Source organism: Triticum dicoccoides, chromosome 3B (assembly GCF_002162155.2).
Source record: "Triticum dicoccoides isolate Atlit2015 ecotype Zavitan chromosome 3B, WEW_v2.0, whole genome shotgun sequence".
Taxonomy (NCBI): domain Eukaryota; kingdom Viridiplantae; phylum Streptophyta; class Magnoliopsida; order Poales; family Poaceae; genus Triticum; species Triticum dicoccoides.
This window is the reverse complement of record NC_041385.1, coordinates 392065015-392137103: the sequence shown is the minus strand read 5'-3', so window position 1 is coordinate 392137103 and position 72089 is coordinate 392065015. Positions and strand designations below refer to the sequence as shown.

The 72089-nt window shown below is 45.7% G+C and overlaps 1 protein-coding gene and 1 pseudogene across 3 annotated transcripts; one reads left to right on the top strand and one right to left on the bottom strand.

Annotated features, from left to right (window-relative positions):
* Window positions 1-25185: 25185 nt before the first annotated feature.
* Window positions 25186-25324, top strand: LOC119283001 (annotated as a pseudogene).
* Window positions 25325-35801: 10477 nt separating this feature from the next.
* LOC119276159 (myosin-17-like) lies at window positions 35802-50424 on the bottom strand. 3 transcript variants are annotated; one of them, XM_037557154.1, is made up of 39 exons: window positions 50036-50424; window positions 48454-48582; window positions 48031-48174; window positions 47795-47940; window positions 47538-47694; window positions 47378-47436; window positions 47098-47257; window positions 46838-46987; window positions 46620-46756; window positions 46372-46518; window positions 46176-46277; window positions 46039-46096; window positions 45852-45953; window positions 44014-44048; window positions 43737-43863; window positions 43474-43644; window positions 41952-42083; window positions 41775-41884; window positions 41598-41658; window positions 40916-41093; window positions 40543-40748; window positions 40267-40386; window positions 40083-40181; window positions 39769-39990; window positions 39307-39446; window positions 39041-39155; window positions 38895-38948; window positions 38721-38801; window positions 38382-38552; window positions 37972-38124; window positions 37688-37894; window positions 37459-37599; window positions 37313-37383; window positions 37134-37233; window positions 37011-37067; window positions 36864-36920; window positions 36697-36777; window positions 36451-36533; window positions 35802-36366 (listed from the first exon to the last, which is right to left on the bottom strand). In XM_037557154.1, the coding sequence occupies exons 1-39, from the start codon at window positions 50036-50038 to the stop codon at window positions 36243-36245; spliced, it is 4590 nt and encodes a 1529-aa protein (XP_037413051.1). In that variant the 5' UTR covers window positions 50039-50424; the 3' UTR covers window positions 35802-36242. The 3 variants fall into 3 exon arrangements, with proteins under 3 accessions (XP_037413051.1, XP_037413049.1, XP_037413050.1); XM_037557152.1 differs by having other exon boundaries at window positions 35802-36533; XM_037557153.1 differs by having other exon boundaries at window positions 35802-36533; window positions 38910-38948.
* Window positions 50425-72089: the final 21665 nt, after the last annotated feature.

Below are 72089 nucleotides of genomic sequence, written 5' to 3'. Positions count from 1 at the left end.
ATCAACTATCTCGTGATGCAAGTACAGTAATACCACCATCGTATGTTATTACTTGTCGCTCAAATGGATGTATCTAGCACTATTAAGTTCTAAATACATCCAACTGATCAACAATTAATTCGATATAGAGGGAGTACATGACAACAGGTACTTCCATGAGCAATCCAAAACTTCATAAATATTGTGTTAATTCTACATTTATCTAAGAGTAAATATAGATCTTATAATTTCAAGCAAAGGGAGGATAAAGAAGCGAACATTTACAGTGATGCTACATAATCAAACAGCAATGAGTGTAAGTATGCTGACAAATGGCAAAAGGTACTGACAAGAGCAATGCAGAGCCCAGTATTGTTGTGAGATCTTATGATCCTTTGAGCAAGCAGATTCATCTGAAATTAGTTTTCATACAAGAGAGAAGGTAAGGCACATGCAGAAATTTAGGAGTTCAAATTTTGAATTGATATCATAGACAGTACCTGACGCTGGGCTCTCAGCAGTTCTAATAGGGGTTTGGCCAGTGGAGTAGGGGTAAAGTGTGGTATAGTTGGGCCTGTGTTTTCTGTGACTGGTGATCTATCTGATTTAACAAGTATCACTACCTTTTCCAAATACCTAGTTTGAACTCCTTGAGGATCAGCACTCACCCTCTTACTTTCGGACATCTATTACGAAAGAACAACATTTGACTGGAAAAGCATAGTGTGATAACACATGGAATAGGTACAGAAAATGGATAGGTATGGCATATACTCATATATGATGCTTAAACTAAGTAGATGGTGTAACAAAGTAGAAGTAATGCAAGAGGTCAGATGTAAAATATGTGCGACCAATACAACCTTGCCAAGTTAGAGCAAGCACCTTGATGGGTGAATAAGATAGGCCATCCTCCACCATGCCAAGTTTGTTAGCCAGTGGATTGTTCTGCAATATTCCTCTCATGCGCCCATTCTCATATTCATTTTGATAATGTTCAATACCTGACATGCATGAAAACATAAAAACAAGTGAGATTATCTTTGTAATGCAGAAGTGATTCTAATCCAATACTGCCTCCCTGTAAACCCCTTTGTGCTATCTCTGCAATTCTTCTGAGAGATGCCATGCATGCTGTAATTTGGTGTGTGCATTAATATAATGTGACCTACTACTCAAAATATGAGAGCTCCAGAAGTGATGATATTTCGCAGATGACAGCTTCAACATATAGTAAATAAGAACAAGTCGACCTGACCTGACAGATTCAAAATATACTAAGGGAGAACAACTTGACCTGACCAGTCGACCGCAAATGTCTCTGCTACTCTTCCCAACAAGGAACATACTTATTAAAGAAGAGAAGAGGATCATCTTAAAGAAGAGCAGAAGAGCAAGCAGATTGAAGATACTACAAGTCTTTCCATACATATGTGGCTCACATGTATTTCGAAACTAAAGTAGGAACATTTAGCTAGCCAATTAAACATCTCTCGGTTTTACTAATATCAGCATAATATCATATTTGAATTTGTACAACTAAGCTTGTTTAGCTCGATGGGTGGAGCAGTGCTATTATGACATGAACCACGTAGGCTGATCGTGGTCATCATAAAACGGGGAAACCGTAAGCATGATGAGTATAGTGTTAACCGTGGCAGTGGGATGGTAGATCTGAAGCTGCAAACCACGTAAAGGGTAGTTAGCAACCGATGCTTGCTTTGAAATAACAACTAATAATTGGTATGGACAAGAAAGTACAATCAACAAGTGACAAAAAAATGCAATTCTGATGTCTCTCTATATGTCGCGACATGCATTTGGAAACTCAAGTGGGACCTTTAGCTAACCAATTAAATGTGTTTGTTAAGTAATATTAGTATCATATCATAATCATATTTGAACAACTAAGCTTTGGAATTTTGAGTGTTGTGTTGTTTAGCTTGAAGGGTGGAGTAATGCTAGTACGACAGAAATCAGTTGAGTAGATAAAAGGGGAAAACCCTAAGCATCAAGAGTAAAATCAGGGAAGTGGAACTAGCTAGACCAGTGGGTGGCGCACATGCTTTTCAAAATGAATATAGGAACACTAGGTGACCAATTAAACATTCTCTGTTTAGTAATATGAGCATCATATCATATTCGTATTTCAACACCTAAGCTTTGGAATTATGAGTGGCATGTTGTTTCGCTTGATGGGTTGTGGTCTTGAGGAGCAGTGCTAGCACGACATGAAGCACCTACGATGATGGTAGTGAATATAAAGGGGGGAAACCATAAGCTTTACGAGTATAGTAACTGTGCCATGGCGGAACTGAAGGTGCAAGCCGGACAAAGCTACTTCGCAACCAATGTTTGCTTTCAACTAGCCATTACGATTTGGTACGGACAAGAAAGTACAGTAAACAATTTACGATCTATTTTCCGGGTGAGATCAAGAACTTAAGCACATTCAAAGAGTACCACCTCTCTTGCGATGCCGTGTAGGCCCCTGCTGATAGAAAATAGTCTTGATAACCCACAAGTATAGGGGATCGCAATAGTTTTTGAGGGTAGAGTATTCAAACCAAATTTATTGATTCAACACAAGGGGAGCCAAAGAATATTCTCAAGTATTAGCAGTTGAGTGGTCAATTCAACCACACCTGGAAAACTTAATATCTATAGCAAAGTATTTAGTAGCAAAGTAGTATTGAAGTAACGGTAACGGTGGCAAAAGTAACAGTAGCAGTTTTGTAGTAATTGTAACAGTGGCAACGGAAAAGTAACTAAGCAAAGATCAATATGTGAAAAGCTCGTAGGCATTGGATCGGTGATGGAGAATTATGTCGGATGCGATTCCTCATGCAATAGTTATAACATAGGGTGACACAGAACTAGCTCCAATTCATCAATATAATGTAGGCATGTATTCCCAATATAGTTATACATGCTTATGGAAAAGAACTTGCATGACATCTTTTGTCCTACCCTCCCGTGGCAGCGGGGTCCTATTGGACACTAAGGGATATTAAGGCCTCCTTTTAATAGAGTACCGGACCAAAGCATTAACACTTAGTGAATACATGAACTCCTCAAACTACGTTCATCACCGAGAGTGGTCCCGATTATTGTCACTTCGGGGTTGCCGGATCATAACACATAGTAGGTGACTATTGACTTGCAAGATAGGATGAAGAACTCACATATATTCATGAAAACATAATAGGTTGAGATCTGAAATCATGGCACTCGGGCCCTAGTGACAAGCATTAAGCATAGCAAAGTCATAGCAACATCAATCTCAGAACATAATGGATACTAGGGATCAAACCCTAACAAAACTAACTCGATTACACGGTAAATCTCATCCAACCCATCACCGTCCAGCAAGCCTACGATGGAATTACTCACGCACGGCGGTGAGCATCATGAAATTGGTGATGAAGGAAGGTTGATGATGACGATGGCGACGGATTCCCCTCTCCGAAGCCCCGAACGGACTCCAGATCAGCCCTCCCGAGAGAGATTAGTGCTTGGCGGCGGCTCCGTATCGTAAAACGTGATGAATCCTTCTCTCTTATTTTTTCTCCCCGAATGTGAATATATAGAGTTGGAGTTGAGCTCGGTGGAGCCTCAGGGGGCCCACGAGGCAGGGGCACGCCCCAGGGGAGTGGGTGCGCCCCCACCCTCGTGGAGAGGGTGTGGTCCCCCTGGTATTGATTCTTTCGCCAGTATTTTTTATATATTCCAAAAATATTCTCCGTGAAGTTTCAGGTCATTCCGAGTACTTTTATTTCTGCACAAATATAACACCATGGCAATTCTGGTGAAAACATCGTCAGTCCGGGTTAGTTCCATTCAAATCATGCAAGTTAGGGTCCAAAACAAGGGCAAAAGTGTTTGGAAAAGTAGATACGATGGAGACGTATCACTGATACGTTGAGGGTTTTGAGGGTGCGATGGCTGTCGACGGCGGGGAAGAAGACTTTAGACGGCAGACAGCCGAGTCGGGGGATAAATCCTGTTGCCGTGGATGAGGCAGTCGTAGGAGCGGCAATGGCAAGGTGGACAAAGACACTGATGAAGCGAGAGGACACGATGAAAGGATCCTGGTCCAGCGCCGTGGATGAGAGACGTCCATCTCTTGCAGTGGACGACAGGGTAGGGTAGCGGCTCCGTCAAGGTGGAGGATGGGGAGGCGGACGGAGGAGGCTGGCCGCAGTGGGGAGGTTGTTGTGGCGCCGATGGTGTATGAATGGGGAAATGGAGGGGGGGTCTCAAACTTTGGGATGCGCTTGTCTGAAATGTGGGAAAGTTATGAACTTATCCCTCGTTTAAAATTTCGGACATCATGTCGGTTGGGGATAGGACGGTAATCTCGCATCTCTCAAATATTTGCCGGTAGTGATTTTGGGTGAGGATCGGGTGTTTTGCCGCCCACGGTTGGCGCCCACGGTGTATGAACAGAGCTGACAGGTAGGGCGGTTGTGTCACGTCTGAGGGAAGTTACACATCTGCCCTTATTTAAAATATTTGCCTACATCGATTTCGTATGAAGAGAGTTTGTTTTGCCGCCCACCGTGTATGAATGGGGAAATGGAGGGAGAGACACATGTCTTTTGGACGAGCTTGAATCAAATGTGTTTTGCCGCCCACGTTTGGCACCCACCGTGTCTGAATGGGCTCAGAGGCGGTCATGTCACGTCTGATTGAAGTTACTAGTCTACCCCTACCGACAGTAGTGTAAATCCGGTCGATAAGGATGTCAAGTGTCAGGGGTAGACAGTAATTTCCATCTCGCAAACACTTGCTTTGGGAAGCCCACAAATGATAGTGGGTGTTTAGTGCTACCTCTTGAGCATGTGTTGGTTTTCCCTTGAAGAGGAAAGGGTGATGCAGCAAAGTAGCGTAAGTATTTCCCTCAGTTTTTGAGAGCCAAGGTATCAATCCAGTAGGAGATAGCACGCAAGTCACCTAGTACCTGCACAAACAATCAAGAACCTTGCAAACAACGTGATAAAGGGGTTGTCAATCCCTTCACAGTCACTCGCAAAAGTGAGATCTAATAAAGATAGTAAGATAAATATTTTTGGTATTTTTGTTGTATAGATTGGAAAGTAAAGATTGCAAAATAATAAAACGAGATGCAATGTAAATAAAAGAGATGCAATATAATAAGAAAGAGACTTGGGGGCCATAGTTTTCAAGAGTGGCTTCTCTCAAGATAGCATATATTACGGTGGGTGGACAAATTACTGCCGAGCAATTGATAGAAAAGCGCATACTTATGAGAATATCTAGGCAATGATCATGAATATAGGCATCACGTCTGTTTCAAGTAGACCGAAACGATTCTGCATCTACTACTATTACTCCACTCATCGACCGCTATCCAGCATGCATCTAGAGTATTAAGTTCATAAGAACACAGTAACGCATTAAGCAAGATGACATGATGTAGAGGGATAAACTCAAGCAATATGATATAAACCCCATCTTTTTATCCTCGATGGCAACAATACAATACGTGCCTTGCTGCCCCTACTGTCACTGGGAAAGGACACCGCAAGATTGAACCCAAAGCTAAGCACTTCTCCCATTGCAAGAAAGATCAATCTAGTAGGCCAAACTAAACCAATAATTCGAAGAGACTTGCAAAGATATCAAATCATGCATATAAGAATTCAGAGAAGAACTGAATAATATTCATAGATAATCTTGATCATAAATCCACAATTCATCGAATCTTAGCAAACACACCGCAAAAGAGTATTACATCGAATATATCTCCAAGAACATCGAGGAGAACTTTTATTGAGAACCAAAGAGAGAGAAGAAGCCATCTAGCTAATAACTATGGACCCGAAGGTCTGTGGTAAACTACTCACGCTTCATCGGAGAGGCTATGGTGTTGATGTAGAAGCCCTCCATGATCAATTCCCCCTCCAGCGGATCATCGAAAAAGGCCCCAAGATGGGATCTCACGGGTACAGAAGGTTGCGGCGGTGGAAAAGTGGTTTCGTGGCTCCCCATGATGTTTTTAGGGTATAAGAGTATATATAGGCGAAAGAAGTACGTCGGTGGAGCTCCATGGGGCCCACGAGGGTGGGGGCGCGCCTACCCCCCTGGGCGCGCTCTGTTGCCTCGTGGCCACCTCACAGAGTTCCAGACTTCAACTCCAAGTCTTCTGGATTGCGTTTGTTCCAAGAAAGATCATCGCGAAGGTTTCATTCCATTTGGATTCCGTTTGGTATTCCTTTTCCGCAAAACACTGAAATAGGCAAAAAAAAGCAGAAACTGGCACTGGGCCTTCGGTTAATATGTTAGTCCCAAAAATAATATAAAAGAGCATATTAAAGCCCATTAAACATCCAAAATAGATAATATAATAGCATGGAACAACCAAAAATTATAGATACATTGGAGACGTATCAAGCATCCCCAAGCTTAATTCCTGCTCGTCCTAGAGTAGGTAAAGGATAAAAACAAAAAATTTGATGTGGAATGCTACCTAACATAATTTTCAATGTAATTCTCTTTATTGTGGCATGAATGTTCAGATCCATAAGATTCAAAACAAAAGATTAATATTGACATAAAAACAATAATACTTCAAGCATACTAATAAAGCAATCATGTCTTCTCAAAATAACATGATTAAAGAAAGTTATCCCTACAAAATCATATAGTCTGGCTATGCTCTATCTTCATCACACAAAATATTTAAATCATGCACAAACCCAATGACAAGCCAAGCAATTGTTTCATACTTTTCATGTTCTGAAACTTTTTCAATTTTCACGTAATACATGAGCGTGAGCCATGGACATAGCACTATAGGTGGAATAGAATGGTGGTTGTGGAGAAGACAAAAAGGAGAAGATAGTCTCACATCAACTATGCGTATCAACGGGCTATGGAGATGCCCATCAATAGATATCAATGTGAGTGAGTAGGGATTGCCATGCAACGGATGCACTAGAGCTATAAGTGTATGAAAGCTCAACAAAAGAAACTAAGTGGGTGTGCATCCAACTTGCTTGCTCACAAAGACCTAGGGCAATTTGAGGAAGCCCATCATTGGAATATACAAGCCAAGTTCTATAATATAAAATTCCCACTAGTATAAAAGTGACAACATAGGAGACTCTCTATCATGAAGATCATGGTGCTACTTTGAAGCACAAATGTGGTAAAAGGATAGTAGCATTGTCCCTTCTCTCTTTTTATCTCATTTTTATTTTTTTTTTATTTGGACCTTTCTCTTTTTTTATGGCCTCTTTTTCTCGTCTGGAGTCTCATCCCGACTTGTGGGGGAATCATAGTCTCCATCATCCTTTCCTCACTGGGACAATGCTCTAATAATGATGATCATCACACTTCTATTTACTTACAACTCAAGGATTACAACTCAATACTTAGAACAAAATATGACTCTATGTGAATGCCTTCGGTGGTGTAGCGGGATGTGCAATGAATCAAGAGTGACATGTATGAAAATGATGAACGATGGCTTTGCCACAAATACGATGTCAACTTCTTGATCATGCAAAGCAATATGACAATGATGGAGCGTGTCATAATAAACGGAATGGTGGAAAGTTGCATGGTAATATATCTCGGAATGGCTATGGACATGCCATAATAGGTAGGTATGGTGGCTGTTTTGAGGAAGGTATATGGTGGGTGTATGATACCGGCGAAAGGTGTGCGGTATTAGAGAGGCTAGCAATGGTGGAAGGGTGAGAGTGCGTATAATCCATGGACTCAACATTAGTCATAAAGAACTCACATACTTATTGCAAAAATCTATTAGTTATCGAATCGAAGTACTACGTGCATGCTCCTAGGGGGATAGATTCGTAGGAAAAGACCATCACTCGTCCCCGACCGCCATTCATAAGGAAGACAATCAATAAATAAATCATGCTCCGACTTCATCACATAACGGTTCACCATATGTGCATGCTACTGGAATCACAAACTTTAACACAAGTATCTTTCAAATTCACAACTACTCAACTAGCATGACTCTAATATCACCATCTTCATATCTCAAAACAATCATAAGAAATCAAACTTCTCATAATATTCAATGCACTTTATATGATAGTTTTTATTATACCCATCTTGGATGCTCATCATATTAAGACTAATTTTATAGCCAAAGCAAATTACCATGCTGTTCTAAAAGACTCTCAAAATAATATAAGTGAAGCATGAGAGATCAATAATTTCTATAAAATAAAACCACCACCATGCTCTAAAAAGATATAAGTGAAGCACTAGAGCCAAATTATCTAGCTCAAAAGATATAAGTTAAGCACATAGAGTATTCTAATAAATTCCGATTCATGCGTGTCTCTCCAAAAGGTGTGTACAACAAGGATTATTGTGGTAAACTAAAGCAAAGACTCAAATCATACAAGACGCTCCAAGCAAAACACATATCATGTGGTGAATAAAAATATAGCCTCAAGTAAAGTTACCGATAGACGAAGACGAAAGAGGGGATGCCTTTCAGGGCATCCCAAGCTTAGGATTTTGGTTGTCCTTGAATTTTTCTGTCTATTAGCTTAGCACTATGATCGTTTAGTTTATTGCTATTGCTTTCTTCATGACTTATACATGTTCCTATGACTATGATATTATGCAACTCCCGAATACCGGAGGAACACGTAGTGTGCTATCAAACGTCACAACGTAACTGGGTGATTATAAAGATGCTCTACAGGTGTCTCTGATGGTGTTTGTTGAGTTGGCATAGATCGGGATTAGGATTTGTCACTCTGATTATCGGAGAGGTATTTCTGAGCCCTCTCGGTAATGCGGATCACTATAAGCCTTGCAAGCAATGTGACTAATGAGTTAGTTACGAGATGATGCATTACGGAAAGAGTAAAGAGACTTGTCGGTAACGAGATTGAACTAGGTATGGTGATACCGACGATCGAATCTCGGGCAAGTAATATACCGATGACAAAGGGAACAATGTATGTTGTTATGCAGTTTGACCGATAAAGACCTTCGTAGTATATGTAGGAGCCAATATGAGCATCCATGTTATGCTATTGGTTATTGACCAAATATGTGTCTCGGTCATGTCTACATAGTTCTCGAACCCGTAGGGTCCGCACGCTTAACGTTCGATGATGATTTGTATTATGAGTTATGTGATTTGATGTACCGAAGTTTGTTCGGAGTCCCGGATGAGATCACGGACATGACGAGGAGTCTTAAAATGGTCGAGAGATAAAGACTGATATATTGGAAGGTAGTATTCTGACACCGGAAGTGTTCTGGAGTGTATCGGGTACATACCAGAGTACCGGAGGGGTTACCAGAACCCCCCGGGGAAAGATATGGGCCTTATGGGCCATAGAAGGGAGGCTAACCAGCCCACAAGGGGTTGGTGCGCCCCCCACAAGGGAGGAGGCCGAATTGGACTTGGGAAGGGGGCGCCACCCCCTTTTCCTTCTCCTACTCCCTCTCCTTCCCCTTTTCCCCCTCCGGTAGAAGGAAAAAAGGGTGGGGCCGAATCCTACTAGGACTGGAGTCCTAGTAGGACTCCCCTCTCCCTGGCGCGCCCCTTGTTGGCTGGCCTCCTCCTCCCCTCCTTTATATACGGGGGCAGGGGCACCCCAAAAGCACAACAGACAATCTTTTAGCCGTGTGCGGTGCCCCCTCCACAGTTCATAACCTCGGTCATATCGTCGTAGTGCTTAGGAGAAGCCCCGCACTGGTAAATTCATCATCCCCATCGCCATGCCTTCGTGCTGACGGAACTCTCCATCATCCTCAATTGGATCAAGAGATCGAGGGACGTCATCGAGCTGAACGTGTGCTGAACACGGAGGTGCCGTACGTTCGGTACTTGGATCGGTTGGATCGTGAAGACGTTCAACTATATCAACCGCGTTAATAAACGCTTCCGCTTTCGATCTACAAGGGTACGTGGACACACTCTCCTCGCTCGTTGCTATGCATCTCCTAAATAGATCTTGCATGATCGTAGGTAAATTTTTTGAAATATCGCGTTCCCCAACATGTGATGCTTGCTATGATTATGGCCATGATGCCAATATTAATGACGCTTATGGGGATGAACTTGATATAGTTTCTTATGTTAAAAATGAAATTATTATTTTTTGCACCCACACTTGATAGTCTTATTATGTTTTTGAATTCTTCCTCGGGGAACTAGAGACGCTGGCAGCCAGGGTCCACCTCGTCTTCTCAGATATTTTGTAACCTGGGAGGTCCAAGCATAAAACCTCCCAGGAGCCCCCATAGAAGGGGTCGGCTAATTCTACATCCACACACACACACTCACACGAGGTAGAGAGCAGGCTAGCACTCTTTTCCTTCTCAACCCAAATAGCTCTAGGGAGCAACCATGTACTCTCTTTGATCTTGGTAGCGATCCTTGCTAGACTAGGGGTATTACCTCCCTCGGAGGGCCCTAGAACTTTGGTACGTCTCTGTTTCTTACTCAGTGCTCATGCCCAATCTCGACTCCAGACACCACCGGTGCTCATTGGCCCCAACCACTCGACATAAGCCATCCCATGGCATCTGTCATGAGAACGCCACGACACAAGCCCATCTATAAGGTGTCCAAGCGATAGTCCTTCTCGAATAAACAAGCTCCAGCATGACGTTCTCGTAATTCATTCTAGCTTTAATTTCTTTCCCATCAGGCATGACATTGCTCGGGCACGTTCCGCATTTTACCAATAGCAGGCTAGGCGTTACCACAACAGGGAAATCCGAGCAAAGACCTACAATGTCTGGGTTTTGGTCCTCCGGAACCACCCAAACAAGTTAGATCAGCATAAACTATCCATTAAATGGGATGGACCATTCATCATCGACATGGTGCTTGCTGGAGGAGAATATTGTCTTCGGGAACCTAAGGATAATAGACTGGAGCTAAACGCATGGAACGTTGCCCGATTGTGTCATTTTCATGGTCAAACACTACCTTTGCCACCTTTTTCCTGTTAGTTATCTTTTTTTAAGCTAGTACCTTTTCTATATACGTATTAGCATCGAATTATCGCACTAATATTAGTACTACGTCTTCTTCCATTATTTATTGTGTGAGGCACTACACATAATATGGCGCATGGACACATTATGCTCAGTCCTCCTTAACTATACCTACATTAAGTAGTTCGGACCTGTGAAAGCCAATAAAATAGCTGGGGGCTCCTTGAAATGCCTCGCTACTAAGACCTCGTGGCTCTATGGATCCCAAACATCATCGGCACCGTATTGTATATGCAGGTAGCGCCTTCCTACGAATTCTTTATAAAGTCACAATATGCATCAATTTCACAAGAGAATTTTTGCCAAGCTGGGTTGCCTGGCATCCCGTGTCCACCTGGAGCACCTGCAGGCGCCCATCACGCACGCCACCGACTCCACCGCTACCACGGACGAGCTTGAAGAGACGCGCAAGCACCTGCTTGACGAGGCCACGTCGTTCGCCGCCGCACAGCGTCGGATGGAGTCCGCACAGCACGAGTATAACACTGCCCACAGATTCACCTTGGCTGGTGCCGAGCCCAGCCGGCTGGGGTAGGTGTGGCGCGGCGGCCGAGCCATCAGCCAAATGCTGGGCATAGAGCAGCCCACGTACAACTCCCTCGTCAAGAACATAAGGGCTGCGGAGCAAGCCACAGCCGAATTGAAGCACCTAGAGGGCGAGAAGCTGTTGTGTAGTAGCGGTGCGTCCGCGACCTCGTGACCACCATGAATTGGCAGCAGGTGCATTCAGTGCCGCCTGAGGAGCCGGCCACATCCAGCTCTTGGACCCGTCCACTCCAGCTGGCCAACTAGCAACCAGCTAGGGGGCCTCGGCCAACACAACAAGCTTCTTCCCCGATCAAACACGATTGCCACGGAAGTCGGTCGCGGAGCAGCCGGAACGGAGGTAACCACGACCCACCGACTGTCAATAGCCGGGTGAATGAGCCGGCTGGCGGAGGCCACCGCCAGCCAGCCCGACAACCCCCGCCCGCGCAGGGCGCTAGCCCGTGCCCGTAGGGCTGGCTGTGCGCGGCTGGGGCCTTGCGAGATCGATGACGAGCATGATGCCCGCCTCTGCAATGAGCGGCTGGCGCGCTCCCTCACTCTAGAGGAGGAGAGATCTATCGGCCCGTCCTGCTTCGGGCCACGCATTCGCATGGAGTCTTTCCCCAAGGGCTTGCTGGCTCGTGACACATCCAAATACAATAGGATCACCAAGGCGGAGGATTGGCCTGTCAGCTACACCGCAGCCGTCAGCACCGCCGGCGGCAACAGGTGTGTGGTGATGATCTACATGCCCCTCATGCTTCTTGACTCAACCCAGATGTGGCTGAACAACCCGCTGGCCAACAGCATCAACGTCTGGCTGAACTTCGAGGAGGCGTTTGTGCGCAACTACACCGGCACATACAAGCATGCGGGTTGCCCACGCCAGCTCTCCATGTGCGTCCAGGAGAAGTACGAGCCCCTCCGTGACTATCTCACACGATGGACGGAGCTGTGCAATGATACGTCTCCAATGTATCTATAATTTTTGATTGTTCCCTGCCATTATATTTTCATTCTTGGAAGTTTTACAATCATTTTATAGCAACTTTATATCATTTTTTGGAACTAACCTATCGACATAGTGCCCAGTGCCAGTTGATGTTTTCTGCTTGTTTTTTACATCGCATGAAATCAATATTAAACGGAGTCCAAATGCAGCGAAACTTTTTGTGGATTTTTTCTGGACCAGAAGACACCAGATGGGCCAACAAAGTACCTGAGGGGTGCTCCGAGGGGAGCACAACCCACCAGGGCGCGCCTGGGGGGCCAGGCACGCCAAGGTAGGTTGTGCCCACCTCGCTGGCCTCCCGCACCGCCTCTTTGCTCCATAAATACCCCAATATTCCAAAACCCCCAGGGGAGTCGACGAAAATCAATTCCGGCCGCCGCAAGTTCCAAAACCACTAGATCTGATCTAGACACCATCACGGAGGGGTTCATCATCCTCATTGGTCCTCTCCGATGATGCGTGAGTAGTTCATTGTAGACCTACGGGTCCTTAGTTAGTAGCTAGATGGATTCCTCTCTCTCTTTTGATTCTCAATACAATGGTCTCTTGGAGATCTGTTTGATGTAACTCTTTTTGCGGTGTATTTGTTGGGATCCGATGAACTTTGAGTTTATGATCAGATCTATGTTTTTATCCATGAAAGTTATTTGAGTCTTCTTTGATCTCTTATATGTATGATTACTTATAGCCTCGTATTTCTTCTTCGAATCTTTGGTTTAGTTAGGCCAACTAGATTGATTTTTCTTGCCATGGGAAGAGGTGCTTTGTGATGAGTTCGATCTTACGATGCTTGATCCCAGTGATAGAAGGGGAAACGACACGTATGTATTGCTGCTATTAAGGATAACAAGATGGGGTCTATTTCTACATAAATAGATCTTGTCTACATCATGTCATCGTTCTTATTGCATTACTCCGTTTCTCCACGAACTTAATACACTAGATGCATGCTGGATAGCGGTCGATGTGTGGAGTAATAGTAGTAGATGCAGGTAGGAGTCGGTCTACTAATCTTGGACATGATGCCTATATAATGATCATTGCCTGGATATCGTCATGATTATTTGAAGTTCTATCAATTGTCCAATAGTAATTTGTTTACCCACCGTATGCTATTTTTCTCGAGAGAAGCCACTAGTGAAATCTACGGCCCCCGGGTCTCTTCTTTATTATATTTGCCTAAGCAATCTATTTTTATTTGCTTTTTTCAGATCTATTAATCCAAAAATACAAAAATACCTTCCTGCAATTTATTATCATTTATTTTATCTCGAGTTCCCGCGAGATCTATTTATCCAATCTACTACAATTTTACCTGTTTATTTTAACCCGTGAGGGATTGACAACCCCTCTCTTACGTCGGGTTGCAAGTATTTGTTCTTTGTGTGCAGGAGATATTTACGTGGTGTTGCGTGGTTCTCCTACTGGTTCGATAACCTTGGTCTCATCACTGAGGGAAATACCTACCGTAGTTGTGCTGCATCATCCCTTCCTCTTTGGGGAAATACCGACGTAGTTCAAGCCACATCAAAAGGAATTTCTGGCGCCGTTGCCGGGGAGACATCATCCACATACCAGGTTCCTAATCACAAATCTCATCTCATTGCAATTTACATTATTTGTAATTTGCCTCTCGTTTTCCTCTCCCCCACTTCATAAAAATTTGTCGTTTTATTCGCCTTCCTTTTCGTTCGTCGTTTCTCTTGTCAGATCTATCTTTTTTTCGTAATTTTGTTGCCATGGCCAGCATGACTCCTCCTCCTTTGTCACCGGATTTTGAAGTTTTATACTTCAAACAGAGACAAGGGGAAAAGTTGAAAGATGCTTGGTATAGGCTGATGGAATCCTATCGCATTTGCAATCTAAAAGGGGATCCAAAACTTTTGCTTTGAAATTTTTATATAGGATTAGCCTTGCATCATAGACAACTTTTGGACTTTGTCGCTAAAGGAAATTTTATTGAGCTTGATGCAAATACCGCCTATGAGATCCTAGAAGGGATTTTCAGAATTCCTCCGACCAAAAAAGGGGATTTCTTTTGCTCAAGAAGGTGCTCAATTTTTGGATAAGTTGAGCGATTTGCATAACATTTGGTTGAGTTACAAAAATACCATGAACCTCTGAAACATATTAGTGGGAACCTGAATCAAATGAATACCTTGATTACTCTTTGCAATACGCGTTTGGATATTTTGGATCTCAAGATGGTCTATTTTCCTGAAAATCTGGGGAAGCTTAGAGAGCCTCCCGGGTTTGAAAAGGCCCTTACAAAAGTTGCAAAACTTAAAGATGACAATACTTGAATCTTTGCATTATACCTAGCTAGGGGCGTAAAACGGTAGCACTTGTTGGGAGGCAACCCAATGAATAAAATTTATTTTGTCTTTTCCTTTCTGTTCTTGAGTGTTTGCACAATTATGCTACTGTTATGATTGTGTTTTTTTTGTGTTGTAGTTAGTGTTTGTGCCAAGTAAATCCTTTAGGATCATGTTGGGTGATAGTTAATTTGATCTTGCTGAAAAACAGAAACTTTTGCTCTCATCAAAATAATTTTCATTTTTAACAGAAGCTGATAAAATGTTGATTCTTTTTGCAGAAGATTAATGTACAAATTGCTCACGTTGTCCTAACTTTTTAGAATTTTTTGAGTTAAAGAAGTATTCGAAATAACCAGATTGCTACAGATTGTTCTGTTTTTGACAGATTATGTTTCCTTTGCGTTGTGTGCTTGTTTTGATGATTCTGTGGTTTCCTTTGAAGAGGTTTGGCCATAGAAAAGTTGGAAGATAGTAGATATAATGCAAAAATAAAATATGAATGGGTTTGCAATAGTACCTATAGTCGTGATTTGTTTTCCTATACTAATGGATCTCAAGAAGGTTTTGTTGAGTTTTGTGTGATTGAAGTTTTCAAGTTTTGGGTGATATTACGATGGATGAAGGAATAAGGATTAGAAAAAGGCTAAGCTTGGGAATGCTCGAGACACCCCAAAATAATATTAAAGAAGTATCAAGCAACTAAGCTTGGGGATGCCCCCGAGTGCCATTCCCTCTTTCTTCTAACAACCATCGGTATTTTACTTGGAACTATATATTTATTCGTCACATATTATGAGTTTTGCTTGGAGTGTCTTGTATGATATGAGTCTTTGCTTGTTTTGATTTTTATTTTGTGTCATGAATCCTTGCTGGACACACCTATTTGAGAGAGCCAAAATTATGCTATGACTTGTTAGAATTGCTCTCTATGTTTCACTTAAATCTTTATGAGCTATGGAATTGCTCTAGTGCTTCACTTATATCTTTGTGAGCACGGTGTGCTTTAGTATTTTTGAAGAAATGCTCTCATGCTTCACTTAGATTTATTTGAGAGTTAGTAAATTGTTAGAAATTCTCTCTTGCTTCACTTAAATTATTTTGAGAGAAAGAAATATGATGCTCATGTTCTTCACTTATATTTGTGTGAGTTTATCAAAAGCAACATATGAAACTAGTTCCAAAGTGATAGATATCCCAGGAGGATATAATAAAAACTTTGATGAAGATCATTGGACAAAATAAACTTGATTCTTTGTAATAGTTTTGAGATATGATGATAGTGATATGTGAGTCATGTTGATGAATAATTATGCTTTAGTAAGAATATTGGTGTTAAGGTTTGTGATTCCCTATCCAAGCACGAAAGTAAATAGTTATGCAATGAAATTACATACTACTTGTGGTTCATTGTTCAGTGTTATTTATGCTTAATGCTCGCTTATGAGATTTTTCGTTTCTTGGTTCGATGCTTCTCAATCTTTTGCTAGCCTTCATTTGCACTAAGTATGATCACTACTTGTGCATCCGAAATCCTTTAAACCAGTTTTTGCCACATGAGTCCACTACACCTACCTATATGTGGTATTCTTTTGCTGTTCTAAGCAAATTTGTATGTGCCATCTCTAATTTTCAAAATAAATTTTTCTTTTGTGTGCTCGTACCGCTCATGAAACTATAGGGGGTGGCTGATATATTTACATGCTAGATATGTTATTCTCAAGATGAGTGTTTATTCACTTGTCATTGCATGAGAGTACGGCAAAGGTATTAGGGATGCCCGTCCTAAAATGAAAAATGAATTTACTTTATGATGTCAAATAATAAATTCCTTGGAAAGTGTTGGTATGGAAGGCACCCGTGGATATGGTTAGCCATGGAAAGTGAAAGTATGGTGGAAAAAGGAATAAACTTTATTTTCTGTTTGGGAACCGCCTATGATATATCTAGCATGGAAAGTATTGGGAACTACTCGATCGTTTTTGTTGACAGGAAAAACATGCCACCCAAAATGTTTTTATCTCTATCTTTTTCTCTTTGAGCTCTGGCACCTCTACAAATCCCTACTTCCCTCCGCGAAGGGCCTTTCTTTTACTTTATGCAATTTTTATTTTATTTTGATTCTCTATCTTCTCTTATAAAGCACCAACTAAGGGGCACACCCAAAATGTTTTTATCTCTATCTTTTTCTCTTTGAGCTCTGGCACCTCTACAAATCCCTACTTCCCTCCGCGAAGGGCCTTTCTTTTACTTTATGCAATTTTTATTTTATTTTGATTCTCTATCTTCTCTTATAAAGCACCAACTAAGGGGCACTATGATTGTACTTGAGCATTGGGTGTAGCTAATAGGCGAGTGTGTTTCATGAATGAATCAATGAATGAGCATAATGGGCTAGGGATAACTTGCTTTAGTGTTGATATTTTGAAAGACATGGTTGCTTGTTGATATGGTTGAGTATTAAAGTCATTTCAAAACTAGACTATTGCTTTGAACCATATAAAAGTCCAAATATCCATGCTACAAAGAAAATAATATGTGATGAACATGTTAGGCAGCATTCCACATCAAAAAATTTGTTTTTATCATTTACCTACTCGAGGACGAGCAGGAATTAAGCTTCGGGATGCTGATACGTCTCCAACGTATCTATAATTTGTATTGTTCCATGCCATTATATTATCATTCTTGGATGTTTTACAATCATTTTACAGCAACTTTATATTAGTTTTTGGAACTAACCTATTGACATAGTGCCCAATGTCGGTTGCTGTTTTCTGCTTGTTTTTTACATCGCGGGAAATCAATATTAAACGGGGTCCAAATGCAGTGAAACTTTTTGTGAATTTTTTTCTGGACTAGAAGACACCAGATGGGCCAAGGAAGTACCTGAGGGGTGCTCCAAGGGGAGCACAACCCACCAGAGCGCGCCTGGGAGGCCAGGCGTGCCCAGGTGGGTTGTGCCCACCTCGGTGGCCTCCCGAACTGCCTCTTTGCTCTATAAATACACCAATATTTCAGAAACCCTAGGGGAGTCGACGAAAATCAATTCCAGCCGCCGCAAGTTCCAAAACCACCAGATCCAATCTAGACACCATCATGGAGGGGTTCATCATCCTCATTGGTGCCTCTTCGATGATGCGTGAATAGTTCATTGTAAACCTACGGGTCCGTAGTTAGTAGCTAGATGGATTCCTCTCTCTCTTTTGATTCTCAATACAATGGTATCTTGGAGATCTATTTGATGTAACGCTTTTTGCGGTGTGTTTGTTGGGATCCGATGAACTTTGAGTTTATGATCAGATCTATGTTTTTATCCATGAAGTTTATTTGAGTCTTCTTTGATCTCTTATATGCATGATTACTTATAGCCTCGTATTTCTTCTTCAAATCTTTGGTTTAGTTAAGCCAACTAGATCGATTTTTCTTGCCATGGGAAGAGGTGCTTTGTGATGGGTTTGATCTTACGGTGCTTCATCCTAGTGACAGAAGGGGAACCGACACGTATGTATCGTTCCTATTAAAGGTAACAAGATGGGGTCTATTTCTACATAAATAGATCACATCATGTCATCGTTCTTATTGCATTACTTCGTTTCTCCATGAAGTTAATACACTAGATGCATGCTGGATAGCGGTCGATGTGTGGAGTAATAGTAGTAGATGCAGGCAGGAGTCGGTCTACTAATCTTGGACATGATGCCTATAAAATGATCATTGCCTGGATATCTTCATGAATATTTGAAGTTCTATCAATTGCCCAACAATAATTTATTTACCCACAGCATGCTATTTTTCTCGACAGAAGCCACTAGTGAAATCTACGGACCCCGAGTCTCTTCTTTATTATATTTGCCTTCGCGATCTATTTTTATTTGCTTATATTTTTAGATCTATTAATCCAAAAATACAAAAATACCTTGCTGCAATTTATTATCATTTATTTGACTTCGCGTTCTCGCGGGATCTATTTATCCAATCTAGTACAATTTTACCTATCTTTTTACCCATGAGGGATTGACAACCCCTCTCTTACGTCGGGTTGCAAGTATTTGTTCTTTGTGTGCAGGAGCTGTTTACGTGGTGTTCGTGGTTCTCCTACTGGTTCGATAACCTTGGTCTCATTACTGAGGGAAATACCTACCGTAGTTGTGTTGCATCATCCCTTCCTCTTTGGGGAAATGCCGACGTAGTTCAAGCCGCATCATGCAACTCCTACGAAGGAGTTCACGAGGTACAAGCGATTCAGTACTTCACTGAAGGGTGCCGAGACAGCACCATGCTCAAGCACAAGCTCATGCGCTCGAAGCCGACGACCATGGCAGATCTCATGGCCACAACAGACAAGTACGCTATGTCCGACTCCGCGATGCGAGCGCAGATCTGGCTCGACGTAGTCGGCAAGGCAATCTAGGACCAGCCGGCTAACCCCTGGCCAGCTGGAGACGACGGCTCTGGCTCCTCGTGGCGGCAGCAGAACGACAACAACAAGCGGAAGGGCGAGCAGCCGGATAACTGCTGCAGCAGTCGGCAAGTCCCAGCCGTCTAGGAGGAGCAGCCGACTGATCAGGGCATCAGCGGGCACCAGCGAACCGGCGGGAAGCAATGGCATCCCAAGTCACCTTCGATCAGATGCTCGACGCGCCGAACCAAACACATCCTGGTAGCGGCCTGGTAAGCCACACTTGTAACAATTGTCTTCTTCCCCTGTGCTGGTTGCCTCCGAGACGACTTGTAAGGAGGTGGCAGCAATTATTCCAAAGAGCAATATTTGGGCGGTTAGGGTTGGTGTTCCAACCCCCTTCCTCCCATCGCAGGGACGAGGCCACAACGAGGAGTGACACCAAGGTGACCACCGCAGAGCGAAGGGCAGTGGGCGCGGCCATCCCACTAGGAGTTGCTTCTTCTGCCGCAGGGATCATGATCGCCCTTGTCCCACTCATGCTCAAGCTGCCGGCACAACTCATCTTCACGCCAAGGCCGACTAGGGGAGTATCGGGGATCACCGGAGGAGTATAGAGGGATGAGCGAGTGGCAGGGGTCAGGGGACTGGCGGGAAGGGTTGGTCTTGAGATTTTGGGGGCCTGGTGCGAAACTAAAATTTGGGCCCCTTAATATAAAGATCAACATAATACTCAATATACATATTTTTTTTTATTCACTCTGGTCTAAGTTGAAATCGTCTACCGGGAAGGAAACTTCTGAATGCCTTTAATATAATCTTTTGCGACATCATTATAATACCATAAAATTGATCATCAAGTTAAACTAACGATTCATAAAGAAATTCGCGCAACTTAGTGGTTAATCCTGTTTTCAGTAGACATCGTCTTGTAATCAAGGAACACAAGTATGTGTAGACTATCTCTCTTTCTTCAGATTTGGTAGGTGTTATATCCTAACACATTTCTTCATTACCAATTTTTTAAAAATTTCTGAATTACAAAGAGTACATATGGTCTATTACTAAGAATCAAACATGTGTGTTGGGCCTATTTTGTGCTACTAAGAGCGTCTACAGCCGGGCATCCCAAACCGCTCCCAAATGCCCGGGCAGACGGTGCGGTTACTGATCGGTCGTGAAAAACGGACCCAGACGGGGGCTTTAAACCATCCTCAAACGCCTGGATTGTTCGGCGTCCCTCATATCAAGCCCAAATATGGGGCGGATATGGGGCGACGCGGGCGCGTGCGCCACGTCGCCTTGGCCAAGCCTGGCCCATGCGTGGCCCACAAAATCTCCATCCAAAAAAATCCTAGATTGTAGTCAATCCGAACTCCACTTCAGCCTCCTCTCTGTCCACTCCACTTTCGATCCCCTTCGAACCCATTCGATGGAAAGGGCAACGGCAGGGGAGGCGTTGTCCGCGCGCGCGCCGATCAATCCCGAGGCCGCGCTCCTCGTGTCGGTCCTCTGCCACTCTCTCACAGCGGCGGAGACGGAGCGTGGCGCCTCCGCCACAAGAATGCCAAGATGCTCCGGCTTGCCATAGAGTTGTCGAAGCGCGAGGCAAATAAGGAGACGAAGGCGGCCCAGCATGCGATACGCTGTCGGGCAAAAGGTGCAGCTCCGGCTCCTCCGACCTGACAGACGGCTCCAGCTCTGACAACGACACACCTCCGCACGCCGACGCCTACATGGAGGAGGGGCACAGCCGTGCCGATGGCTAGAAGGAGAAGGGGCCGGCAAGGAAATGATGATTTTCTCCGCCCTTCCCCGTTTTACGAATTTGCACCGTCCGCCGATGAACCTTCGATGAACCATGTGGTTTTGTCCGGTGATGCAATTGATCGTGTTTTATACTTTATATGTGGCGTTCAATGGTTTTGAGGTTTCGAATATGAGGGACGCGGGCGTGGAAGCCAACATACGAGGCGTGTCCAGTCAGTGCCCGCGGATGCGCACGGGCGCGCCCGCGGGCGTTTGAGGGGCCTGATTTGCAAGTCCGGCTGTGGATGCTCTAACATTTGCTACACTAGATCATAAGTGTCAATCATAGCCGACTTACAACAATAAATTGTTTCATGCGTAGACACATCATATATTGACTAGGGTGACTACAATTCTTTTAGTACAGGCAAGAGTCACCATAATCAGGATACTTCACTTATATAGCAATTAAAAAAATTAGGTTCCATAGCACGCATGTGTCGATGCAATTGATCTCATGGGCAGTACGTTTCTTCAAAAATTTCGAGATTGATCCCAGGCGGGAGCGAGGTCGCGAGGAGTAGAAATGATTTATACAAGATCTCATGGCGTGACGGAGCCATATCGATGGAGCCATGGGAGTCGGGGCACACGGGGCGAACCACTCCCATCCGCCATCCAGGCCGGCGATCGACTCCGCCACTGGGGCACGCTGCCCTCGCCACATCCACGTGACCCTGCGACGAGAGCAACTTCAATGGAACGACTCATTTCATCTGTCGCCGTTCGTTTTTTTAGAGAAAAGGCACGAAGGCCCGACTTCAAATTAATGAAGCCATCAACCAGCTAGGATACAATGGTGCTGAATTACAAAGGCAAAGACTTGATCAAAACCTGAAAAATACATGCCAAATTCACTACGACCGGAGCAGCAGCGAACAGAGCATCTAAGAGAAACAACGATCAAGCCACCGGAGATCTTGTGCAGACAGAACAGCAGGGCCGAAGCCACCCTACGCCGACAATTGCCGTGGACATGAAGGCCCAGACCGCTTGAAGGAAACCATCGACTCCGCCGCCCACTGCCTCGGGCCACTGCCGGAGGGGAGACCACTATCTCCCCTACGCCCAGACCGTGTCGGACGCCCACCACCGGCCGGCCGCCAACCAGCAGACAAGGCGGGGAGCCACTGAAAGATGCGGAAGAGCCAACATGCCACCAACATGCCGCCGTTCGTTTGGGTCGACGTAGACAAAAGAGGCGGCCCAACGCGTCGACCCAAACCTAAATCACGTCCGCTTCGCGTTCGCACCTACACATTTGCGGCCCAAATTTGCGCTCCAAATGTATCGGCCAGGACGCCGAACGGACGCCACGCACGCCTTCTCGCTATCCACGGCGTCCCCACCTGGCGGTCGTCCAACTACCCCCTGGCCACGCGGTCAGCTTAATTTATGACCACGGGCCCACGCATCAGCGACGGCAGTCGCCCTTTTTTAAGTCGACCTTGCAGCGGGGTCGTCCTCATCCAAACTCGCCGTCCACATCTAGGCAAGCTCGCTCCCCCGTCGCCGGCAAACCCTAGCCAACCCTAGCCAAATGGGGCTCTTCTCCGGCGCCGGCAGCAGCGGCAAGGCCAAGGGCAATGCCCTGCCGTCCCTTTCCCCTCCGAGTTCCTACCGCCTCCGCCGGCGCCGGCTCGCCGGCAGAGGGTGCGCGTGAACGTGTCAGTGCACCAAGCGGACTGGCACTGGCAGCACCGTGTGCCGCTGCCGTACCCCGACGTGACCCTGCCACACAACTGGCATCTGGATCCAGATAGGATCCCAGTGCAGGCGGCGCCGCGGACGGCTAGGGCACACGCGCAGGAGGTGCAGCGCGAGCGGGCGCTGCTGACGCCGGAGTAGCGCCAAAACGCCGCCTACGCCACCGACTCGCCGAACTGGTAGAGGTGGTTCACCTTCAAGCACAAGGAGGCGAGGCGACGCGGCATGCGCGAGGTCGACCGCAGCATGTCGCCGCCCCCGCTCGTCGTCCGCGAGGACGACCAGGCGGCGGAGGACGCCTACCAGGCGGCCCTTGCGGTGGTCTACCGTGAGAGCGAGGAGGACGAGCGGCGCAGGGTGAAGGCGGTGGAGGAAGAGGAGGCTCGGTACGAGGCGGCCATGGCGCAGGCCCTTGCCCTCTCCGCGACCGGCGATTGCGTGGTGCCGCCGGTGGCCCCGTCGTCCCCTCCCCGACGCAGCGTCAAGACCGACCCGGAGCCCAAGCCGGAGCCCATCGAGCGCTACTCCTGAACGGGAGTGCTGCGCGAGTGGGTGTCCGCGCCCCCGGTTTGGCTAGGGGCGACCCCGGCGCAGGAGCAGGCGTACCTCGAGATGTGGTGCGGGCGCCGGCTGGCCGAGGAGCGCCGTCGCGGCGAGTACGAGGAGATGCTCGAGCGCGGCCTCGAGGAGGAGGCGCGCGAGGCTGAGGAGGAGGCGCGCCAGGCAGCGGCTGCACAGGCGGCCGCACAGCCCCCCGCGCCGGAACAGTTGCCCGCGGCCTACATCGCCGCCGCCTGGAACACGGCGTTCCCCTGGGCTGGCTCCGCGCCGACGCTCATCGACCTCACCGACCCCGAGGACGACGCCGCCGCCGCCTAGGGTAGCGTGCCACCTCGTAGTTTAGTTTTCTAGTTTTATTTAATGCTATGTGGACGCGTGGACTCTCGCCGGCCATCCTGGCCGGCTTTAATGTTTAATTAAGATGTTTTTATTTTAAATATGCATGCACAGTTTTTTTTTGTTGGCGCCGTCAAAATGGGTCTGGCGAGTGTTGGACGCACGAGCCGACCCAAACGCGGAAGGGAATTCTGGGTCCGCCTGGCCAACCCAAACGGACAAAAAGCGGACGAAATCGCCGTTCGTTTGGGTCGGCCCATTGGAGTTGCTCTGACTGACAGTGTTAGACTAAGTATATAGCATATATACGTGTTGTAACATAACCTGTATTTGTACGGTTCCCTCTTATAAATATATGACAGCTGTACCCACCAAGGGTATCGAGCATTGTTCCAAACCCTAGTTTGTCTAATATGGTATCAGACGACACGTTCGATCCGCGCTGTGCTTCCGCTTCCTTTGTCGCCGCCGTGCCACCTCCGTCAACCCTAGCGATGGACTCGCCGTTCATGGCTTCTGCGCCGCTCGCCTGGGCCCGGTCGAGTGCTTCGCGCCCGCCCGCTCCTCAATCGCCCGCACCCGCGATTGCGCGCGATGCGCCCCTGCATCCCGATCGCCAGCGCTCCGTCTCCTTCGATCGCGTGCAGATGTCGCGCGATCCATCCATGGAATCTTCCAGCGGGGCTTATCCGTATGCTGCGCCGCTGCCTTCTGATGGAAACCAGCTGCGTGTTGCGCCGCCGGGCTCCGGTCTCCCTGGTGCCCACGTCCAGGTGCCCTACGGCGGCCCCTATCCGCCGCCGTCGTACACTGCACCGGTGCCGTATGCCTCGTCCTCCGCGGGGCCTTATGAGGCGCTGTATGGCGCGCCCTACGCTGCCCCTGTGCAGTACGTCGCGCCGCTGCAGCCCTACGGTGTACCTCCTCCGGCGTTCCACGGTCATCACCAACCCTACTGTGCGTCTCCATCGGCCGATGCGCTGACCCCGTATAGTGCTCCTCCGATGTACGACTCGCAGCTCTCCACATCGGTGGCTGAACCAGGACCGTTCCACTTCTCTCATCTGGTGACGGTGAAGCTCTCTGCTGACAACTACCTCCTGTGGCGCGCTTAGGTGTTGCCGCTGATGCGTAGTCACTATCTTGAGGGGTATGTCGACGGTACGCTGCCGTGTCCCCCGGCCACTGTTCCGGTGCCCTCGGCCACTGGTGGCTCCGTCATGGTGCCCAACCCTACTCATCGTCGGTGGATTGCGCAGGATCAGGCTATTCTGGGTGCTATTCAGTCCTCTCTCACTCCTTCCGTGGCTGGCATGGTGGTCTTTGCCGCGACGTCGAGGGATGCATGGGATACCCTCGATTCCAGCTTCTCCTCGCAGTCGCTGGCCCGTTCTTCTGCCATTCATAACCAGCTGGATGAGGTCAAGAAACATGATCTCTCCATTACGGCCTTCTTCAACAAAGTCAAAAGCTTGGCTGACACACTGTCCTCAATTGGGAAGCCCCTCCATGACGAGGAGTTTACTTCATTTATTCTCAATGGCCTTGATGAGGACTATGACTCTCTTGTTGAAAACGTCAACGGACGTGACACGCTGATGCCGCCTCGTGACCTCTACGCCCGCCTCCTCAGCATGGAGCAGCGGCTCGCTGCTCACCGCTCCGTTGGAGTCTACACGGAGGGCCCGTCTGCGAACGCTGCTCTCCGCGGGGGTGCCCGTGGTGCTAAGCAGAAACCGCCTCCGTCCTCCGGCAACCAGCCTCGTCCGTCCGCTTCAGCTCCTCCAACGGCCGGCCTCAAGCGGCTCCACTGCGAGGCGTGTGGCGGTGGGGTGGAGTGTCAGCTTTGCGGCATTGAGGGACACTTGGCATCTCGGTGCCATCGTCGGTTTAAACGTGACTTCCTTGGCATTGGGAACAATGGGAAGGGTAACGAGAAGCAAGCTGCTCTCGCCACACAGGACCCTGGGTTCACTCCTTCATATTCTGTGGATCCCGCCTGGTACATGGACACAGGCGCAATAGATCACCTGACGAGCCAGCTTGACAAGTTGGCCACTCGCCAGCCCTACACTAGTCATGATCAGGTCCGCACTGCCAATGGATCAGGTATGCCCATCTCACATGTTGGTCAGGCATCTCTTCTTTCGCGTACCACTAAAACTTTGCGTCTCCTTGATGTCCTTCGTGTTCCTTCAGTCACACATAATTTACTCTCGGTTCCTAAATTGACTTATGACAACAATGTGTTTGTTGAGTTTCACAATTTTCATTTTTTTGTTAAGGACCGGGCCACGAGGGCCGTTCTTCTTAGTGGTCGAGCTCGCGACGGCTTATATGCGCTTGATGTACCACGAGCGCTTGATGTGCCACGAGTATCTCAAGTTTTCAGTGGTGTTCGGGTGTCGTCGTCACAGTGGCATTCTCGCCTTGGTCATCCTGCCACTCCCATTGTGCGCCATGTGTTGCATCGTCATCGTCTTCCAGTTGAGTCTAGTAATAAGGAGTTTCTAGTGTGTGATGCCTGTCAACAAGGCAAGAGTCATCAGTTGCCTTTTTCTGTATCGAGTCGTGTTGTTAAGGCTCCTCTCGAACTTGTGTTTTCGGATGTGTGGGGCTATGCCCAAACTTCCGTTAGTGGTCACAACTATTATGTCAGTTTCATCGATGCTTTCAGTGGCTTTACTTGGATTTATCTCATTAAGCGCAAATCTGATGTGTTTCATGTCTTTATGCAATTTCAAGCACATGTTGAGCGGTTGCTTAAGCGCCAAATCAGTCATGTCCAGTTCGACTGGGGGGGGGGGTAAATACCGTAATCTTAACACCTTCTTTCAGAAGCTTGGCATCTCTCACCATGTGTCCTGTCCTCATACACATCAGCAGAACGGTGCAGCTGAGCGCAAGCATCATCATATAGTTGAAATTGGCCTAACACTTCTTGCACATGCCTCTGTCCCGTTTCGGTTCTGGAGTGATGCTTTTGTTACTACTTGTTTTTGATAAACAGGATTCCCACACGACTTCTTCACATGAAGTCTCTTCTAGAAGTGTTGCTTCATGAAACTCCAGACTACTCCTTCCTTGAAGTGTTCGGTTGTGCGTGTTGGCCACATCTCCATCTGTATAATAAGCATAAACTTGAGTATCGATCCAAAAAATGTGTGTTCCTTGGGTACAGTCCTTTCCACAAAGGTTACAAGTGTCTCCACCTTCCAACAAATCGTGTTTACATTTCTCGTGATGTTGTGTTCGATGAGACTGTCTTCCCTTTTTCCATGCTCACATCTCCCACCGATACTCCCATCACCGAGTTGCACCCTTTTCCAGTTTTGCCTGGTCAATTTGTAGATGTTGCATATTCTCCTCTGTTGTTGTCTAACCATGGTGCAGGTACTGTACGGGGTGCTCGACTTGAGCTTCTTGATGATGATGATGATGCAGCCTCGACTGTGCCAGCTGTCGCCGCGCCGGCTGAACCCGTTGATCATACGTGCATGCCACATGCATGTGGCCTCGATGGGGCGCCCACGTCGCCTGGTCCAGCGGCCTTGCGGTCGCCTGGGCTGATGACCCCCGTAGCGACGGACCCCGCGACGCCCACATCGCCTGGGCTGGCGTCAGTGAGGTCGCCTGGGTCGGCTGACCCCGCGACCCTGTCACTTGGGCCGGCGGCCTCGCCAGCTGGTGCCTCGGGTTCGTCCTCGTTGCTTGGCCCGTCATCACCAACCATGCCCGGCCTGTCTTCACCAACTACTCCAGGCTCGGGTACGATAGTGACTGCCTCACCGGCTGCGATCATTGACTCGCCTGACGGCGTGTATTCTTCGTCGTTGTTGGACAGTGGCTCCCGTGTGGTGGCTGCTCCACTGGCGCCTCCGTCGGCCGTCCTGCGTCCTCATACTCGCAGCAAAAGTGGCATCTCCCAACCGAAGAAGCGCACTGACGGTACTGTCGCATGGCTTGCGGCCTGTGTTGCTCATGCTGAAGCCGATCCTATGACTGAACCACGACATTTCCAGGCAGCGCTTGGCATTCCTCATTGGCGTGCTGCTATGGAGCAGGAGATCCATGCTCTCCAAAGAAACAACACTTGGTGTCTGGTTGCACCTCCATCTGGTGTCAATATCATTGATTCTAAATGGGTTTTCAAAGTGAAGAAACATGCTGATGGCTCCATTGAGAGGTACAAGGCACGCCTGCTTGCCAAGGGATTCAAACAACGGTATGGCATTGATTATGAAGACACATTCAGTCCTGTTATTAAACCAACTACGATTCGTGTTCGTCTTTCCTTGGCTGTTACTCGAGGATGGTCGCTTCGACAACTTGACGTTCAGAATGCCTTTCTTCACGGAGTTCTGGAAGAAGAGGATTACATGCGTCAGCCACCAGGTTTTGTTGATCCTGCTCGGCCACATCACTTATGTCGCCTTGTCAAGGCTCTCTATGGTCTGAAGCAGGCCCCTCGTGCGTGGCATGCACGTCTTGGCGATGCTCTTCATGCGCATGGGTTTGTGCCTTCTACAGCAGACACATCTTTGTTTATTCTTCAGCGGCCTGAGGTGACTATGTACATTCTGGTCTATGTTGATGATATCATACTTGTCAGTTTGTCCGCTGCTGCTACGGATCGGCTTGTGTCCTTTCTTGGTGCTGAGTTTGCTGTTAAGGATCTTGGGAGACTGCATTATTTTTTGGGTCTGGAGGTGCTTCGTTCTGATGGTGGCTTGACTCTTACTCAGAAGAAGTACTCTCAGGATCTCCTACGCCGTGCTGGTATGTTGCAGTGTAAGGCTGCTATGACTCCCATGTTTGCCACAGACAAACTGACAGCTTTTAATGGTGACTTGCTCTCCTCTGCGGATGCCACTGAGTACCGCAGCATTGTTGGTGGGCTGCAGTACTTGCTCATTACTCGACCATACATATCATTTGTTGTTAACCGTGTGTGCCAGTATCTTCATGCACCATGTGACTCTCACTGGTCGGCCGTTAAGCGCATCTTGCGCTATGTTCGTCACACTGGTTCATATGGTCTTCATCTTCAGCCTGCATCTTCTGGCTTGATCTCAGCATTTTCTAATGCCGATTGGGCTGGTAGTCCTGATGATCGGCGATCCACGGGGGGACATGTTGTGTTCTTTGGACCTAACTTGATCGCCTGGCAAGCTCGTAAGCAAGCTACAGTGTCTCAGAGTAGTACTGAAGCTGAGTACAAAGCAATTGCTAATGCCACAGCTGAGATCATGTGGGTGCAGTCATTGCTTCGGGAGTTGAGGGTCTCTCCGACTCAGCCGCCTGTCCTTTGGTGTGATAACATTGGTGCCACATATCTTTCATCCAATCCAGTATTTCATGCCCGGACGAAGCACATCGAAGTTGACTATCACTTTGTGAGGGAACGTGTTGCTCAGAACCTTCTTCAGATCAAGTTTGTTTCTTCTAAGGATCAACTTGCTGATATCTTCACTAAACCCTTGCCCTTGCCTTCTTTTGAGGGTTGTCGACGCAATCTTAACCTTCTGAGTGTTTCAGGACATAGTTAAGATTGAGGGAGGGTGTTAGACTAAGTATATAGCATATATACGTGTTGTAACATAACCTGTATTTGTACGATTCCCTCTTATAAATATATGACAGCCGTACCCACCAAGGGTATCAAGCATTGTTCCAAACCCTAGTTTGTCTAACAGACAGCAACCCAAGCATCAGACCTATCTGTATTGTTACGACTTGATTCTCAGCCCACTGGGCACGTGCATCATGCAGTGCTGCTGCTACTACCTACTCCCTTCGTTCCAAAATAGATGACCCAACTTTGTACTAACTTTAGTACAAATGTTAGGTACCAGGTCAATCTACTACTAGCTCTCGATTACAAGTCTGAATTCGAATTACAAATCGGGTCTCTCTGTTCTTGAGGAAGAGGAAGGTAGGTAGGTGGGGAGAAGAAGGAAGCCGCCGTTCGTTCCTGATCCAGCCTGGATGCCGATTCCTTCGTAGCCTGGGGGTTAAGTAGCAAGCCGTCAGGCGAGCGGGCTCAACGGGCCCATTCTGGCCCGACGAATCTTCTGTTGGCCTGCACGATCCTCTTGGGTCGGTCGTTTACACGTCTCGGTGTGAAGCCTTCGACTGCCTTGGCTGTACGTGCGCTGACATCCCCTCCTCCTTGAGAGTTGGCTTGCCCCCAAGCCAGCAGAGCCGGAAAGCGCTCGCGCATGGACTTGGCGTCTTCCCAGGTGGCGTCGAGGACGGACGGGTCAGACCAGCGCACGAGTACTTGCTCACGCCGGCCTTGGGGGGGTGTTGCGCCAGCGTGTGTCGATGATCTCCACCGGCGACAGTGGTTCCTCCGGTGGAGTGGGCAGCTTGTCTTCCACCGTCGTGTTGTTGGAGAGTGCTCGTCGCAGCTAAGAGACGTGGAAGACGGGGTGGACCTTGGCGCCGACGGGAAGCTCCAGTTCGTATGAGACGGGGTTGACGACGCGGATGATCTTGAAGGGTCCGAAGTAGCGGAAGGAGAGCTTGTGGTTTGCGGGACGTGCCACCGTCATTTGCACGTAGGGTTGAAGCTTGACGAAGACCGCATCCCCGACGACGAAGGAGCGATCAGTACGCTTCTTGTCAGCCTGCGCCTTCATGATGTTGCGCGCCCGGTGGAGGTGCTCGGCCAGCACCTGCGGCATGTGCTTGCGCTCCTCGAGCCAGTCCTTGAGTGAGGGAATGGAGCAAGTGGAGGCCGCCTCGATGCCCCAATGACGTGGTTCATGCCCATATAGTGCAACAAAAGGTGAGGTGCCCAAGGAAGAATGAAAGGAAGAGTTGTACCAGAATTCTGCGAGTGTGAGGTACTGGTGCCATTTGCTTGGATAGGCATGCGTGAAACATCGTAAGTATATCTCCAGGCACTGGTTGACGCGTTCTGACTGCCCGTCGGTCTGAGGGTGGTACGGTGTACTCATGTTGAGCTCGGATCCGATGATCTTGAACAACTCTTGCCAGAACTTGCTCGTGAAAACTGGGTCTCTGTCCAATACGATCGCCTCTGGGAGCCCATGGAGTTTATAAATGTTCTCCAGGTAGGCATGCGCGACCTTGGCCGTCGTGAATGGGTGGCTCAGAGAGAGGAAATGACTGTAGCGGGTGAATTTGTCGACAACGACGAGGATGCAGTTGTACTTGCCTGAAGGAGGAAGACCGTCGATGAAATCCATGGTGACCACCTTCTAGGCGCGGTCTGGCACCGGCAGGGGCTCGAGAAGTCCCGGGTACTGAACGCACTCTGGTTTTGCTTGCTGGCAGACTGAGCAGGACTGGATGTACTGACGAGTGTGTTCTTTCATCTTGGGCCATGCGAATAGGCGACGGAGACGGCGATAAGTGACTGGCACGCCGGAGTGGCCGCCCATGGTGCTATCATGGAAGGCATGGAGCATCCGTTGTTGCAGGGCGGGAGAGCCGCCCAGCCATAGCCGATCGCGGAAGTAGAGCAGGCCATCGCGCGTGGAGAAACGCCTTTTGGGTCCGGTCGTTTGGACAAGTCTTCCAAGATCTTCTGAACTTGTGGATTTGTGCTGTAGCTCACCACGATGTCGTCCAGCCAAGCTGGGGTGCAGACAGACACTGCCACGACGAGCTCATCAGGGGTGCGGCGCGAGAGCGCATCAACAGCAGTGTTAGAAGATCCGGAGCGGTAGCAGATTTTATAGCGCATCCCGAGCAGCTTGGTGAACGCCTTCTGCTGCCACGGGGTGGACAAGTGTTGATCATCGAGGTGCACGAGGCTTCTTTGATTTGTACGGATGATGAATTCGTCGTTGTGCAGGTAAGGGCGCCATTGCTCGACAGCCATGAGAATGGCCATGCATTCTTTTTCATATGTGGAAAGACCACGGTTCTTGGGGCCGAGCGGCTTGCTCATGTAGGCGATCGGGTGCCCATCTTGCTGAAGGACAGCGCCAACACCGTAAGCGCAAGCATCGGTGTCGATCACGAACTTCTTACTGAAATCGGGGAGTTGCAGCACGGGTGCTGTTGTGAGCTTCAGTTTCAGAGTATCGAACGCCTGTTGCGTGTCACTTGTCCATACAAACTGGTGGTTTTTCTTGAGCAGGGTGAACAGAGGCCTTGCAATGATCCCAAAGTGTTGCACAAACTTCCGATAATATCCAGCAAGGCCGAGGAAACTGCGCACATCTTTGGCGCACTGAGGAACAGGCCACTGCTTGATCGTCAGGACCTTGCTGGGATCTGTAGAAATGCCACGTTCATCGATGACATGCCCCAGGTAAGCGATCTGGCGCTGTGCGAAGGAACATTTGGATTGCTTGACTTGCCAGTGGTCGTCTCTGAGCAGCTGGAGCACGCGCGCGATGTGTTGGATATGTTCTGACAGGGTTTTGTTGAAGATGAGGATGTCGTCGAAGAACGAGACGACGCATTTGCGCATGACTGGGCGCAGGGTGGTGTGCATGCCCCCGTTGAATGTGGCCGGGCCTCCCGCTACTCCGAAAGGCATGACACGGTATTCCCAGTGCCCGGAGTGTGTTTGGAAGGCCGTCTTGTACTCTTCGCCTTCCGCCATCCTTATCTGATGAAATCCAGCACGTAAGTCGAGCTTCGAGAACCACTTTGCACCGGCCAGTTCATCAAGGAGCTCGTCGATGATTGGTACTGGAAACTTGGCGACCACGATCATGGAGTTGAGGCGATGGTAGTCAACGCACAAGCGCCATGTACCATCCTTCTTCTTGACTAGCAGTTCTGGGGATGAAAAGGGGCTGGAACTTTTCTGGATGATTCCTGCGTCAAGCATTTCCTGAACCTGACGTTCGATTTTTGTCTTTAATTCAGGTTTGTATCTGTACGGTCTGGAATTGACAGGCTGCGCACCGGCCATCAGAGGAATGCGATGATCGCAATCGCGGCGAGGTGGCAAGGTCCGTGGGTCCTCAAAGACATCCGTGAACTGTTCCAGCAGGCGCAAGATCTCAACAGGAATCGGAGAATCTGCAGTGCTGGAGCTATCAAGAGCGCTGAGGTGCACGACGTGCGCTACTGATCCTTGCTTGCAAGCCTTGAGGAGCTCTGGTGCGGAGATCATAGAGCATTGGGTTTGGTCTGGAGCAGTAGCAGATAGCGTCAGTTGGCCGGCTGGAGCTGTAACTGTTAAGAATTGCTCGATCCAGTCGATGTTCATGGGGCTGTGCTGCCTTAACCAGTCCATCCCGAGAATTGCATCGTACGAGCCCAGTTTGAGGATCTTGAATCTGTTCTGAAATCATGCCCCTGGGTTGTCCACTGACACGCTGGGATGTAGGTGGTGCAGGGAATGGTGTTGCCATTAGCGATGCGTACGCGGCATGGGCGCAGCAGTGGCTTGGCTCCGGTGAGTTTTGCTGCCAGAGAGCTGTCGACGAAGGACGTAGAACTACTGGAGTCGACGAGCAGCAGGATCTCATGTCCTTGGAGCCAGGCGTGCAACTGCAGTACCCCTGGGTCTGACGAGCCATCTTCAGCCTGACGGGACAGAGTACAGAGGTTCTCCTCGTCAGATATTGGTGAAGCTAGTGGTGATTCAGATTGCACATCGTCTTGGGGAAACATGGCGAGCAGCTCTTACACGATGTGCATTTGCACCGTGGGCGGGCAGGTGTGGTCCTTCCCCCACCGTTTGCCACACTTGAAACAGAGCCCCTTCGCGCGGCGAAAGGCGCGAAGAGCGGCGACCTTGCTGGCTTCAGGTGTCGCGCGAGCTGCTTCAGTTCCACGGCGATCTTCAGAGATCATAGTTGGTGTAGCCGGGCGACTGAAGAAGGACGGCGGCGTCGATCGACCCGCGTGACCGTGGCCTCGGGAAGCATTGGAGAGGCGCCCGAATGAGTGATCGTCGTCGGCCACTTCCTCCTGAAGTAGAGCCAACGAGCACGCCGTGTCCAAGTCCGGTGGGCGTTGCACGAGCACCACCGCACGGATATCCGGTCGTAGTCCCTCCATAAAACGAGTAAGGAAAAAATACGGGTGAGTGGACTCAGAGTAAGATATAAGATGATTCATCAAGGTCTCGAAACGTTCAATGAAATTTGCTACTGTGGTAGTTTGTTTGACAGCGTGGAATTGGTGAATGAGCATTTGGTGTTTGTCACGACCAAATCGGGTGCAGAGGAGGGAGGTGAAGGACTCCCAATCCAGTCCAGTTAACTTTTTCTGGACGGATTGTAGCCAGATGCCCGCGGGACCAGAAAAATTTAGGGTGGCCATGGGAACGCGATAGGCGTCGGGGATTGTGAACATCTGGAAGTATTGCTCGCAAAGAGTTTTCCAGAGCTGTGGATTTTCACCGGTGAACATCGGGAAATTCATGGATGGTGGTTGGCCCAAGTTGGTCAGGATGGAAGAGGACAGGGGAGGAACAGGGGCCGGCACGATCGGAAGAGAGGGCGTACCCGTGACCGGAGGTGCCGCCAGTGACTCGCGGGTCACTGACGAGCCCCCTCCGGTGTGGTCGACGTCGCTGCGGCCATCGGGCCCGTGGAGGTCTCCCCGCGCTGGAAGCAGGGGAGGAAGATGTTGAGGAATCGCCGCTCCACTCGGCGGTGCGGTCGCTCGCAGCGCCTCGACTGTGGACTCCAACTTCGCGAAGCGCGCCTCGAGATATGGCTTCCAGTGAAGGAGGTCGTCGATCTGCGAGGACTGCGCCTGCAGCTGCTTGAGGACGTGGGCGGAGTCGGCCTTGGCGTCCTGATCGAGCTTGTCGAGGTACTCCTTGAGCGCTGGATCCATGGCGGCGACGAAGGCTTGCCGCGCTTGGATGCGCCGGCGGGTTTCCAGGTCGACGCGGCGGAGAGGGTGGTGCTGGGCTCTAATACCAGGATGTTAGGTACCAGGTCGATCTACTACTAGCTCTCGATTACAAGTCTGAATTCGAATTACAAATCGGGTCTCTCTGTTCTTGAGGAAGAGGAAGGTAGGTAGGTGGGGAGAAGAAGGAAGCCGCCGTTCGTTCCTGATCCAGCCTGGATGCCGATCCCTTCGTAGCCTGGGGGTTAAGTAGCGAGCCGTCAGGCGAGCGGGCTCAACGGGCCCATTCTGGCCCGACGAATCTTCCGTTGGGCTGCACGATCCTCTTGGGTCGGCCGTTTACGCGTCTCGGTGTGAAGCCTTTGACTGACTTGGCTGTACGTGCGCTGACAACAAAGTTGGGTCATCTATTTTGGAACGGAGGGAGTGTCTTTGGGTGGTTGCGCGGAGCACAGTAATTACCAAAAGCTGCGCGTACTATGACATGAAGGCTAAGCTGAAGATGGTAGTATGATGGAGCAGGTGTCGCTATTCTTCATCTGCATCACTGTTACATCGCTGTCACAGGTCATGCTCTAGTCTCCTCTGATTAACCCAATGAGTACTTGCTGGTTTCCTGTTATCATGATCACTTATCTTTTTTCCTTTTCTTTTTTGGGGGATCATGATCACTTATCTATGCGCTGGCCGGTTCTACATCGATCACATTGTCAGGGTTACGAAGCAATGGTCGTCTCACAGGCGTCAGCCTCAAGTGACGGGTGCTCAACGGTGACGTGTAACAGCACACGTGGCAATGTATACATATGCAGCAGGGTATGCGTGGCTTGCAAGCATCAACCTCCTCACCGTTCATCAAAACCCCAAATTTCTTTCTTCGTTTCCTGGATGTATAGTTACATACAGCTCACTTTGTACAAGTCGGCGCATGCAAACCCAACCAATCACTCCAAACCCAAACACGAGGGGAAAGAAAACCAATTTTGATGTGCCCCAATATCTCGAGTCAAAACTTTCGGGTCCAATGTGACGTCTACATTCGGTGTGTTGTTCGTGAATGTGTCTGGCGAGTTACTTTTTATGTTTTTCAGTATTGGTTCTTTTGGTTTGCTTTTTTCATATATGCAATCTACAGTAGGAATAACCTACGTCGCTCGTCGTCCTACAACATCTTTCAAATAAATATTTTTGTTCCGCTATCTTATCTAAGAAGACTCTTGTTATGTGAAACTTGGCATCACACAACAGGCATTTAGGCGTTCTCCGTGTGACATGTATGATTCTGATGTGTACAAACAGACGATAAACATCTAGATTCAGGGTACACCAAAAATATGAGTCATCAATGTGCAATTCCTTGTAACTATGATCTTCGTTGCAATTTACAACATGTCGAAGATTGAAATGAACGACACAAATGACTGACTAGTAGCCGTGGAAAACCTTTCCAGACGCTAAAGGGACGATAAAAGGACGACGAGCTTTTCCAATAGCAGCTCGGCATCCTGACCAAGGGCATCCGACCCCTGGCATTGCAATATAAATTTGACCTCCCAACAAAAAGGGGAGCCAAACTGAAGAAATAACCAATCGATCAAACCGAGGACCTAACAAAAAATATCAAACAGATCTACCAAATAACCTGACCAGACTAGATTTGATTTGGTAGAAAGAAAAGCCACGAGTATATACATGATTTGTGCACAGATCGAGTGGGGAAAGGAATGTGGAGGTCGCTAGCGGAAGGACCATCCGCTTAGTCCTTTCTTTGGTGTAGGAAAGTAAATCCAGAATTCTCCCGGATCAAAGGTGGCATATCAACGTCCGTTACCTCGATTTCTGTCATTGACTTTGAGATGTCATCCACCGAGAATGGAATGCTGTGGTTTGAAGTATCATGAGCAATGTTAGACCAGGGACATTTCTGCCGTAAACTAATTACTGAACTTGGAACACGAAATAACCTTGAATCGTCATCCAACAAGAAAGAACTGCTCACTGCATTGTTCGAGTCTTCTGTCATCATTATTCTCATACTTGAGATGACCTACAACCAATTTGGTTCACTGTCAGAAACGAGAACTAGTAATGGAACATAGATAGCACCACTTGCTGACACAGTAACATATGAAGCTTGAATGAACCAGTAGTTACTCCCTCCATCCCATAATATAAGAGCGTTTTTGACACATCAAGTATAACAAGCTTACCTCTGACGAAACAGTGTGGGTGCCATATTTGTCATCCCAATACATTGTACTGATTCGATATAGCTGTTGTATGCTAAGGACCTGAAAGTTTTTGAAGTATGTGTTAAGTCACAACTAATATATGCTTTAATGATTGCCGAAACTTAAGTGAATTCAAAGTCACTTACAGGGCACAAATCGTTGGTGATTTCTTTCAATGTTTTCTTTGGCTTTTGATGAATTACCTAATAATACAAGTACACGTCTCATTAGGTTACATACATTTTTTACTCACAAAGTTGCAAACAGCCATCTAATCAGTATAGAACACATACAAGGAATCCAACGGCCTGCCTAATATGCTTCAACTCTTCCCAGGAAGAACCTGCATACTGTACACCACGTAAAATTAGCACACAAATTAAATATCACCAAGGGAAAAAATCACCAGTACCTACCTCTTCAGTGGCATAAATGCACCACTGCTCTAACTCAGCCAATCCAGCTTTGACATATTCTCCGTTGCTAAACGAACAGCACTCCCGTCGGAGGAGAAGACTGCAAGATACAGGATATCTTAAAATCCTAACGGGAAGAAGTAAAATGCACCGCCAGTAGAGCAAGAGCCATCTCTTACCTATTGAACAGCTGGACATTAATAAACGAAAATATCTGAGTGAACACCTTGCTGATTAAGAATGAAGGGACCTGGCGTATCAATAAAATACATGTTAATGCATACTCAAAAATAGTGTGTCCATTTAGGGGTTTTAGCTTACATACATAATTGGCTTTCAAAACATTCAGGTAGTTTGTTAATATTTTCACAATACTCTGCCAATGTGCGATCAGAGTTTGTTGGGCCAAGGCATTTGCTTGAGAACGAGATCCTTTTATCAAACTTGCACGAGATGTTCTTGGTGCCTGCACAATAAGTAAAAGTAAAGAATAAACTCTGAAGCTCACTGTTTTTCTGCGAAATAAGAGAAATTATAGTGCCAATAAATCATACCTGGATGCAAAGACCAAGCAATGGAGATATCTCTTTCTTCAGATTGTCTCTAATCATTCCGTATATCTTCTCGAGGAAAGCTGTAAGTTGTTGCTTGAAAAGCAGAGCAGGATACTTGGCTTCAACTTGACGAAGATCACCTAGTCCTCCAATCAAGCGGCTACCAAGAAAAGGTCGTGCAGCACTTTGTGGTGAAGCTCGAATTCCCTTGTGTATTCAGAAACAACAAAATTAAGATTTGTTCAGACTATAAAACCAGCGAGGGCAGGATAAAGATGTTTTACCGAAAAAACCCTCCCAAACGATGCAGCAGTTGACCTTCGCCTCTGAGGAGTGAGTCCAGCTGCTCCAGTCGTTTTCAGTGTCCGTTGTAGAAGTAGGAGTAATGTGGATGAATTGGAGAGCCAATACGCTAACTTGTCATTATTGTCCTGGACCTTTGGAAAGGAACAATTCGAACATGACTATCTAGCAGTACACATAGAGAATAAACAAAAAAGGAATATATAAACCTATGTTGTTGCAGCATTTTAGATTTTAATTTTTATTATTGCCCCTTCTATTTATATGTGTTATTCAAGGTCTATCATGAAGGCCTAAGATATCAGTTCATTAAATCAAACTAAACAAAATGTGAGTATTTCTCCCAGAAAGAAGGGTTCTTAAAGAAACACAAGAGATAGGTATGGCCTACCTCTATAGCAGAGCCTATTGTTTGAATAATACGGTCAAAAACACCAGTTCTTTCAACTTCAAATGATCTCCAGTGCAGAAGACACCTGTATATAACGCAAGCTGCAATAGCCCTACCACTGGAGAATCCCAAATCTTGTGATACACACTTGATTAGCAGGTCTTGGTTTTCCTGGAGCATAAAATTCAAATATATATGATGTTAACCAAAAAAATATTTATGATGAAAAAGAAATCTCATTAGAAACATAAATGATACAATTTCAGGATCAAAGAAGAAAAAAAGGTACATAACTCGGGAAGATTAAACAAAGAAAGGAGTGGTCAACAAGTAGCACACCTGTTGCTTCTCGTTGAGTGATTTTTGAGGCTTCTCCTCAGCCTCAAGCTCTTTGAGATTCAGTGAGATGGGGGTTACATCCTGCACAAAGATATTAATATAGGAAAGTTATTTATTATAGCAGTTACTTTTTGAAGTATAAGTCATCTATATGGTTATGTTCTTTCCACTTACTGGTGAAGATTTTACCTCCCCATTCGGAGCATTCACAATCTCCGGAGTTCTCAGCTGACAAAGTCAGTTAATTTGAAATATTATGTCATTTTGATGAAAATAAGAGTATATTTTTACAGAATGCAAGTGCCAGAGATATGACATACTTGGAAAGGAGACTTGGGATAGGCAGCTAATGCTTTCGCAGTAGGAGAAATTGCAACAGCCTGTTGACGAAGCACCTTGTTCTCCGACTCCATGTTAGTTGCTTTCTCTTCCAGCCTGATTACGTTTTCAAGACAATACTATTAAATAGTTATGCAGAATAAAACAGAACTACTGAACCACTAAACAGAGATCATCCTTAACAAGCAAAACATTAAAATACAGCCAAATGAATCAACAATAACTGGTAGTTCTATTTCAATTGTACCTCTGGGCAGTGTCCTGAAGTTGCTCAATCTTTTTCTCTGCGCCTTCGAATTTCTTCATTAGTTCTTCATTTCTCCGTTCAGCTTCAGCATGTTCTTTCTTTGCAGTCTCTCTGGCTTGCCTTTCAGTTTGCAGCAAAGCCTGTAAAATCAAGATACAGCTTAACTTTGACTTTGTCATACAATAACATGATTTCCGATTCCAAGCCTGCATCGCCCTTTAGTGCAGAGGCCACGGGGTAATAAAAGCTTCCATTAACTTAAAAATGAACTCACATGTCAATGTTGTCAATGAAAAATGCCGTAACATATGATGACCATGTTTCCAAAACATTAGGGTAAAAATACACGGTATGTTTTACATGGACTGATTCTCCATAATTGTTCAAGACCAACAGACCAAGTACCCGATAAAATAAAACAACCGCATGAGAAGTGTAGAAATAATTCAGCTGACACCATACCTTCAGTTGATCAACTTCAGCTGTTAAAGAGTTAACTTTTTCAGTGTCTTCGACCAATACAGGAGTCTCTTTGATTACTGGAGGTGCTTCTTCAATTGCCTTTCTCGCTGCTTCTCTTTCCTTAGTGGCCATGGTCTTTGCTTCTTCAACTTGAAGCTGTAGGTCATGCAATGTTTCTTGCAGCTTAGCAATTTCCTGAGTTTTTGCTTCCTCGAGGTCAGTCTGCACAAAGGAACATTAAACATAAATCACATGTTATCAACGTTCAAATAGGGTCACTGGTACTATGACCGAAATGAACAAATCACAGGTACCCTTAATCGCTTCTCCAGTCCTAAGCGCCATGTTAACTCTTCAACGCGCTTCTCAAGCTTATCTTTGGCCTCTTTGAGGGCTCCAGTTTCTCTTGCGGCCTGCAGATGATTCATAGATAACACAAAAATGACATATGGGCCATGGTAAAAGCATTGAAAGAACGCAAAGCGTAAGGGGCATTACCATCTTGAGATTTCTGAGCTCTCTTCTTGCAAGCCTTTGTCTCCACGCACACTGGTAAGTAAGAACTGCTCGCTGCATATTCTTGTAATGTGAATAGTCTCTGTGGCAGCGCCATCGAGCCTGTGTTCAAAATGGAATGTTATAAGCTGCTTTTATATTAACGAGGCAGGGTAGAGAATTGTGAAGTTTTGGAAACTTGATGAACGTCAAGCCATGAAATGCTTCGTAAAAAATGAAGAATATAACTAATAGCAATTTGATCAAAACAGAACGTACTTGGATATGGACAGCTGCTTTGGTTTCCTTTCTGAATCTGAATTCTTTGCGAGCAGACATTGCCCTTAAGCCAGTTTGCAGCGTGACTGTAGCTGCTTGCAGTAGTAAATAAGATTCGCGTGCTTTGTGACGACGCACATTTTTTTGTATTTTGACTGCTGCTGCTTCTCGCCTCATGCATTCGTACAAATTACGAACCAAGGTCCCTGAGTTACAACAGGAAAAATGAAGAGCACATGAAATCTGTAGAATGCTACAGCAACTCCTTACAGGATATGGCACCAGCATGACTCTGCTCTACATAACCATCGGCGCCCGCACACACACACACACACATATTATATATAGAGAGAGAGAGAGAGAAGGGTGGTACCTCTAACAAAAGATTGTAGATGTGTTGCTGATCTCCTAACCAAAACAAACTGTTTCCGTGCAATATATGTACGCATTAGTCTCTGTATAATTCTTGCTGCTTTCCCTAACACTTCTGCCCTCCGTGCATCCAAATCAGCCATTTGTCCAGCTCTCAGGAATACCTTTGTTTTTCCTATCTAAAAGTCAACCAAATGGACTATGTAAGAACTAAGAACGGCTTGAGTCTACATACAACTTATTTTACATGACAAAATTTCTGAAATTGAAGTAGATAATACAATCAAATCTACAGCAACAGTGTTTAGCTAAACGATGAAAGGACTAGTAATGTTGAGAAAAGTGAGTTCATTCAACATGCCAACACCCATGTGCTGCAATCCACATCTGGAAGATGGATCCTTTTTCATTGATGTCAAGATGTTGCCACAGATAGGACAGCAAATAAGGATCACACATAAGAAACATCTCAGATATTGTTCTTGGAGTTCAATTTCAAAATTTTATGTAAATGAAAGAACATTGAGTCATATAAAGGGAAATTATATTTCAGTTCACCAACATCACTGTGTCGTGCTAAATGTCCCCTGATTGAAATCCTAAGATAAATGGTACTAAATATCACAAAAAGTCAGATGAAATGGGTGATGGATCCTAGTAGTAGTTCGGGTTCCATGTCCTACCTGGTAGTTCTCCAACTTCATTTTTTCCAGAATCTTTTGGCATGCAATCTTATCGTCGTTACTGGACATAAGAATGTACAAGCAAAAAACATATACTAATCAATAACTTGAAAATAGAATTAAATGACAAATAAATGAGTGGAAGGCTCTATTGTGATTTCTGTGTGAATTGCTTACCTTCCTTCTAGAAGTTCAGGGCCAAGAACACCAAAGCGATTAACAAATTCATAGAATGTTTTTCTTGTGGGGTATCCAGCACAGCTTATCCTGATAGCTTCAAGAACACCCTGCAAAGTAGGTATTAGTTCAACATATGGTAACGATAAGAATAATAAAAGAGTATACGACTCTTACTCCACATCGTAGTTGTTGTATAACATTTGTGTTCTCAAAAATGGCTGGCTTGAGGAGATTGTTTGGCTTCACACATCTAATATAATGGGGTTCAGTAGAGCTCAAGGTCTCCATGAGAGACTGAAGTTGCAGCTGAGAATCAAACAGAAAGTATGTCAACGGAAAGGAAGTCAAGAGCACTATAAGGACTAAGGAGAATCAAGATATTTACAATCTCTATTTAAAGGACTGGATAATGAGAAATTATTACTATTTTCGAAGAGTTAACAGTTAATAAAGACTTAGGCACTCGTCATAGTCGCGCAGACACTTTGAACTTTCTAATTGGCGCAACTAAATACATGCAAACCAACATTTCTGCCACTAACTCAGGAAGGGAGGAACTATGTAGGGGCGTCATCATACGCTGCAATGAAGGCAACCAAAGGATCAAGTACAACAAATGTATGAAGGGCATCTGAGCAACAATGGACATACAAGATCGTATACAATACACCAAACCCTCCGATAAACAGCACCAATGTAGTGGTACAGATATACACATTTTAAACACACCCACATGCATTAAGTTCTAAGTGTTGTGCAGGTATGGTACTCGATTTATTAAATTACAATATTTTGATGCGCATTCCAGATTCAATGTTCACAAGCTTACAAGTTTTCATGCACTTAATATTTCAATATAGACCAAATTCATGACATATACCCATAGGAGTACAGCACATACAGTTAACAGTTTCATAGTCATATGTGCTCAGCTGCTCGCAGTAGACCTGAGAAAAAGTGAACCGGCCCTTCAGGCTTGGCCCAGCCCAGGCCCAGGTTTAGACCGAGCATGGGCAAAAAGATGTTGGGGACAACATCTCTATTAGCCCATCTTGGTACAGATTTATTCATTTTTGGGTACAAGCCTGCGGGTTACCTGTCCAACTACCTTAACAGGATAGCCTGGCAGCTCAAGTGCCCCAAATCAAATCAGGCCTAAACCCAGCCAGATCAAAATTTTGACCAGCTCTAGTTCAAAGTAACATATCAAATCGCAAAAAAGTCCATCTTGCATGAAAAGGCTGTCAAATCTGCCCAAAACAACTTCATACTGCCAAGTATGACAGCTGCAAGAAATGCAGCAGGGACATGTCCAAGGTTAATACAGATGAGAGTGCAACGTGGATATCATCTTTACCGAAAAAGGCTTTCGCCCAGCTTTATAAATAAAGCAAACCACCGAGCACAAAGTCAACAAGGTACACACAAACACAACGCCACCGCAGGCAAGGTCCAACAAACACACACACGAACACTACCCAAAGTTCAGCTGTGGGCACAGCACAACAAGGTGGATATCATCTTTAACAGTGACAAAGTGACAGTGGCATCCATAGGTTCTTCAGAGTCTAAGATAATCTACCGGCAACTGGTGCTTAATGAATTATACCCTAAATAGCTTCTAAAGAAACGAGGATTTCATTTAACGCAACAAAGTGATATACACCAATAAAAATTAAATCAAGTAGAACTTCACCTTAAAACGTGACCCAATAGATGAAAATTTTGAAGACTTTGATGATTCTTCAGGGAGTGAAGGGAATAAGCTAGCTACAAAAGGACATGAAGAAGCATTCAGCAAATCCTGATGTTCCGCCACTACATAATCTTTGTTCTTGTCTAAGAAATGATCAGCCTGGTATGTCACCTGTGGATGATAAAAAAAAGTGCCTAATTAGTATGGTATTATATTCTATATGAGCAATTGAGCATGTTTATCGTTTGATGAAGAAAGCTCACATCGCCAGCATAATGGACAACTGTAAAGTCTGTACGTGAAAGCTTTGGTTTGACAAATCGCTTGTTATTCTTAAATGTTGTATACAGCTTCTGTGCAAATGTCTCATGTGTTGATCTGGGAAACATACTGCACATGATATTGGAAAACATTGTTAAGACACAAGATGTCACACATCAGTTACGACAACACACAATCATACTAGACATCATGGCAATTGAAGCAATCCATGTTGCTTGCAAGTGGGCTGGAATGGTAACTGGAAGTTCCAAAACATACCATGCTTCATCCAGAAGCGCAATCAATCCACCTTTCTGAAAATAGCAGAAAACATGTTACTGTTATTGTATATAACGAAATATATAGAATACTTGCAATACCAATATGTCCATTCTAGTGTTCATGATCAATTCTAATGGTTGTTTAGCCACCCCTTAGCTCATCATAGAATTACAAGCGTCACAACTTGTTAGTTTGTAAAGGCCAATATGACTACTTTATTTATTTATTTATATCAACGTAAGCTCCTTCACTCCACTACGTTAGAACGTTATGAGCATCACAGAACAGGTTAATTTAGCACTAAGCCTCTTCAAAATTTTAAGCACAAACTCTCACCAATCCATTATATAACCCTTAGCTCTTTTCACAGTAAGTTTCACTCCTTGACTCTAAAACCAGACAAAACACTCTAAACTCCTAGTAACGTTACCCATTTTGTCCATTTTAGCAGATGTGATATCTATGATAGCATCCATGTCAGAATATGTTACAACATCATAAGGCAAATCGCTTCCTTGATGCTTCATTCCCCCGGCCTCCCACCCAAATTTCACTCTCTCTACCTCCCCCTTTCAACATAGCCAGACACTGCTGTCCTCTCCTACCCGCACTCCTCCCGCCTCACCCTCCTCCAACCCTCTTTCCCTCCCTCTACATGCCCAAGTACCTATGCCTACAGTTGCCCCCTCCTGTTCCCCTACATCGAAGGCTATTGCACTGGCAGCTAAACCATCTGTGGAACCAGCCAATGGGTGGAAGGTAAATGGTATTAAGGGGTAAGAGTGTTGTTCGAAATCCAAGGCGCATATCGATCTACTAAGAATCAAACAATCACACAAGCACAACGACACCAACATTTGTTAACGCGGTACGCCTAACATCGGCTACATCCCCGGGGCATGACTACCGGCGCTCCTTCCAATTGATAACGCACATCGGTCACCCAGACACCAGCACATGCCGCCGACTCCCCCGCATACTTGTGTTATTATGTTGGCATAGGTTACATTACATTATATAGGAGCCTAGGATATAAGTGTCCTACTCAAACATGACTCCGTACCCCTATCCACACACCATATGACTCAAAGTCCAGCTGTAACATAACTCACACTAAATTCAGCACATATTTAACAGGTGTACTTTGTCCAGTTTTAGAATCAAGGGGTGAAACTTAGACTTCGCGAAGAGTTGAGTGTAGAACAAACTAGCCAACTCCCAGATGGAGGAGCCCAAAGGGGTTCCAAATGACAGAACAAAAGTTCCTCTTTTAGTCTAAATTAGGCTATTTCAAGTCATGTTTGTGAAAACACACATAGAGCAGAAGCAAAACGTCAAGTGCTATCTGTTTATCGTTTACCGAAGCACAATAAATTAGGTCATTCTCCTAAGGACTTCTCATTATTTACAGTGATGAACCGATGATGACAGGATCAGAAACAATATAACCCCAAGGGTAGGGATGTAAACTGGGTCCTGTTTAAGCCCATTTATTGGTCTAACAGTTCAATAAAGTATTTTTCGGTGAAAATGAACTATCAGGCTAACTAGAAGCTAACTAAACGGTCCTTGTGGCGCCGTTATTACGCCATTTAAATCCCTACCCAGGGGAACAAACCATCACCTCCCCAACCACCAATTACAGAATGAGAAGGGCTTTTGAAGAATTTCATCCTTTCTTAAATTGACACTCGATCCACCAACTTCACAGGGGAAAACATAAATAACCTAGACAGTTCAATTTTCAGTCTCTATTTGGCTTTCGAAGTCACATCATAACTACCTTGCATTTTATGTGACCTGTCATAGTACGAAAAATATGAAGAAATAAGCACCTTCTCAATCAAGTCTAGCACATCTTGATTATCAACAAACTCTATGTAACTCCAGTTTATCTCCTCCCTAGTATATTCCTCTTGCTCCATTTTGAACACATGCTGCAAGACAGCATCACATGTTAAATCATGGACAGGAAATATCTATAGAGTAACAACTATGGTCGAAACCAAATTCATGAAGTACCTGATTAAAATGCTGCTGCAGCTTTTCATTTGTATAATTGATGCATAACTGTTCAAAACTGTTCAGATGACCATTTGTTTTAGCACATTCTGTGAATTGGATCGTTCATAAAGTTCAAAAGTTGGAAAAACACTAACCTGTTAATTTTGAAACTCTCAAATCCATAGATATCAAGAACACCAATCAGTTGTTTAGAGTTTGGGTCCTGTCCAATGGAGACATTAATTTTTTCCACGATCCTGTGCATACAGGATCACAGTTAAAATGTAAAATGTCAAGATTGAGAAGTAAAAAGGTAAATCTAATTAGAGTTTTCTGCCAGAGGATCATTACCAATCAAACAATCGGGAGTATATTGTTTTGGCTAATGCATCTCTACTAGCAAGTGCCGACTCAGGATCAAGTGTTCTAGTAATTATTTCTTCAGGAGTAACTATTTCTCGTGTTATTAGTGCCTTCTCCAAATTATTGCAATCGCACCTGCAAGAAACTTAGCAGTCAGCATTTTGGTTTATGGTCACAATGAACATATAGAAAATAGAAGGTACAAAACATTATTTGAAGGGAGATAATTTACTCACTCCAATAGCTCTGACGCAGTGTTAAGGTGAAACCTCGAGTTATCATCCTGAATCACAGATGAATCAACTTCTTTTCCCTTGGCGAAATTTATATTTCCAATATGAAGTACAGCTGCTACAACCCGGAATATAGCTTCCTGTAAAATAAATTAACAATGTTGTCGGTCCTTATTCGTAAAACTAGTATTTTAATAGCTTTAGTATAACACGAAACAAACCTGTTCTTCCTCATTGATTCCAACTATGTCCATGGCCCTCCGTGTTGCTAAATACTCTTCCGCGTCATTAATTCCTTCAACCTCAATACAGCTTGACTGATTGAGGTAGTGAAAAGATCTAGCATCAGCCAACTTATACCTTTGGGTATCCTGCAAATTACAGAAATCCGTATTAAGAAGTGGACCTTTTGTACTACATTAAATTCCATATCCAAAAGGCAAATAATCAGATAGTAACAGGAGTCAATGTGAAAACCTACCTCAGGTGGTGCCGCACAAAGAAAATAGAAACAATGATAATTTCTTTCCGGAGTATTTATTTGGCATACGCGGGATCTTTCCAGCAAGTAAGTTCTTATAGCAGCTCCCGAGATTCGTCCAGTCTTGTCAAATTGGATCTCCACAAACTTGCCAAAGCGACTTCACCATGAATTACAAACAAATGAGAATGCCAAACAATCAGCTGGTGATATTCAAATAAAGGGAAGAAACAAATCTACCGAAGGAAAATAAAAGAAAAAGAATCATGCAAACCATTACCTCGAGTTATTGTTCCTCACAGTTTTTGCGTTACCAAAAGCTTCAAGGACTGGATTTGACTGAAATATTATTGGATATAAGACAATCAACCAATGCATATGTTTTCCATTTGAAAGCTACAATTTGTAAGCAAATAAGGAGAAGAGTTGAACGCCCTTGCCTCTAGAACTTGTTGCTCTACAGTTCGCCCTTCTACTCCAGATCGTCCACCTAAGTGTGCTAGATATCTCATAAGCATCTTTGTTGTTTCAGTCTTGCCAGCACCACTTTCACCACTGACTAAAATAGAGTTGTTTTTCCCTTCATTTATCATTTCCCTGGTTTCCCACATTAATAAATCACATAAGGGTAATGCAGGGGTATTGATACTGGATCATGCATGGTTACCTATATGAATAGTATACAGCAGGAATTCACCTATAAGCAACGTCAGCAATTGCAAAGACGTGTGGACTCAGCTCCCCAAAATCTGCACCCTTGTATTGTTCCATCATGTGGGTATCATAAAGATGCGGTAATCTTTGAAACGGATTTACCGCAATCAAAATGCTACCAGTGTAAGTCTGTGAATGCAAAAGAATGGTTATTATTTGCATTGCAAGTTATGCAATTGATTAAACGCATGACATTTACCCAAGAGACAATGAACTCACATATATTTCATTCAGTTCATAACGCGTAGCAAGATTCTGTAGAACCCCAGGCTCGTGTAAGTATGATAATCTTGTCATATCATCCACTCCTCCTGGTGGAGCTTCCATATCCTTGGGAAAAACTTTTGATCTGTCTGTATTAACCTGTGCAAAAGCATTGCAATGTAATTGACAATCCATTTCCTGTCAAAAAGATAAAACCGAAAGCCCTAGCCATAACATGTGTAAAATAGTGAACAGTCAACAGCGCCATGAAGTTCTTTTTGCAGCCTAATACCCCTTTTCTAGATTAAAACAGAGCAGGATAATACCATTCAGGGAGGTTAAGAAGAATATACTAAGAAAACTATGTCTTCATAATATGAATTCACATTCATAACAAGATAAAGATCTACAGAATGCATAAGAAATTGAAAAGAATACCTTTTTCCCATTTGATGTCTGCACATGAACTTCATTGTTTTTTATGCTGACAACCTCGCCATCTATCCATGCTAGAGTTGGATCCTCCACCCAAACATGAGAACCAACAATGATGTTAGCTGGAGTTCCCTGCAAAACAAAATGATGCAGTAATCAGACTGATGTCAAGGCATAGCAGAATTATGAGTATCCTGAGATTTAATGGGTAATCTACTCTGCTTTCCGCACTCGTGCCAGTGAATTGTGACATATCTTGTTGAATTGACATACATGTTTGTTGAGAGATGGATAAGAAAATAATATGTTGTACTCCTCGCTATTTCTCTCACGGGGGTGGGTAGCTAAAAATTACCCACCTATTTTGAACATGCAGGGTGGGGAGTATTAGATTCATGCACCAACCAGTAGACTCACTCTTAAGCTGTTAAGGGAAGGTGAGCAATATATTCATACTTAAACACTCTCTATAGTGTCTAGGCTCCTCCAAATTTATGTAGTCATCCAAGCTGAGGATACAATTATATTTCCCTAGAATTCATGGTTCTAACGTGGACTCAAACTGGGACACTGCTATTTTCTCATACAATTGTGCCAGCGGGACCTCAAACTCAGGACCTCGATATTGAGTTTCATGCACCGAACATTTTACCTACAAGCTTAGCTGCTATGGGAAGGTGGCAATATTCATACTTCAACAGGTTATTTCGTTGGGGACAGATTCTAACTATGTAGATTAATTATATTTTGATATCAAGGGTATTACGTGTAAAACAAATACAACCACACATTAATTGGTTGAGACACTTCAAATGTAGGAATTCCTAAACAACTTTAGTTTGAGCTTCGCTAACGGATATCAGTTCAAAGCTCGACCGTCCATTTTACGGAGACAATAGAGCCTAAAAGCACATAACCCCCAAAATGCGCATTGACATATGAAAAGTATGGCTCCATTTCCAGCACCAACATCAATTGCACACATAGAGAAGTGCCATATAAGGTAAAACATTAGAACTTGTTTCGCACTAACGTATCAACAGAGGGGTGGGGGTACTTTATTCCGCATCCATCACATTACTGCTGAAGAAACTTTGCTACAAATGAAAGCTAGGGTAATAACTGATGGCATCTGTGTCGTTCGTGGGAGATGGCCTTTTGGCTATGAAGTGAACTAAGAATAGCAAGGCCCTGACTAATTGCAGCAAATAATTCACCACCCAAAAGTACTAGCTAGCTACACAGATTTTAGTGAAAACAAGCTCCTTCGGAAGTGGCTCACTAAGCAAGTTAGCAAAGACTAAAAATAGGGCCAAGGTAAGCTCAATACTTGTAAGTCTACTGTGGGCAATGGCACATCATGTTACCCAAAAAGAAAAAGGAAAAAGCACTAGGCTAGTAAACCTATCAATTTGGATGCCCGAATCCTCCAGAACTCATCCAAGGCTTTGGGACCAATCTAAAACTTGGAACCCTAGTAAAATATGATTCGATCCGCAGGCACTTGAAGCAAAGCACACGGCACCTAAGCTAGCAATTAGGAAAGCAAAATTAGTCCAAACAAGTATACGATCCGGAACAGTACCATGGGCAGATCAGGCTAGGATCGGAGGGGACCACGAATTCCTCAGCTCCGGTAGAGGGATCCCGCCGCCCGAATGGTCGGCGGCCGTCAGGTCTGCCAATTGGACTGGCTCCGCCCGGCCGCCTCCCCGCTTCGTCACCTACCCCTCTGCTAGCTGGTGGCTGTAACTTGTCGGCTTCCTCCGCCCCTTATCCCTTCTCTTGTATGCGATTCACGCAGTTGGCTTCGTGATTGCTAGGACCGCGACTGGCTTCGCCCTCGGCGATGACGGCGCGACGGCTTCGTGCGTCGCCGTCGCGACGGCGAGTTGGGGAGGGAGAGGGAGGGCAGAAATGGTAATTACGCGCTGTTCTAGTTTTCTTCCGTTTGAAACAACCGAGGAATTCTGCTCTTGGTCCTGAAATGCGCTGTTTCCGGACGGCTAGGCAGTTAAATGTTTGCATTTCATTGCTTCAAGGGCCTGTAGTTTAGTCAATTTTCTTCAAGGCCCTTGTAGCATTTACATTTTCGTCCTCTAGAAAACTGAACCTTCAAGTGTTACCATATATTGTTTCTAACCTCTAAATCTCGTATATTGTTTACGTGTAACACCCTGTAACTCTCTCTTCCCATCGCAATGAAAGTAGTCTTCACTGCCTTGGCCAAAAACTTGTTAAAACCATATGAACATAATCATTTAGTCAGAGGGGTCTGAGTGGGGATACATGCAACTTGCATGTGCCACCTACTGTTTGCTAACGATTCCTGTGCATTCACATTAGCATCGGAGAGGGGGCAAAGAGACTGCAGAAGATACTGGAGATTTATAGAAGGGGTTCCTGTCTACTAGTAAACAAGGAGAAGTGTGTATTTTATAGTGCCAATTACACATCCGATATAAAGGAAAAAATACTTGCGTCTGCCAACCTCTTTGAGAAGATATACTGATGATCAATTTGAACTCATCGTGGCAAAGATAAAAGAATAAAGATTGGGGTTGCTCGAGATTACTTAGTAGTGTCGGGCGAGAGGTGATGATTAAGTCGGTCTTTCAAGCAATTCCAACGTATTCGATGAGTTGTTTTATGTTGCCTAAAGGAATGAGTAAGAAAATAACAGTCGCAGATGGTAAGGTTTCGGTGGGGAGGCGATGAAACTAAACAAAAAGATGCTAAACCCAAGGGGGGGATGAGTTTCAAAGATTTCTAATTATTCACTCAAGCCATGTTAGCCAAACAGTGATGGAGGTTGATGAAAGAACCCGATTCAGTATGTGCAAGAGTATTGTGGGGCAAATATTTCCATCAAGGAGACTTCATATCAACTAGAAGCAGGAGGAACACCTCTCTACCTGGAGGTTTATACTTCATGGTAGGGAAGCTCTTCGAGGCGGCTTAATCAATAGGTTGAGATATGGCTCAACAATTCATGACTGGGAAGACCCATGGATCCTTGACAATTACAGTAAGAAGCCCATTCTCAGTCTCCCGGATGCTAGCATCATGATGATGGAAGAATTCTTAGATGAAGCGTTGAATTGGATCGAGAGAAGATTCTTGTAAACTTCATGAGGCTCAATGTGGATGCCATATGTGAGATTCCAGTAGAGATGTTCACAATGACTTGGGTCATGGGAGCCAGAAAAAAGAGGGTGGTTTTATGTTCGTTTTGCGTACATACTGTTGCTTACAGCTAAACAGCAAGGGATCAAGCCGCCACGCCTACAATTGAACACAGCTACTAAAAGTTCTTATTGTGTATGGGAGTGCCAAAAAAATACACATTTTTTGTTGGAGAGTTATGCATGATGTAATTCCATGTCGATAGATTATACGTGATTGTCGCCATATTGAGAGAAAATTCCTTTATGTGAAATATGCGGTTGTAAAGAGAGGATAATGCTTACATGGTTTGAATGTACATGGGAGAAAGTGTCCTGGCATGAGTTAAAGAACGTAAACATCCCAGGTTTACATCTTGAGACTTGGCCAATTGATTTAATTGAGGGGGAAGCAAGTAATGGAGGAGGCGTGTATGATTTTATGTGGATGTTGGGCAGTGTGGACTGAAAGAAACGTTTGAAGGCGTGTAGAGATAGGGTGGCCAGTGTCAATAACAGTTAAATAGACTATTGACATAGTCGTTGATCTGGTGAAACTGACAGCTAAAAGCATAAGATTAACCGAAACCTCCTCGCGAGGGCATGGTGAAAGTGAATGTTGATACTAGCTTTAGGGACACATGCGATCATGGGGGTACGAGTGTGGTTGTTCAAATACGGACCTAATATGGGTGCAACCTCACTAGTATGAGCACATTGCTAATCCAAGGGTGATGGAAGCGTATGCTATTGGTGATGGAATTCGCCTTGCCACAGATTTGAGGCTACAACCAGTCATGCAAGAGAGTGTTGTGCAAGAGGTCGTTCAAGTGCCAAATTTCAGAAACTTTCAAAGGTCATAGCTAGCACCCATATGCCAAGAGATTCTAGAATTAAGTCAAGAGATCTGATCAATTTGAGCTTGTCCATGCGGATGCCAAGGTAATTTTTTCATAAAGGACACTTTTGTTATTTCAAAATGTAGCATCAAGCTGATACAAAAAATTATGGGTAACACCCGTCCTCTACTTAACTAGGATGCACACAGCCAAACATCAAAAAGTCTGACAATAGGAAATGTAACAAAATCGACAAATCGGCAACAATAGTCCTATAGACCGATATTATGCCTATGTCAAAAGTGTTGGTGGATCGGTCCGGAGATTATGCTCTCACCCTTGAAAATCCCTCTATAGTCGCATGCTTCAACCGCTACACACCGTCTTAAACAGCGGTTGGTGTTACGATCGTTGTAGCGTAGACTACATATGAAGCAAGTGTCAGACATCTTTGTGCCAAACATCCAAGTGAGAATAGGTGAAGATGCCTTTGGATTAGTGAAAGTGCAACTAATCCCCGGGTGTTTTGGTAATTCATAACAATATATAGCTCTTTTTTTAGAAACTACTACAGAACTTGGTTTCACAGCCTTGCTTATTTATTCAAAGAAAATATATACAAATGTACATAGCCCATAAAAGGCTTTAAAAAAGAGAAGATATAAATGTTTCAGAATGTTCAATGATTGGCATGTCATGCGATAGAGATGTGGACCCCTCAAAATGCTAAGGGCAAAGATTGGCAAAAGCTCAAGACTCTTTATTTCTATTTTTAGTGATCCAAGATCACATTGAGTCCATAAGAAAGCAAATACTATTAAAAGGGGATGAGGTGTTGCTTAATGGTCTACTTGCTCAAAGTGCTTAGTGGTATTGCTCCAAAATCCTCAACCACTTTCTCCATCCAAATATGTCAAAACCCTAAACTCCAATTTGGCCCCACCGATACTTTCTACCCAGAGCCACTGAGTTCATTTGACATAGCCACTGCTAGAAACCCTAACAGTTCGGTCACACCGATATGGGTCTCGGTCCCATCGAGATGGCCTTGCCAATGCTCTGTGACTTGTTGCATTCACTTTAGTCTCACTGAGTTGATGTAATCGGTCTCACCGAGTTGGCTTGACAGATTCTCCGTTGCCCGTTGCACTCACTTCAGTCCCACCAAGATGATGCAACCGGTACCACCGAGATGAGCTTTGCCCTAAGCCCTAGCACACCGATCCCACCGAGTTGTTCCAGTTGGTCCCACCGAGATTTCTAACGTCCATATTTTTGAACAAATTGGTGCCATAGAGTTTCCTAACCGATGCCACCGAGATGAGTCAAAAGTGTGTAACGGTTGGATTTTGTGTGGAGGCTATATATACCCATCCACTCCTTCTTCCTCATAGAGGAGAGCTATCAGAACATGCCTACACTTTCACCAATCATTTTCTAAGAGAGAACCACCTACTCATGTGTTGAGATCAAGAGATTCCATTCCTACCATTTGAACCTTGATTTCTAGCCTTCCCCAAGTTGCTTTCCACTCAAATCCTTCTCCCACCATAGCCAAATCTATGAGAGAGAGTTGAGTGTTGGGGAGACTATAATTTGAAGCACAAGAGCAAGGAGTTCATCATCAACACGCCATCTATTATCTTTTAGAGAGTGGTGTCTCCTAGATTGGTTAGGTGTCGCTTGGGAGCCTCCTCGTGATACGGAGTTGAACCAAGAAGTTTGTAAGGGCAAGGAGATCGCCTACTTCGTGAAAATCTACCCGAGTGAGGCAAGTCCTTCGTGGACGATGGCCATGGGGGATAGACAAGGTTGCTTCTTCATGGACCCTTCATGGGTGGAGCCCTCCGTGGACTCACGCATCCCTTACCCTTCCTGAGTTGAAGTCTCCATCAACGTGAACGTACGATAGCACCGCCTATCAAAACCACACCAAAAATCTCCATGTCTCCATTGTGTTTGCCTTGTCCAGACCCTTCCTTTTACCTTCATATGCAATGTGTTAATTCCGTTGCTATACTCTTAGAATTGCATGTGTAGGTTGATTGCTTGACTTGTGATATTTGCTAAAATCTACCCACAACTAAAATTGGGAAAATGATAGATTTTATTTGGTAAAGTAGTCTAACCACCCCCCTCTACTTTCCATCCTACAATTAGTATATTCCAACTTTCCCATCTAAATGTATCTCGAATGATGTATTGTCCATGATGTTGGAAATATGCCCTAGAGGCAATAATAAAGTGGTTATTATTATATTTCCTTGTTCATGATAATTGTCTATTGTTCATGCTATAATTGTATTAACCGGAAACCATAATACATGTGTGAATACATAGATCGTAATATGTCCCTAGTAAGCCTCTAGTTGACTAGCTCGTTGATCAATAGATGGTCATGGTTTCCTGACCATGGACATTGGATGTCATTGATAACGGGATCACATCATTAGGAGAATGATGTGATGGACAAGACCCAATCCTAAGCATAGCACAAGATCGTGTAGTTCGTTTGCTAGAGCTCTTCTAATGTCAAGTATCGTTTCCTTAGACCATGAGATTGCGCAACTCCCGGATACAGTAGGAGTACTTTGGGTGCATCAAACGTCACAACGTAACTGGGTGACTATATAGGTGCACTACAGGTATCTTCGAAAGTGTCTGTTGGGTTGGCACGAATCGAGACTGGGATTTGTCACTCCATATGACGGAGAGGTATCTCTGGGCCCACTCGGCAATGCATCATCGTAATGAGCTCAATGTGACTAAGGAGTTAGCCACGGGATCATGCGTTGCGGAACGAGTAAAGGGACTTGCCGGTAATGAGATTAGACAAGGTATGGGGATACCGACGGTCGGATCTCGGGCAAGTAACATACCGATGGACAAAGGGAATTGTATACAGGATTGATTGAATCCCCGACATCGTGGTTCATCCGATGAGATCATCATGGAACATGTGGGAGCCAACATGGGTATCCAGATCCCGCTGTTGGTTATTGGCTGGAGAGATGTCTCAGTCATGTCTGCATGGTTCGCGAACCCGTAGGGTCTACACACTTAAGGTTCGTTGACGGTAGAGTTGTTATGGTAAATAGTATGTGGTTACCGAAGGTTGTTCGGAGTCCAAGATGAGATCCCAAACATCATGAGGAGTTCCAGGATGGTCCGGAGGTGAAGATTTTTATATGGGAAGTCCAGTTTCAGTCGCCGGAATGGTTTCAAGGGTTATCGGTATTGTACCGGGACCATCGGAAGGTGTCCGGGGGTCCACCGGGTGGGGCCACCTGCCCCGGTGGACCAAGTGGGCTGAACAAGGGTGGGAACCAGCCCCCTAGTGGGCTGGTGCGCCCTCCAAGGGCCCAAGGCGCCTAGGGTTGAAAACCCTAGGGGGTGGGGGCGCCTCCCACCAAACTTGGGGGGCAAGTTCCCCCCTTGGCCGCCCCCCTCTAGATGCATCTAGGGGGGCGGCCCCCTCTCCCTTTACCCTATAAATAGAGGCAGCCGTACCCCTTCCCTGGCACAACCCTCCCCCTCTCCAACACCTCTTCCTCCTCCGTAGTGCTTGGCGAAGCCCTGCCGGAGAACCATGAGCTCCACCACCCCCGCGTCGTCGTGCTGCTGGAGTTCTCCCTCAACTTCTCCGCTCCTCTTGCTGGATCAAGAAGGAGGAGACGTCCCCGGGTTGTACGTGTGTTGAACACGGAGGTGTCGTCCATTCGGCGCTTGATCGGATCTTCCACGATTTGAATTGCCGCGAGTACGACTCCATCAACCATGTTCTTGTAGAGCTCCCGCTTAGCTATCTTCAAGGGTATGAAGATGCACTCCCTCTCTCTCTCTCATTGCTAGCATCTCCTAGATTGATCTTGGTGACACGTAGGACAATTTTGAATTATTACTATGTTCCCCAACAATGGTATCAAAGCTAGGTCTATGCGTAGATTCTATGCACGAGTAGAACACGAAGTAGTTGTGGGCGATGATTTGTTCAATTTGCTTACCGTTACTAGTCTTATCTTGATTCGGCGACATTGTGGGATGAAGCGGCCCGGACCGACCTTACACGTACGCTTACGTGAGACTGGTTCCACCGACTGACATGCAATTGATGCATAAGGTGGCTAGCGGATGTCTGTCTCTCCCACTTTAGTCGGATCGGATTCGATGAAAAGGGTCCTTATGAAGGGTAAATAGCAATTGTCATATCACCGTTGTGGCTTTTGCGTAGGTAAGAAACGTTCTTGCTAGAAACCCATAACAGCCACGTAAAATATGCAACAACAATTAGAGGACGTCTAACTTGTTTTTGCAGGGTATGCTATATGATGTGATATGGCCAAAAGGATGTGATGAATGATATACGTGATGTATGAGATTGATCATGTTCTTGTAATAGGAATCACGACTTGCATGTCAATGAGTATGACAACCAGCAGGATCCCTAGGAGCTGTCTTAATTTATTGTATGGCATGCGTGTCAATGGAAATGCCATGTAATTACTTTACTTTATTGCTAACCGTTAGCCATAGTAGTAGAAGTAATAGTTGGCGAGACAACTTCATGAAGACACGATGATGGAGATCATGATGATGGACATAACGGTGTCATGCCGGTGACGATGGTGATCATGTCGCGTCGCAAAGATGGAGATCAAAGGCGCAAGATGATATTGGTCATATCATGTCACTTTATGATTTGCATGTGATGTTTGTCATGTTTACATCTTATTTGCTTAGAACGACGGTAGCATAAATAAGATGATCCCTCACTAAAATTTCAAGAAAAGTGTTCCCCCTAACTGTGCATGTTCCGTTGTTTCGAAGCACCACGTGATGATCGGGTGTGATAGATTCTAACGTTCGCATACAACGGGTGTAAGCCAGATTTACACCTGCAAAACACTTAGGTTGACTTGACGAGCCTAGCATGTACAAACATGGCCTTGGAACACGAGAGACCGAAAGGTCGAACATGAGTCGTATAGTAGATGCGATCAACATGGAGATGTTCACCGTTGATGACTAGCCCGTCTCACGTGATGACCGGACACGGCCTAGTCGATTCGGATCATGTATCACTTAGATGACTAGAGGGATGTCTATCTGAGTGGGAGTTCATTAAATAATTTGATTAGATGAACTTAATTATCATGAACTTAGTCTAAAATATCTTTACGATATGTCTTGTAGATTAAATGGCCCACATTAATGTTGCCCTCAACTTCAACGCGTTCCTAGAGCAAACCAAGCTGAAAGACAATGGTAGCAACTATACAGGCTGGGTCCAAAACTTGAGGATCATCCTCATAGCTGCCAACAAAGCATATGTCCTTGAAGCATCACTAAGTGATGCACCCATTTTCCCAGCAACTCAAGACGTTATGAACGCCTGACAGCCGCATAGTGATGATTACTCCCTGGTTCAGTACGGCATGCTTTATAGCTTAGAACCGGGGCTCCAAAAGCGTTTTGAGCAGCACGGAGCATATGAGATGTTCCGAGAGCTGAAAATGGTTTTCCAAGCTCATGTCTGGGTCAAGAGATATGAAGTCTCCGACAAGTTCTACAGTTGTAAGATGGAGGAAAACAGTTTTGTCAGCGAGCATATACTCAAAATGTCTGGGTTGCACAACCGCTTGTCTCAGCTGGGAGTTAATCAGATGACTCGGTCATTGACAGGATCCTCTAGTTGCTTCCACCTATCTACAAGAGCTTTGTGATGAACTACAATATGCAAGGGATGGAGAAGTCCATTCCTGGGTTATATTCAATGCTGAAATCAGCGGAGGTGGAAATCAAAATGGAACATCAAGTGTTGATGGTGAATAAAACCACTAGTTTCAAGAAAGGCAAGGGTAAGAAGAAATTCAATAAGGATGACAAGGGACTTGTTGCACCCGGTAAATCAGTTACCTGGAAGAAGCCAAAGAGTGGACCCAAGCCCAAGACTCGGTGCTTTTATTGCAAGGGAAATGGTCACTGGAAGCAGAACTGCCGCAAGTACTTAGCGGATAAGAAGGCCGGCAACACCAAAGGTATATGTGATATACATGTTATTGATGTGTACCTTACCAGCGCTCGTAGTAGCTCTTGGGTATTTGATACCGGTGCGGTTGCTCATATTTGTAACTCAAAACAGGAGTTGTGGAATAAGCGGAGATTGGCGAAGGACGAGGTTATGATGCGCGTCGGGAATGGTTCCAAGGTCGATGTGATCGCCGTCGGCACGCTACCTCTACATCTATCTACGAGATTAGTTTTAAACCTCAATAATTATTATTTAGTGCCGGCTTTGAGCATGAACATTGTATCTGGATCTCGTTTAATGCAAGATGGCTACTCATTTAAAACCGAGAATAATGGTTGTTCCATTTATATGAGAGATATGTTTTATGATCATGCCCCGCTGGTCAATGGTTTATTTTCATTTAATCTCGAACGTGATGTTACACATATTCATAGTGTGGATGCCAAAAGATGTAAGGTTGATAATGATAGTCCCACATACTTGTGGCATTGCCGCCTTGGTCACATTGGTGTCAAACGCATGAAGAAACTCCATGCAGATGGACTTTTGGAGTCTCTTGATTATGAATCGTTTGACATGTGCAAACCATGCCTCATGGGAAAAATGACCAAGACTCTATTCTCCGGAACTGGAGCGAGCAACCAACTTATTGGAAATCATACATACTGATGTGTGCGGTCCAATGAGCGTTGATGCTCGCGGTGGCTATCATTATGTTCTCACCCTCACTGATGACTTAAGTAGATATGGGTATGTCTACTTAATGAAACACAAGTCTGAGACCTTTGAAAAGTTCAAGGAATTTCGGAGTGAGGTAGAGAATCAACGTGACAGAAAAATAAAGTTCTTACGATCAGATTGTGGAGGAGAATACTTGAGTCACGAGTTTGGCATGCACCTAAGGAAGTATGGAATTGTTTCACAACTAACGCCGCCTGGAACACCTCAGCGTAATGGTGTGTCCGGACGTCGTAATCACACTCTATTGGATATGGTGCGATCTATGATGTCTCTTACCGATCTACCGCTATCATTTTGGGGTTATGCTTTAGAGACTGCCGCATTCACTTTAAATAGGGCTCCGTCGAAATCTGTTGAGACGACACTGTATGAATTATGGTTTGGGAAGGAACCTAAGTTGTCTTTTCTAAAAGTTTGGGGATGCGATGCTTATGTCAAGAAACTTCAACCTGAAAAGCTCGAACCCAAGTCGGAAAAATGCGTCTTCATAGGATACCCTAAGGAAACTATTGGGTATACCTTCTATCTCAGATCCGAAGGCAAGATCTTTGTTGCCAAGAATGGATCCTTTCTAGAGAAAGAGTTTCTCTCAAAAGAAGTAAGTGGGAGGAAAGTAGAACTTGATGAGGTATTGCCTCTTGAACCAGAGAGTAGCACAACTCAGGAAGATGTTTCTGTGGTGCCTACACCGACTAGAGAAGAAGTTAATGATGATGATCATGAAACTTCGGATCAAGTTGCTATTGAACTTTGTAGATCCACAAGGACACGTTCCGCACCTGAGTGGTACAACAACCCTATCCTGGAAATCATGTTGTTAGACAACGGTGAACCTTCGAACTATGAAGAAGCGATGGCGGGCCCGGATTCCAACAAATGGCTTGAAGCCATGAAATCTGAGATAGGATCCATGTATGAAAACAAAGTATGGACTTTGACAGACTTGCCCGATGATCGGCAAGCCATAGAGAATAAATGGATCTTTAAGAAGAAGACTGACGCGGATGGTAATGTGACCATCTATAAGGCTCGGCTTGTCGCTAAGGGTTATCGACAAGTTCAAGGGGTTTACTACAATGAGACCTTCTCACCCGTAGCGAAGCTGAAGTCCGTCCGGATCATGTTAGCAATTGCCGCATTCTATGATTATGAGATATGGCAAATGGACGTCAAAACGGCATTCCTTAATGGTTTCCTTAAGGAAGAATTGTATATGATGCAGCCGGAAGGTTTTGTCGATCCTAAGAATGCTGACAAGGTATGCAAGCTCCAGCGCTCCATTTATGGGCTGGTGCAAGCATCTCGGAGTTGGAATATTCGCTTTGATGAAATGATCAAAGCGTTTGGGTTTATGCAGACTTATGGAGAAGCCTATGTTTACAAGAAAGTGAGTGGGAGCTCTGTAGCATTTCTCATATTATATGTGGATGACATACTATTGATGGGAAATGATATAGAACTTTTTGAAAGCATAAAGGCCTACTTGAATAAGTGTTTTTCAATGAAGGACCTTAGAGAAGTTGCTTACATATTAGGCATCAAGATCTATAGAGATAGATTGAGACGCCTCATTGGTCTTTTGCAAAGCACATACCTTGACAAGATATTGAAGAAGTTCAATATCGATCAGTCCGAGAAGGGGTTCTTGCCTGTATTGCAAGGTGTGAAATTGAGCACAGCTCAATGCCCGACCTCGGCAAAAGATGGAGAACAGATGAGTGTCATCCCCTATGCCCCCACCATAGGGTCTATTATGTATGCCATGTGATGTACCAGACCTGATGTGAACCTTGCCGTAAGTTTGGTAGGGAGGTACCAAAGTGATCCCGGTATGGAACACTGGACAGCGGTCAAGAATATCCTGAAGTACCTGAAAAGGACTAAGGATATGTTTCTCATTTATGGAGGTGACGAAGAGCTCGTCGTAAAGAGTTACGTCGATGCTAGCTTCGACACAAATCTGGATGACTCCAAGTCACAAACCGGATACGTGTATATTTTGAATGGAGGGGCAGTCAGCTGGTGCATTTGCAAGCAAAGCGTCGTGGCGGGATCTACGTGTGAAGCGGAGTACATAGCTGCCTCGGAGGCAGCACAGAAAGCAGTCTGGATGAAGGAGTTCATCACCGACCTTGGAGTCATTCCCAATGCGTCGGGCCCGATGACTCTCTTCCGTGACAACGCTGGAGCTATTACCCTTGCCAAGGAGCCCAGGTTTTACAAGGACCAGGCATATCAAGCGTCGCTTCAACTCCATTCGTGAATAAATTCAAGATGGAGACATAGATATTTGTAAAGTGCATACGGATCTGAATGTCGCAGATCCGTTGACTAAACCTCTTCCACGATCAAAACATGATCAACACCAGAATTCTATGGGTGTTCGATTCATCACAATGTAACTTGTTGGAGATATGCCCTAGAGGCAATCATGTATGATGATATTTCCTATGTGTTTATGAATAAATATTGTCCTTGGACATTATCAATGATGTGTATCAGCAAGTGCGTGACTTGTTTGTGGGACTATGCATTGTATGATGACTGTCCTAAAAGGTCCCTAGTCGAAAGGGCTGTGTGGACGCGCAGCCGACTAGACTAGTATATGACACGGTCGATGGCTTGGTCTCACTAGCCATGGAGTATTGGATGCTAACCGGATAATATGGACTTGGAAAGGTCTGGTCGGATTCGATGTAGTCGGATGCGAGTCGAGATAAGGTTCGAGTTGGACAGACCCAACTATGAGACATAGCGATATGTCATCTGTGAGTCTCTAGTACAACATACATTCTATGTCCTAAGACCTGAGCTGACGCATGTACTCGGGTTAGTGATAGACTTGCTTTGGGCCGACCAAACGCTACTCCATGACTGGGTAGTTACAAAGGTAGGTTTCGGGCTTGTCTAGACCCATGCTGCGAGACGTGGTCGAGCAAGATGGGATTTGCCCCTCCGATTAGGAGAGATATACTCTGGGCCCCTCGTGTGATCCGACCAAGAGAAGCATGGCCATGCGACAAGGATTATGAGATAATCCGGATTGTGGTCGGTATCACTGGAACGAGAAAGAGGTCGGGCTAGCACAAGGATGACAGTCTCGCCTTGAGCCCGACAACATATATCGTGAGGCAAAGGGAATAGAAGTGTGACATGTTGTACAGGTTCGCCTAGCTAGCTTCATAGTCTGCTTGGTGGTCGGCACGCCTTGCTAGAGGCCGCTACCAACCGTGCAGGTCGGAGGTGATCCGAACTGCGACCAAGCCGACTTGAACCTAAGGGGTCGCGCGCTTAAGGGAAGGAACCTACGAGGTCGGATAGGAGGACACTGGTCGGATGTGATCCGATCTGTATTCGGATTGTGGCTGAGTAGACTTGTGGGCTTTAGGGTCCCTGCGAGGCCCAAGTGTTGAGCCCATGACGAACGCCTATATAAAGTGGAGGTGCGGCACACTCATGCGGTTGATCGCTTCGGTGCTGTGACTAGGGTTTGCATGTGTTGCGAATAGCCACCTCCACTCGCCGCCAACTGTGTGATCGGACCTAGCAGTCTGCCACACGGTGTTCCTCCTGCACGCGGGGATACCGTTAGAGGCGGTGCACTTGCACCGCTCCGGCGAACTTGTACGTGGGATTGGACGACCGACTATTCGAGGGAATCGGACGAGGAGGAGACGATCCACGCGGACGCGCTGCCCCAACTCTTCTTCCGCTTCACGGTACTGCGCGTCTAGTGGTAAAGATCTGTGATCCATCTCCCATAGCATGTTCTTGGTTGTTCCGCGCGTAGGAATTTTTAATTTGCAGTCGACGCACCCTACCGTAGAGCCTAACAATGGTATCAGAGCCTCTGCTATAGGATTTGGATTCAGATCGTATGCATATTAGATATGTGGAGGCAGTAGATGAGATTTGTTGTCCTTGATGAGATCGGCTATGTGCACGGTTGATGAGATCAATTGCACATGGGGATTGAAGTGGCTATGTTTTCTAATGATCGGAGTCGATGAGATCGCGACACGATCTACCCCTACCGGTCGTGCATCCGCCATCGGGGTTAACAGTGAAATGTAAACCCGAATCAGACTCGCGATGATCGATAAGATCGATCAGATCAGAAAATTTGGTGTGCGCAGCGCCGTGTATTTCGTACCCGACACACAAACCGCTAGAATGCGATTCTATGCATAACTATGTTTTGCAAGTTTGATGTGAATAGTATGGCTCATGTGTATGTGATGCATGTGTGTAATTTATACGTGGCCTACGTATCATGTTTGTCAGCCGGCAGGAGCCAAAGTGCTGTCATTATATTGTATAACGACCTGCGTGTCGACTTGTGACTCTATGTAAAATTCATTACTAGATGTAGTAGTTGGATAATAGAGATCAGGTTGGTGGCTTGGCGTCCCGGCGTGACAAACAAGATGGAGTTCGTAGATGGTCATCAGAGTCGGAGCCGACCTAGAAGAACGTCCATGAAGGAGCCATACTATTTCACAATATGTGTTTATTTGTGATTGTTATGCTTCTTTGTTTCTATGCATGTTAGAATGGTAGAAAGATTCCTCATGAATATCAAGCGAATTGCCATCCCCGATGTTGCACCTTCGCACGTCAAGTACGTCTAGTAGTGGGCTCATAAAATTGGGGTGCTGCTAGGTGTCCTTGAACTGAAGGGTTCGTGTCGGACACGGACATGCACTACATCAGGTTAACTTGACAAGGCTATCAAAACGGTTTTGGGCCTTGTGGCAAAGAAGGTTGGGAGCCGGGGTATAAGATACCTACCCGACCGACAGGAGTCGTATAGAGATACGATTAGCAAGGAGTTGCTTACCGGATAGGTATGTTGGCTAGCAGTGATGCTAAAGCTCACTAGTCGCATACGCTAGTCGAATCCTGAATCACTGAGAGTTTGCGGAGGGATGCCAACTTCAGTGGGAGTATTTCTGTTTAGGCTAGAATTACTCTACATAAACACATTGCTTAGTGATTGCATATTTTATGTTGTAGATCAATGGCACCACCTGCTCAACCCAACTTTGCATTGAAATCAATTCTGGAAAAGGATAAACTAAATGGAACAAACTTTACCACCTGGTATAGAAATCTGAGAATTGTTCTCAAGCACGATAAAAAGGAACATGTTCTAGAGGATCCACTTCCAAAGGAACCTGCCGATAATGCTAATGCCACAACTAAGAATGCCTACCAGAAACTCGTCGATGAATCAATGGAGATCAGCTGTCTGATGTTGGCTTGTATGGAGCCTGATTTGCAACATCATTTCGAAAATGTTGAGGCTTACGATATGATTGAGAGTCTCAAGAGCATGTTTCAGACACAGGCTAGGACCGAAAGGTTCAACGTCTGGCGATCCTTGATGGATTGCAAGCTGAAGGAAGGTGATCCACTGAGCCCACATGTGATCAAGATGATCAGATATGTGCAAGCTTTGGATCGTTTGGGCTTCCCGCTCTTGGATGAGCTGGCTACTGATGCTGTTCTGGGTTCTCTTCTGCCCAGCTATGGGACGTTCATCTCGAACTATCATATGCATGGCATGGATAAGAAGCTCACTGAATTGCATGGGATGCTCAAAAGTGGCAGAGCAAGATATTAAGAAAGGCACACATCAAGTGTTGATGGTGCAGAAATCGGCTAAGTTCAAGAAGAGTTGGTCCAAGAAAAAGGCTAAGGCAAAGGGCACAGAGACGGTAACCTCCGCCGCTGCGCCGAAGTCTGGACCGGACTCGAAGACCGTTTGCTATCACTGCAAGGAGACCGGTCACTGGAAGAGGAACTGTAGCAAGTGGCTTGCAGAGCATGGCAAGAAGGCCGAGAATGCTGCTTCAGGCAAAGGTACACTTGTTGCATATGTTATAGACATTTACCTTGCTGACATACCTAGTAGCTCTTGGGTATTTGATACCGGATCAGTTGTTCATATTTGCAACTCGATGCAGGGGCTGGTAAGAACTAGGCGTGTGGCACAAGGGGAGATTGACATCAGGGTCGGCAACAAAGCAAGAGTTGCTGCGTTGGAGGTCGGCACGATGCAGCTCCAGCTTCCTTCCGGATTCATTATGGAATTGAATAATTGTTATTACATTCCTGCACTTGGTCGGAACATTATTTCTGCCTCATGTTTGATGAGTCAAGGTTATGAATTCAATTTCAAGGACAATGGTTGTTCGATATTTTTGAATGGTATGTTCCACGGCTATGCACCCATATTTGATGGGCTGTTTATATTGAATCTAGAATAGGAACCAATCTATAATGTAAATGTCAATAGGCATAAGCCTAATGAGATAAATCCGACATACTTCTAGCATTGCCGGCTTGGACACATTAGTCTGAAATGCATGAAGAAGCTCCATGATGATGGTCTCCTAACTTCGTCCGACTTTGGGTCATCCGAGACATGTTAATCATGCTTGCTCGACAAGATGACTAAGTCTCCCTTCGCAAAGAGTTGCGAGAGGGCGTCCGAGCTGTTGGAACTTATACATAGTGATGTGTGTGGTCCAGTGAGCACAACTGCCAGAGGTGGCTATCAGTACTTCGTGACTTTTACCGACGACTTGAGTAGATATGGATATATCTATTTGATGAGGCACAAGTCGGAGACTTTTGAAAAGTTCAAAGAGTTTCAGAATGAGGTTGAGAATCAGCTCGGCAAGACTATAAAGCTTTTGCGATCTGACCGTGGAGGTGAGTACATGAGCCAGGAGTTTGATGATCATCTGAAAAGTCGAGGTATAGTACCTCAGCTCACACCTCCGGGTACGCCACAGAGAAACGACGTGTCGGAACGGAGGAATAGGACCTTGTTGGACATGGTCCGGTCTATGATGAGCAAATCGGATTTACCCTTGTCATTTTGGGGATACGCTCTAGAAACTGCAGCTTTCACACTTAATAGGGTACCATCAAAATCCATAGACAAGACACCACATGAGATGTGGACCGGGAAGAGTCCCAGTTTGTTTTTTCTAAAGATTTGGGGTTGTGAAGCATTTGTCAAGCGACTTATGTCAGACAAGCTTACACCCAAGTCGGATAAATGCATATTCGTGGGATATTCGAGGGAAACCTTGGGATATAGCTTCTACAACCGGGAAGAGAACAAAGTGTTTGTTGCTCGGAATGGGGTTTTCCTTGAGAAAGAGTTTCTCAGTCGGGAGGCAAGTGGGAGGACGGTCCGACTCGAAGAAATTCGAGGACCACTCGGGGATGGCTCGGCTAGTGATGTGATCATACCGGAGTCAGTCAGGGAACCCGTAGTGGAAGCAGCACCGGGACCATGGAGGTCGGAAAGATTGCGCAGAGTGTGTGATGTATTGTTGCTAGAGAGCAACAAACCGACCACGTATGTGGAAGCGATGGTGAGCCCAGATTCCGAGGCATGGCTGGAGGTCATGAGATCCGAGTTAAAGTCCATGGATGAGAATCAAGTCTGCGACTTGGTTGATCCGCCGCCTGGCGTAATGGCCATTGGTTGCAAATGGGTCTTTAAGAAGAAAACCGATGTGGATGGAAATGTTCAGATCCACAAAGCTCGTCTTGTCGCTAAAGGTTATGGACAAGTTCAAGGAATTGACTACGACAAGACTTACTCGCCGGTAGCGATGCTGAAATCGGTGAGGATCATACTAGCTATAGCTGCATATTTTGATTACGAGATATGGCAGATGGATGTCAAAACTGCTTTCCTTCATGGAAATTTAACCGAGGACGTGTATATGATACAACCCGAGGGTTTTGTCAATCCGACTAGCACTAGTAAGGTATGCAAGCTCAAGAGATCCATTTATGGGTTGAAGCAAGCATCTCGGAGTTGGAACATTCGTTTTGATGAGGTCATCACTGGTCTCGGTTTCATCAAAAGCGAAGAGGACTCTTGTTTACACAAGAAGTTAAGTGGGAGCTCGATAGTGTTTTTGATCTTGTATGTGGATGACATATTGTTGATCGGGAACAATGTTTCGATGCTAAACTCGATCAAGGAATCATTGAATGGCAAGTTTTCGATGAAGGACCTTGGTGAGGCAGTCTATATTTTAGGCATTAAGATCTATAGAGATAGATCGAGGAGGCTGCTCGGCTTAAGCCAGAGCACGTACATAGATAAAGTGTTGAAGCGGTTCAACATGAGTGAGGCGAAGAAAGGGTTCTTGCCACTCTCACATGGTATAAGGCTAAGCGAGACTCAGAGTCCTTCGACATCTGATGAGCGAAGCAGGATGAGTAGGATTCCGTATGCCTCGGCAATTGGGTCCATCATGTATGCCATGATATGTACAAGGCCTGATGTTGCTTTTGTAATAAGCCTAACAAGTAGATACCAGGCCAACCCAGGTGAGGGTCACTGGGCAGCGATAAAGACTATTTTGAAGTACCTGAAAAGGACTAAAGAGATGTTCCTAGTTTATGGAGGTGAGGAAGAGCTCGTCGTAAGAGGTTACGCCGATGCTAGTTTCCAAACCGACAGAGATGATTGTCGATCACAGTCCGGATTCGTGTACGTCCTAAACGGAGGAGCAGTGCACTGGATGAGTTCCAAGCAGGATACGGTGGCCGATTCTACCACAGAAGCCGAATACATTGCGGCTTGTGAAGCTGCAAAGGAAGGTGTTTGGATCCGGCATTTTCTAGATGATCTTGGTATTTTCCCAGTCTCGATGAAACCGTTGGACCTTTATTGTGATAATTCTGGTGCCATCGCATAAGCCAAGGAGCCGAGGAATCACCACAAGGTCAGACACATAGACCGGAAATATCATCTGATACGAAAGATCGTAAAGAATGGTGATGTAGAGTTATGCAAGATTCACACGGATGCAAATGTTGCAGATCCATTGACTAAGCCGCTTCCACAACCCAAGCATGAGGGGCACGTTAGAGCTATGGGCATTCGATGTCTATTTGATTGACTCTAGTGCAAGTGGGAGACTGTTGGAGATATGCCCTAGAGGCAATCATGTATGATGATATTTCCTATGTGTTTATGAATAAATATTGTCCTTGGACATTATCAATGATGTGTATCAGCAAGTGCGTGACTTGTTTGTGGGACTATGCATTGTATGATGACTGTCCTAAAAGGTCCCTAGTCGAAAGGGCTGTGTGGACGCGCAGCCGACTAGACTAGTATATGACACGGTCGATGGCTTGGTCTCACTAGCCATGGAGTATTGGATGCTAATCGGATAATATGGACTTGGAAAGGTCTGGTCGGATTCGATGTAGTCGGATGCGAGTCGAGATAAGGTTCGAGTTGGACAGACCCAACTATGAGACATAGCGATATGTCATCTGTGAGTCTCTAGTACAACATACGTTCTATGTCCTAAGACCTGAGCTGACGCATGTACTCGGGATGGTGATAGACTTGCTTTGGACCGACCAAACGCTACTCCGTGACTGGGTAGTTACAAAGGTAGGTTTCGGGCTTGTCCAGACCCATGCTGCGAGACATGGTCGAGCAAGATGGGATTTGCCCCTCTGATCAGGAGAGATATACTCTGGGCCCCTCGTGTGATCCGACCAAGAGAAGCATGGCCATGCGACAAGGATTATGAGATAATCTAGATTGTGGTCGGTATCACTGGAACGAGAAAGAGGTCCGGCTAGCACAAGGACGATAGTCTTGCCTTGAGCCCGACAACATATATCATGAGGCAAAGGGAATAGAAGTGTGAAATGTTGTACAGGTTCGCCTAACCAGCTTCATAGTCTGCTTGGTGGTTGGCATGCCTTGCTAGAGACCGCTACCAACCATGCAGGTTGGAGGTGATCGGAACTGCGACCAAGCTGACTTGAACCTAAGGGGTCGCACGCTTAAGGGAAGGAACCTACGAGGTCGGATACGAGGACACTGGTCGGATGTGATCCGATCTGTATTCGGATTGTGGCCGAGTAGACTTGTGGGCTTTAGGGTCCGTGCGAGGCCCAAGTGTTGAGCCCGCGACGAACGCCTATATAAAGTGGAGGTGCAGCACACTCATGCGGTTGATCGCTTTGGCGCTGTGACTAGGGTTTGCATGTGTTGCGAATAGTCACCTCCACTTGCCGCCAATTGTGTGATCAGACCTAGCAGTCCGCCGCACGGTGTTCCTCCTGCACGCGCGGATACCGTTAGAGGCGGTGCACTTGCGCTGCTCCGGCGAACTTGTACGTGGGATCATACGACCGACTGTTCGAGGGAGATCGGACGAGGAGGAGATGATCCACGCGGATGCGCTGCCCCAACTCTTCTTCCGCTTCACGACACTGCGCGTCTAGTGGTAAAGATCTGTGATCCATCTCCCGTAGCATGTTCTTGGTTGTTCTGCGCGTAGGAATTTTTAATTTGCAGTCGACACACCCTACCGTAAGCCCAACATAACTAGATTATTGACTCTAGTGCAAGTGGGAGACTGTTGGAAATATGCCTTAGAGGCAATAATAAAGTGGTTATTATTATATTTCCTTGTTCATGATAATTGTCTATTGTTCATGCTATAATTGTATCAACCGGAAACCGTAATACATGTGTGAATACATAGATCGTAATATGTCCTTAGTAAGCCTCTAGTTGACTAGCTCATTGATCAATAGATGGTCATGGGTCCCTGACCATGGACATTGGATGTCGTTGATAACGGGATCACATCATTAGGAGAATGATGTGATGGACAAGACCCAATCCTAAGCATAGCACAAGATCGTGTAGATCGTTTGCTAGAGCTTTTCTAATGTCAAGTATTGTTTCCTTAGACCATGAGATTGTGCAACTCCCGGATACCGTAGGAGTACTTTGGGTGCATCAAACGTCACAACGTAACTGGGTGACTATAAAGGTGCACTACAGGTATCTCCGAAAGTGTCTGTTGGGTTGGCACGAATCGAGACTGGGATTTGTCACTCCATATGACGGAGAGGTATCTCTGGGCCCACTCGGCAATGCATCATCATAATGAGCTCAATGTGACTAAGGAGTTATCCACGGGATCATGTGTTGCGGAACGAGTATAGAGACTTGCCGGTAACGAGATTGAACAAGGTATGGGGATACCGACGGTCGAATCTCGGGCAAGTAACATACTGATGGACAAAGGGAATTGTATACGGGATTGATTGAATCCCCGACATTGTGGTTCATCCTATGAGATCATCATGGAACATGTGGGATCCAACATGGGTATCTAGATCCCGCTGTTGGTTATTGGCCGGAGAGATGTCTCGGTCATGTCTGCATGGTTCTCGAACCCGTAGGGCCTACACACTTACGGTTTGGTGACGCTAGAGTTGTTATGGGAAATAGTATGTGGTTACCGAAGGTTGTTCGGAGTCCCGGATGAGATCCCGAACATCACGAGGAGTTCCGCAATGGTCTGGGGGTGAAGATTTATATATGGGAAGTCCAGTTTCAGTTGCCGGAATGATTTCTGGGGTTATTTTGTACCGGGACAACTGAAAGGTGTCCGGGGGTCCACCGGGTGGGGCCACCTGCCCTAGTGGGCCAAGTGGGCTGAAAAAGGGTGGGAACCAGCCCCCTAGTGGGCTAGTGCGCCCCAAGGGCCCAAGGCGCCTAGGGTTGAAAACCCTAGGGGGTGGGGGCGCCTCCCACCAAACTTGGGGGGCATTGTTCCCCCCTTGGCGGACGCCCCCCTCTTGATGCATCTAGGGGGGTCGGGCCCCTCTCCCTTCACCCTATAAATAGAGGGGGGTGGGAGGGCAGCCGCACCCCTTCCCTGGCGCAGCCCTCCCCCTCGCCAACACCTCTTCCTCCTCCGTAGTGCTTGGCGAAGCCCTGCCGGAGAACCACGAGCTCCACCACCACCACGCCATCGTGCTGCCGGAATTCTCCCTCAACTTATCCTCTCCTCTTGCTGGATCAATAAGGAGGAGACGTCCCCGGGCTGTACGTGTGTTGAACGCGGAGGCGCCGTCCGTTCGGCGCTTGATCGGATCTTCCGCGATTTGAATCACCGCGATTACGACTCCGTCAACAGCGTTCTTGTAGCGCTTCTGCTTAGAGATCTTCAAGGGTATGAAGACGCACTCCCTCTCTCTCTCTCGTTGCTAGCATCTCCTAGATTGATCTTGGTGACACGTAGGAAAATTTTGAATTATTACTACTTTCCCCAACACATGAGTAACAAGGAATGAAAGGTTTGTGATTCTCAAAAAAGATGAAAAGGGACACATTATGTCACACGATGAATTTTCGACTGTCTACTACAAGTTGTGCCAGGCTCCGGCAAGGGAGGGATGACAGCGGTGGCGTGCCTTCGGCTCGCTTCAGCGCTTGTAGTCATCGCCAGGTGGTCTACGGATCTGGATGCATTTTATTATTATTTCTAATGTCCGTTGTACTGTCATGGTTGAATATGAATAAATTGAAAAATTCTCGTAAAAAGAAAAAAAAGGCCAACATATTATTAGATGCAAATTCTATTTTTCTACCGATAAATTGTCTTGTCCGTTACAGTCCCTCTACAGTATTTTCAATTTCATGTAATAGTGAGTTTGAACATAATTCATTTTGTACACAACTAGTGTCTCTTTTTTTGTGAGAAACTTCCAATCTATTCATCTTCAATCATAGTAGTACAAAGAACAATATAGGTAATAAAAATTACAACCATGTTCGTGGACCGCCTAAAGATGACTACAAACACTGTAGCGACCCGAAGGCGCGTCGTTATCATCGCCCCTCCCTCACTGGAGCCAGTTAAACCTTATTGTAGTAGACAGTCGGGAAGTCATCGTGCTAAGGCTCCATAGGACCAACGTGAAGGAAATATGCCCTAGAGGCAATAATAAATTTGGTATTTATATTTCCTTATATCATGATAAATATTTATTATT

What these genes read in the sequence shown, in the direction of transcription:
- LOC119276159 (XM_037557152.1), bottom strand. An exon ending in GCGCTTCTGGATGAAGCATG is followed by an intron (nt 43,864 to 44,013) that starts GTATGTTTTGGA and finishes TATCATGTGCAG; the next exon opens with TATGTTTCCCAGATCAACAC. An exon ending in TCACCAACGATTTGTGCCCT is followed by an intron (nt 36,778 to 36,863) that starts GTAAGTGACTTT and finishes AAAAACTTTCAG; the next exon opens with GTCCTTAGCATACAACAGCT.